The sequence below is a fragment of the Gadus macrocephalus genome, chromosome 4, assembly GCF_031168955.1.
Source record: "Gadus macrocephalus chromosome 4, ASM3116895v1".
Lineage (NCBI taxonomy): Eukaryota > Metazoa > Chordata > Actinopteri > Gadiformes > Gadidae > Gadus > Gadus macrocephalus.
Window position 1 is genome coordinate 22225941 of NC_082385.1, and position 72089 is coordinate 22298029.

General features: G+C 44.8%; 2 protein-coding genes and 2 long non-coding RNA genes across 4 annotated transcripts; 2 read left to right on the plus strand and 2 right to left on the minus strand.

Annotated features, from left to right (window-relative positions):
* Nucleotides 1–3056: 3056 nt before the first annotated feature.
* On the plus strand, nt 3057–39841 carry LOC132456348 (neuronal membrane glycoprotein M6-b-like). The gene is made up of 7 exons (XM_060050679.1): nt 3057–3505; nt 22665–22851; nt 26654–26813; nt 28056–28224; nt 34516–34589; nt 37712–37777; nt 38375–39841. The coding sequence occupies exons 1-7, from the start codon at nt 3436–3438 to the stop codon at nt 38525–38527; spliced, it is 879 nt and encodes a 292-aa protein (XP_059906662.1). The 5' UTR covers nt 3057–3435; the 3' UTR covers nt 38528–39841.
* LOC132456350 (uncharacterized) lies at nt 24150–26656 on the minus strand. Its single transcript, XR_009525443.1, has 3 exons — nt 26151–26656; nt 25782–25828; nt 24150–25421 (listed from the first exon to the last, which is right to left on the minus strand). It is a non-coding gene; the product is annotated as an uncharacterized LOC132456350 (long non-coding RNA).
* On the minus strand, nt 39454–55512 carry LOC132456349 (ras-related protein Rab-9A-like). The gene is made up of 3 exons (XM_060050680.1): nt 55237–55512; nt 41995–43536; nt 39454–41729 (listed from the first exon to the last, which is right to left on the minus strand). The coding sequence occupies exon 2, from the start codon at nt 43305–43307 to the stop codon at nt 42660–42662; it is 648 nt and encodes a 215-aa protein (XP_059906663.1). The 5' UTR covers nt 43308–43536; nt 55237–55512; the 3' UTR covers nt 39454–41729; nt 41995–42659.
* LOC132456351 (uncharacterized) lies at nt 54361–55978 on the plus strand. The gene is made up of 2 exons (XR_009525444.1): nt 54361–54712; nt 55191–55978. It is a non-coding gene; the product is annotated as an uncharacterized LOC132456351 (long non-coding RNA).
* Nucleotides 55979–72089: the final 16111 nt, after the last annotated feature.

Here is a 72089-nt window from a genome sequence, read left to right on the forward strand (position 1 = left end):
CCTTCAACTAACGTGTTCCCCCCCCCCCTACAATCGTGTCGTCGTCCCCCCCTCAACAAACGTGTCTCCCCCCCCCCCTCCCCGGTCAACAACAGTCTACCTCCCCCCCCCCCCTAAACAATCGTGTCCACAATTTGCCGCGAAAGCCGTGAAACCCAAACCCCGAAACCCGCCTCCACAGCGGCACGCGTGGATACTGTAGGTATAACACGCTGTTTTTACGTTGTAATAGTACGTCTCCAGTGTTCATGGAAACGTACACCGTCAACGTTTTTTCTTGGCGACTGGGTTGCAACCAACGACGTTGTCTATGATGACGGGTGCGGGATGTTCAATATCAATAACGTTGAGTTCATAAAGCTAATATTACCTTTTCTGAGTTAACAAAAAATTTGGGCAGGTGTGTTAGACCACAGTATATCATACTAACCTTTGGTAAACTGCAAATGTCGCAGACCATCTTCTCTGTGCCAAATATATTTTTCCATTGACCTCAAGCATCCGCATAGATGTGGAAGAACAGCTCAATTGTAATAGAAAAGTATCATATATATACGCCTCAATCGGTTCAGAATAGAATTCTATGCGGAATAGAATAGGTGGTGTAGTCCGCTATAAACACTTATTCCGATTAGTTTGGGGTTTAACTTGGAACAGCTGCAGTAGTTCGCAATTGGTCCACTCCGTCTGTACTTTAATGCACACCGAACTTTACCGCTGTCAAGGAAATTGGATTTATTGCCTGATTCACGTCTTTGATATTATCACTCCGTAGTAGTTACAGTAGTCCGGTAACTTATCAACCCCAGCGTGTCTGGTTGCTAAGCGACGGGTGACATCGGTGGGTTCATGTGTTAGCATCGTCGCTCCGTGTGTGTGTGTGTGTGTGTACGAGAATGACAGGGAGAACGAGTGCTATGCGGAGATGAATGGACGGAACGATTTTTAGATTTCCAAATCGCGTTATAAAAAAATAAAAAATCATTAAAAAAAAAAAAAAAGACAGAATCAATTCGTGGCGCTCGATGTTGATTCTGTGGCGCTGCGCCACACAATGGTCTATGTATGGGATAACTGTACTATCTATCTATCTATCTATCTATCTATCTATCTATCTATCTATCTATCTATCTATCTATCTATCTATATATATATATATATATATATATATATATATATATATATATATATATATATATATATATATATATATATATATATAAAGGCTATCTCTATCTATGTATTTACTTAAATAATCTGACACTGTCACTCTCTCACTAGCGGCTTCGGCTGTCGTCCAAAAGCAGAGTACCTTTTGTGAAGTCATGCAATGCATTGTGGGAGAAATAAGAATCATCGCTTACCTGTGGCTAATAACCACCAATATATCACCTACTTTTCCTTATATTTATTTTTTGTGATACCCTACAACATCAAATACAATGGATAATTGTTTAAATGTTTATTACCAACTAGAAAATTGCCAGAAAATAAAAAAATAAAAACCTGCACCATGCCCGAAAGATCATACACATTCACTGACTGAAGATTATTCAAGGAAAAAGTACATTTCACGCTAGAAATGTCATTAGAAACACGTTTAATGGTGATTCTGTCCTAAAATATTGCATTTCCCATTCAGGTAATAAAGATTAATAAAGATCATACACATTCACTAACTGGAGATTATGCAATGAAAAGGTATATTTCTCGCTAGAAATGTTATTAGAAACATGTTTAATGGTGTATCTGTCCTAAAATATTGGATTTCCCATTCAGATAATAAAAACAATTTCACCAAATGCTAGGAGAACATCTCGCCCCCTGTTGGTGCTATTCCTCCATTCATTTCGAATGGAGAAGAAAGCGTGTTCAGGGTCACGCTTTGGTCAGGCAAAGCTTGACCCTGAACACGCCTTGCGATGTGGACCAACGTATCTATTTCACGCCTTGGCGTGATACCGGGTTGGTGTGTGCGCGTGTGTCTGCAGCAGATTTGAGACAAAGAGTGGCAAAAGCCGTGATAAAAGAGATACAACGAAAAACAACCACCATAGAGGGGGACAAAGTGTCCCCAATAATCAGCCAACCGACTGATCAATACGGAGGAAACGGCAACACAGAGCTGATCGGAGGAGTACACTAGGCCTACATAAACCTTCAAACCGAGAAAAAACTAAGATAAGTAGACATACACATCTTTCAAAATAAGCTGCAAAAATGCTAAGATTACATTTCATTTCAAGGATTTAACAGCTGACGAGTTTCCAGATATATCTGAGGGAGAGGACAGCTACGACAAAGTTGGTTCGCACTGGAGAGAGGGAAGGAAGGTAGGTAGCAGGTGGAATCGAACTTGGTTCGCCTGTTAACACACTAGCTTCTTAATGCCAGCTCTTCACTCCAGCTCTTCACTCCCTCTCTCCCTCCAGGGAGAGAGGGAGGCAGAGAGGTTGAGAGGGAGGGGGGAGGGAGAGGGAGGGGGGAGGGAGAGAGAGAGAGGGAGGGAGAGAGAGAGGGTCGGAGAGAGAGAGAGTGAGAGAGAGGATTCGAGGGAGGGAGAGAGAGGAAAATAAAGTCAAAGCCTTTGGATTGTCTCTCCTCCCACTCCCCTCCCTCCGATTCTTATCAGCCTCTCTCATTCCTCCTTCTGCCCCAATACGTCTGTCTTAAAATAGCACCTTCATCTGGTCTCTATTTCTCTGTCCCCTCCCTCTCTTTCCATCCCACTCACTCTCTCACTCTCTCCCTCGTATCACCAGATGGAGAGGGGGCAGTGTGTGTGTGTGTGTGTGTGTGTGTGTGTGTGTGTGTGTGTGTGTGTGTGTGTGTGTGTGTGTGTGTGTGTGTGTGTGTGTGTGTGTGTGTGTGTGTGTGTGTGTGTGTCTGTCGTTTTAGTGGTTGGCTGGCTGGACATCAGTTTGCATCCCGGGCTCCGCTAACTAACCCTGCGTCTGGTAACAAGACGAGTAGTACAAATATAACCTAGAACCAGTACACATCCATCTGGGGCGTGGGTAATCTGATAAATCTAAGCCGACGGCACGTGCGCATCTTGAAACTAGATTATAATATAGAAAGAGAGGTAGCGGCGCCGTAGGAAGGTTAATAGTGAGGAGACACAGAGGGAGAGAGAACAAGGGAGGGTGTGTGTGTGTACCAAGAGAGAGGGAGCGAGACAGTGAAAGTGAAGAGCGAGCGAGCGAGAGAGAGAGAGAGGGAGAGAGCGACAGAGAGAGCGAGAAAGAGACAGAGAGCAAAAGCGTGAGAGCGAGAGAGCGAGAGAGAGATACAGAGAGCGGGCGAGAGAGAGAGAGAGAGAGAGAGAGAGAGAGAGAGAGAGAGAGAGAGAGAGAGAGAGAGCGCATCTAGTCCACACTCGGATTCATCCCCCTCATAGGTAGAAGCGCGATAGCAGAACACCGTGTTTTAACCATGGAAGGGACGAAACCAGCGCCTGAGTCCACCGCGGAGGAGAGCCAGGAAGAGGGCCAGGAGAGCAGAGGTAGGCCGCCTCACACCCCGGCAGGAGGACACACATTCGGGCCATTTTTTTTTATTGTTGTACCGCCTGGTTCTCACTCCGTGCCTGCTGAGCGCTTTAACCCCCTGTTAATGGCTTCTCCCTCAGACGCCAGGCGGATCCTCCAGTCGCGCGTCGCTATATTGTGTCGCGCCCTGGGCGCCACACACAATAGCGACGACAGCGCCCTATCACAAATAAATAAAGCGAGTGAACAAAGCACGATTTCCCGATTTGATAGCAATTGTTTCATTTTTACGTGCTGATCACATTCGTTGCCGGTCGACGCGCTCCGCCGCGCGGCTGACGCGCAGCGTGTGGGCGGACGGAGAATTAGAAGAGAGACCATTACGATCAGAGGTGATGGTTGAATCTATTTTATGGAGTATAATAATTCAAAACTTGTGTCCGCGGTTACCTTGATTAGCCTTCATTACTCCACGCCTCGTGCACGAGCCCACAGCGGGGAGCTGTGCGTTTAAGCGACCGACAAACGACGGCTTCCGACGACGACAAATGGTCGCTTCCATAATTTTAACGCTATTTCCTTTAGACCTGTAGCAGCATGTGTGTGTGTGTGTGTGTGTGTGTGTGTGTGTGTGTGTGTGTGTGTGTGTGTGTGTGTGTGTGTGTGTGTGTGTGTGTGTGTGTGTGTGTGTGTGTGTGTGTGTGTGTGTGTGTGTGTGTGTGTGTTAGACGAGGTGTTCAGCGATAAAGCAACCCAACCACACAACGGGTCTTGGAGGGCGTGTCTTTGTTCGTCCACCCGGGGGTCTGTCTGCACTCGGTTCGGTTTTGAGGTAGACCCAGCCGAGGGATCGGGGGACTGATGAAGACGTCTCTGCTCCGAGACCGGAGACAAAATAAAAGAGAACGGGGCGGGGTGTGTTCGGAGGGGGACATTTCTGTTGTGATTGGCTGATTGGTGGGGGACATCTCTGTTGTGATTGGACGATTGGATGACGCAGCCAATCACATCTCCGTTGTGATTGGCTGCGTGCCGTGTTTCAGAACGACCCCGTGTTGCAGCTGTCCAACCCGTCGAGGCTTTTTCTGATTTTATTGTCAGGAAACAGGGGATTTAGCGTTGGTCTGATAGCCGTGTCTCATTAGCACAATAGCTCCTTAGCCCCTCTTAGATATCGGCCTATTCAGATGGATAATATGTTTTAATTCCTAATTTACGTCATTATGTCATTTTTTACATTGATATATGATACGTTTAGAAAATGAGGATTGAACTGTGTGTGTGTGTGTGTGTGTGTGTGTGTGTGTGTGTGTGTGTGTGTGTGTGTGTGTGTGTGTGTGTGTGTGTGTGTGTGTGTGTGTGTGTGTGTGTGTGTGTGTGTGTGTGTGTGTGTGTGTGTGTGTGTGCGTGCGTGTGTGCGTGCGTGATACAGGTGAGCATCTGTGTGGCAGAATACGATGACTTAGGCGCTGATGAAAAAGAAAAAGATAACATCATCCCTCTTGCTTGTGTGCAGCCTCTGCCTCACCATGTAACAGCAATGCTAACAAATGATATGTAGGCCTACTATCGTTGTCTCCAGTGCTGCTGCTAGCTATTTTGGGGCCCTAAGCATAACTCCTCCAAAGATCATGGGGGGGAAGTTAAAGAGATTGGATTTGGGGATGGCCTATTTGTCAATGCAATCAGACGTAAGTATGTTGTGTGTGTGTGTGTGTGAATTGTGTGTGTGTGTGTGTGTGTGTGTGTGTGTGTGTGTGTGTGTGTGTGTGTGTGTGTGTGTGTGTGTGTGTGTGTGTGTGTGTGTGTGTGTGTGTGTGTGTGTGTGTGTTTGTGTGTGTGTGTGGGGGGGTGTAGTTGTTTCAGTTGGACATCTGGAATTTATACATAATCTTATAGCATCTGTTGACTTTCTTGAGATTTACAATTTGGGCGGGAAGGCCAGAGGCGGAGGCCGATAAGGAGCTTGGGCCGCTCACTGTGTCCCCATGTCATGTCTTCCTGCTGCGTTACAACCGCCCCCGACCAGTTCAAATCAGGCTCACACTGGCATTGGATGGCTCTTTGGATACAAACCTTCGATGTTTTGTATGGTCCAAATCTGATGATTGGAACTTAAGGTGCGTTTTGGTATTCGCTGCGAACCGACTCGGACCTTGGATGTGACCTCACACCCACACTTCAAGCGTTTTATTATGTTTCGGTCGTTGGAGAAAAACATGGACGCCACCCGGAAAGCTGAGATACGGACGTAGTAAGGTATTGCAGTAATACGAGTGATTGAAATTGCCATTTAAACCACCAAAGCAGTCCATCACAATATAACATTTCATACTTACAAGTCACACTGGGCGCAGCCATCTTTAATTCTGTCTCGGAATCCTTGCTCGGTCTCCTCTGAGTTCAACCGAGCAAGCAAGTTCGCCGTGCGTCCTCCGACCTCCGAGACGGATGGATAATAAAACGCACCATTTATCCAGCGTGCTGCTAGGTGGACACGCCCACAGGTGATGTCACTAAAACACTGGAAGCAACCGTTTTTTAAAAGGCTTGTTAACGGCTTTTCACACTCACACCTGTTGGCGTAATATCACACCCTTTAAAGTTGTTTAGATGTGGAGAAGATTTTAGGTCTCAGCTTAGCTTAGAGGCAGAGCGGGTTGGCTGGTAACTGGAAGGTTGCTAGTTAGATCCCGGCTCGTCCTAGCTGAGTGTTGAGGTGTCCCCAAGCAAGAACCCTCACCCTGACTGCTTCTGACGAGCTGGCTGTCGCCTTGCATGGTTGACTCTGTCGTCGGTGTGTGAATGTGTGCATGAATGGTTGTCCGTCGCTTTGGATAAAAGCTTCCGCAAAATCCTCTAAATGTTAATGTAATGGGTGCTTTCTCACCTGAGCCGGTTGGTCAGTCTCAATCGAACCCTGTTGCGTTTCCGCCCCCGATACCAGGGTCCGCTTGGCAAGTTCTCAAAGCTCATTTGAGCACTAGTGTGGACCAAACTAAACTAAATCCCAGTCTCGGCCCACTTCCAAGTGAACTCTGGTATGGTCCACTTCAGGTGTGAACGTGATCCATCGGTTCTCTTCTGCAGTATACTGGAAATAATGAACATGCAGCCAGGTAAAAGTTTAGAGGATGACTATACAAAGCAATAGCTTGTGGTCACTCACAAATACATTGTCTTTGTTCAGCGATTCAGCAACAGAATGGTGGAAATAGGGTTATTTTTTTATTTGTAGAAACACCTAAGCAAAATTTAAAAGAAGCTAGGACCGCAAGAGTTGTTGTTGCTCCAGTATTATTGTCTGCAACAAGGAAGCAATACGAGTTTCCCTCTGATGAGCTGTCCAATAGACTAGCGACCTGTTCGACAGCGAGATGTGTCTACATTTTTGGGATTGCTTCATAAAGTCCTGTGTGAACACGAACTGAACCAAATGAAAATGCAACACAGCATTATCGGGAGGGCTACGTTTCCCTGCGTGTTTTGTTTCTGCTGCAGCTATGTATTAAAGACCCCAGCTGAATTCATTCATAAATTATGCATCTGTGTTGCGCTAATTAGCAAAGATGAGCAGTCACTTTAGATTTCTAACACTGTTGCCATGACAATGGCTGTTCAGTGACAGGCAACGACGTAGAAGAAATATTCAACACAAAGCAACTGTCACTCTGCAAGCTAACAGCTAACTGTATATTCTTTTGTTTCATAGACAAAATAAAAGCAACAAAATATAACATGATGGCATGATAAATACAACGTTTACTAATGTCAGATTCATCATATGATCTCACATAATTAAATTGATTAAGCCTTTGACAAAAGAAACGTACGCTGAACAAAAACTTGTAAATGTCAATAACAATTTAGCATAGTCAATACAATAGCATACAAAGCATACAAAACATAGCACAATTTTGCATTATGCTTACTAGGCTAGCATAGCGGGAAATAGCGTTACGTAGCCAAAAGCATAGAATACCGTTTTCTTACCAAGGTAGAAAAGGACAGGGTTGTGTTAACACAAACAATATGTTGTCTCCCTGTTTACGGAGATGCTGTCTCTTTGTGGTGCACTCACAGCCACTCCTGATTACAATCTGGAAAATGAGCAGGCAAGGCAAGACCAACATTGTCTACAATCATACGGTTACCATAATGTCCATCACTCTCTCATTCAATCTATAACCCGGCAGTAGTTCCCAGCATCAACGCATGCCATGGCGATCTATCGTAACTCACAAACACGTCTGTCGGCTCATTAAAATATGATGCAGACATTTTCCCCTGGTGACATTCTGCGGTCTTTGAACCTTGTTTTGGGAAACACTTTCGGAAATCCTTTTTTTTTTTATAAATCCAGACTTGCTCCGAGACATCTGCCAAAAAATATCTTCTTACTAAGTCTGTGTGTGTGTGTGTGCACGTGCTCATGTGTAATAAACCGCTATGACTTTGGCTATTGCTCACGTTTAAAGGTACAGTGTGTAGAATTGAGTGGCGTCTGAAAAATTATTATTTTTAAATTAGTTTATAATCCCATGAAATTATGAATTGTTGTGTTTCCGTTCCTCAGCTATGTTTTGGTAACTACCTCAAAACGTCCCTGTTTTGAGGTAGTTTCCCTGTTCAATAACTAAAGGTAGGCTTTCACTCTTTTAGAGAAAGTTGGTATTCAAAACTAACTCATGGTATCAAAAGCATATCTTTATTCACGTACTGCAGTGCAAGTAAATCTTGGCTTGTAGCACCGACTGTGGTGAATGATCAACGCCTATAACCGATAACGATAATTAGAGTTCTCGAAATATAGTTCACCACTATGGATGCAAGAAGACTGTTTGTGGAAACAATAAATGCTGCTACCGTCACCAAGTCCTACAACTTATTGGGTGTCCATGGTAACTGACAAAGAAACCGGAGCGTGATTGGTTAAACAGATTAATTCACAGGCTATGGCCATAAAAATCGACCATGGTGCGATTACAATTAATGTCCCTTTGTGTTTAGTTCCACTCAGATCCATCAGTTGTAATTATAGTTTTATATTTACAGACAAAATAACTAAACACAAATCATAAATCGACCAAGGACCCTCATCACGTGACATCTGGCTACTTTATGTGGTCATAGACGATGACAACCTTTTGGAAGCACACAACACAGGCCGGGCCAGGCCCCCCTAGTCGCTTGAAAGGAATTTGTGAGGGGGTGGGGGGCAACATCACTGCTTGTGGCCCCCTCCATTTTACACACAGGTCCAGTGTGTAAAGAGGACCACTACATAAAATGTAGTGGTCCCAAGAGGACCACTACATAAAATGTCCATGAAAAGTTTAAAACCAGGCCATTTTACTAGGGATGCACCGAAATGAAAATTCAAAAAAAAAAACCGAAAACAAAAAAAAACCGAAACACCGAAAGAAATTATTATGACAATTATTAGTACCATTTAGGGTTGCCGCGGTATACGGTATTAGGTTAAAAAAGGTTAAAAGTTTGGCAGCTTGCCTTTGCACTGTTTTATTTTTTATGTGTTTTTTCATAAAAAAAAAATATATATACAAACCTAATAGATAGGCTACCTAATAAAGCGTTGGAACACGCAAGACCGGTAACCGGTAAACAAACCCCGCGAAGCCCAATCCCTACGAGAGCTCCCCGCGCTACGGCCATCCGGAGGCGCACAGAGCCCTGATGGCCGTGATATTATATCTAAAATGATATTATACTATTATATATAGAACGTTATACCGATAATTGGTGCGCTGCCAGACGCTGTCACCGAGTGTGAGAGGAGAGTTGACGGAGAAGATGGCGGTTGACCTAGTTTCAAAGTTTATACCGTTTATACTCGATAATACAACCCTCGTACGATTGCATTTATGGCTATGACTGTGTACTAACTTCGTTAAAATCAAGGCATTGCAATTTTTGCAAATCGCTATACGTGGGTCTTTCTCAGAAACATTGAAAAACGTCCGCACCGCAGACATATTGGCGCTTCGAGACAAGCGTGTTCTGGCTGCGCTTTTTGTTTGCGTCATCACAAATTTCTGTTTCGGCCGTGTTGTTTCGGTGATAAAAGTATTTCGGTCGAAAACTGAAAATTCGCTTTTGGGCCATTTTCGGCCGAAAATTTTCGGTGGCCGAAAATTCGGTGCACCCATACATTTTACCCAGGTAACCATCGAGCCAGCCACACGCAGCTGGTCAGCTGCACTTCAGCATTCACAGAAGCATTCACTGACTTGTTTTGATCAACTTACAGTCAGTACACAAACATGTGATTAGGGCACATGTTAGGGGTAAGGGGGCATCTCGAAGATGTCTGTGTACCTTTCGAACCCCATAACCTTAAGGCTGGAAATTGAACCCCCTTACCACTATACCCCCATTTCATAAACACACCAGCGTTTACACAAAGTCCCAGTTTACATTCTTCCCCAGAGGGATGGAGGGCCCGGGGACGGTGTAGGTCCTGTTGTAGAATTAATAATAACAACTTATCTAATTCACTTCAACTAGCTATAAGCAAGAGAAATCGGGGAGTCCAGGTCAAGTATAGATGGAGAGTTTATTGCCACCCGCAAACGAGAGACAAATGGTATCCTCGAATACACACTACTGAACGAATCCCGGACAGCTCCTTATATCCCCGATTCTTACACAATACAAAGTTGGACTTTCCTCAAATATAGAATTTCCCATCAGGGTCATTACTGTGTGGATGTCAGCATTATCTTATGTCTTCTGAGTCCCAATGTGACCTTATATATTATCCTTATACAAACAGAGATGATGCACACGTGTGAATGTAAGCATTGTCTTCAGAGAGTACATCAAAATGGGAGTAGACTGGACTCTGACTGATGTGCCACATGGCCCATCAGGTGAGAATGTCCTGGACCTACTCACTGGTGTACCACGGCACATAACATCTAGGTTAAAGGTGATCAGCTCTTTTCCACCATTAAAGTATATATATGATATGTAGGCCTGATAATAATCATAGTTTAACATAGAATGTAAGGTTAATTTCTACCACAGTCCCAAGCTCACAAAGCCAGTCAAAGTGATGGGCTTGGTTGATGGGTTTTTATAGGAACTCTGAAGAAGAGGCCTTGATTTGTTTCGTTCAACAGGAGGACATATGAGGTCTCTCCCCACCCTTATTTACTCCTCTCCACGGCAATGCTGTCTGTTATTCTAATGAGGCTCTTAGAGCGTCACTTGATAGGAGAAGATGATCCCTTATTGATCTCTGACAGGAGATTCAGGATCAGATCTCCTGTGGGCGACGTCTGTTTCACCCCCCCTCCCGCCTTCCTGTCCAGATGTCAGACCTTGTGACCTTTCACCTTTGCTCTAGGGCCCCATGAATCACCCTGACACAAACGCACACGCACTAATATACATGAGCACACACACACACACACACACACACACACACACACACACACACTCTAAAACCAGCACTTAATTTCTCGCCCGCTCTGTGTCCTGTGTTTTATAGACTGTGTGTCTCTCTCTCTCTCTCTCTCTCTCTCTCTCTCTCTCTCTCTCTCTCTCTCTCTCTCTCTCTCTCTCTCTCTCTCTCTCTCTCTCTCTCTCTCGCTCACTCTCTCTCACACTCACCACACACACCACACAAACCTCTTTGCTCCCTGGCCCCTGGATGTGTGAGTTAGTGGTAGCATCTGAAAGCTGTCAGAGAGAGAAGGAGAGAGAGACATAGAGAGAGAGCTACTCTGTCGCCCTGAGCTGTCGGACTCCATCTGGCTCTAGATTGTGTGTGTGTGTGCATGCATGCGTGAGTGTGTGCATGCGTGCGTGCGTTTGTGTCTCTCTCTCTGGTAGTATAGTTGATGTGTGTGTTAGTGTGTTTATGTGTGTGCGTTGTTGTATAATACACCTTTGAGTATTTGTGTGTGCTAGTAGGCTGCATTTGCATGTGTGTGCGTGTGTGTGTGGGCTGTTTGTTTATGCATCTTCAAATGTGACCAGGGGGTACTGTGTGGGCGTGTGGGTGTGTGAGTGTGTGAGTTCATGTGTGCAGAGAAAGAGAGCTCTATTTTTAATTGCAGCTGTGGGCCGGGCAGGCCTGCCTACTTTACACAACAATATCCTGTGTTTAAACAGCAGGCTATATCTTTCATTTTATAAAAATGTTTATACGCTCAGGTCGCAACCAATGAAATGGACATGCAAGAGTTTCTGTATTACACTTTTTATAGAAGTATAGACTATTTATAATAATAGGAATATCAGGTGCACTGATGCTGCTGACAAGAACATAACTGGTACAAGTACATCAACATTGAGTAGGAAGAAACAAATTATTATGTTCAACGTAAAATAAGCTTTACTTGTAGGCTCTAACCCTTCGTTTTACATTTACAGAGAAAATAACTATACACAAATCATAAATCGATCAAGGACCCTCATCACGTGACACTTGGCCACTTTATGCGGTCTTAGACGATGACAACCTTTTGGAAGTACTTACTGGCCCCCACACAACACAGGCCGGGCCAGGCCTGTTGCTTAAAAGGGGTGTGTGAGGGGGGATGCAGTTGTTTGTAGCTCAGGTATTAGGTCTCTCCCAGTCTCCCTTTCTTTCTAAACATGCCTGTTATTGCAGAGTTCTTCAAGGAAAGTGGTCAAATCCGGATATCTTTTTAAGTTACTTTATTTGTTAAAGTATTTCGGTATGGTAACTATGGAGCAAAAGGAGGTGGAAGCGTGTTGAACACGTGCTGAGCGTCTCCCAGCTGATCAAAAACATTAACCCTTTGTCTGCTAACAGCTAGAAGATTCTGACGAGTTTGAGCTCACAGCTGACTATTATGGTCAGATCCACGTGGCCTGTGTAAAGTGGGCGGAGCCGGTGTGACGTATTACCCTCGGCTTCCTCACTTGTCTGTGGTGCTGCCTTCTGTGGATGGAGCAGCTATTGCAGCCTTCAGTAAGGTCTTGCTCCCCTTGTGGCTATGTATAGTATTTACGGCTTATATGTTTGGTCCTGCTTCCTAGGGGCTATGTGGGGGCAGCTCAGGTTCTTAAAATACGTAACACTGTGAAGATTTAACACAGGTCTCTAAGGTCGCTATGAGCCAGCCTCACAGTAAACAGTTCTCAAAGGACAGAACACCCCCATCAGGGTTATGTCGATGTACAGTGGAGTCAACAAAAAATAACCAAGTGGGGGGCAGATTTTCGTTCCCAGCATGCCTTGTTCCTCCAAAAGATGCCAACTCCGTTCACGCCCACTGGTTCCCAATCGGCTAGCGGCTAGCTACCTCAAACACATCGTTACCCCGCGATGACAGCTACAAGATGGAGGTTTTGCAGGGCGTGGTCGCATGCAGCGTGTGGACCTCATAGTGATCTGGGTAAGTCATGAGACAAGGTTTAATGATGGGCTTTTCCCTGAGTGTTTCACTCTGGGAAAGTAGCATACATTAGGACTCGGTCAGACAGGCTACAGACAGGCTACAGGCTACAATTAGCTTATTATAATTATAACTAGAGTTTTCGCGCGTGCGTTGCGCGCGCTCAACCTCTAGTTGTAATCAAACCCATAGCAATAATGTGGAAACCCCAGTCGATAATGTAACAAATTTCTGAGCGCATAATATAATAACATTTTGCCTATAATTTTACATTCGTTCACCACAAATGACCCTTAAAAGCAGTGAAAACCTTTTTTTCTTTTAACCATTCAGCGAACAAAAGGCAACAGGCTGAAAATCATTTAGGGGGCCACTCAATGACATGCAGAAGCATCATCAACACGCCCACTGAAGTGGTGTGACTTTCTACTCCTCATTCACATATAAGGTCATTTACATTTCCTTCAGAGAAAATACTACCTCTGTGGTAGTATTATCCAGGAGATTTTCAGGGTACAAATTTCAGGATATGTTGTTCACACAGGTTGTTCACGGCCCATCAGGAGAATATCAGGACTTACACGTGTGTCTTGAAGCAGCTAGTGTGTCAGCATTTGATTACATTATAAATTTAGTCAATTTATGGTAACAGGTGTAATTGTTCAATGGAAAGTGTAGTATACTATGCATGCAATTCAATTATTAAATAGCTTTCCCTGTTATTCAGGGCTGAAAAGTGCATTTGTTCTGTGTTATAGGGACACTGTCTCTTTAAGATCACGTGACTTATGTGTTGTGCCGGTCGGTGCGATGTTTGAAAGTAACGGTTTTTATATGACAAAATGAGCGACCCTGGGGCCTGTACCACGAAGCTCGCTTAGAGGGTTAGCGAGGCATGTTGAGCTCAAAGCCTGGGTTAGTTGTACCACGAAAGTCGATCTCTTTTAGCGTCGCTGTATCACCATGGTGACTTATGCTCGCAACCAAACCTGGTCGGGAGCAGTTTTTCGGCTTAGCCTAGCCGGAGATCGGCTACTTAAATCGGCGTGCGCAGCTTCCTAGCCCCTCCTCTGACAATGGCGTCACCATTTGTGGGTGTTCCCGTGGACCTCGGCGCAGTTCTCGTACAGGCGTCTCTCCGGAGACAGAGGGTTTTACGGGACAGAACCGATCCCTTGGCATTGTCTGACGATATTCAGATTTCAGACTTTATTGTCATTGTGCAAACAACGAAATTGGGGTTCTTCATGAGAGATACAGATTCTCATCAGAGGGTGTTCGTTATTTGATCGTCCTTTTGGACCTTATGTAGACAATGCTTACTGTTGCGCATTGTGTCTCCGTGACAGAGTGCTAGAGTGGAGGTAGCCCGTCAGTCTTGAATTTCTGCGCGGGGGGTTCGACTCCCAAGTGACGCGAATGTATGTGAAGCTTATGCATATGGAATACTTATTCACTAAAGCTTATGGAATTATATTTTTGTGCTTATTTCGAACTTGAACCCATATTTTCAAGGCCGTGCTGGCACCACATCTATGGGGGTAAAATCCATGATGATAGACCGGCGAATTTGAACCCCGGTCGCTGGCGTTCGGGTCTTATACTAATCCACTATGCTACAGCCGCTACCTCTCAGCGGTTGATAACATGCGATACATTTCTTACATAGGGTGTATTTTAAGTGAATTCCCTAAATGATAGAATAAGGCAGGATGGACGTTGCTTATGCATTTTTAAATCATCATCATTCTGTTTGGATTAATGGCGAACAATTCTGCATTTGGCATAGTTATTTTATAGACAATATGCAGAATGTTTTCACTTGTACGCATATAGACTGCTTGATCTATCGTAAAGGTGAGAAAAATGACGCAAAAAACGCCCCTTTCAAGTGAACGCGCACTGAACCTAAAGCGGAAAACCTGGTTCAACTAATTGAATCTAAAGTGAGCTTCGTGGTACCATTTAACTCTGATTGCGAGTTGCGGCTCTGTCGAGCCAGGTTTTCCCAAGAAAGCCTGGGTATGTTCAGCGAGGTTCGTGGTATACCAGGCGAGTGTCGCTGCGGTGTGTGCGTGTGTGTTCTTACCTGGGCGCATGTGTCGATGGCGGAGCAATTATGTTTACAAACATAACGTCTTCCCTGGGCCCCGTTTCCCGAAAGCATCTTTAGCCTAACGCCTCGTGCCCACTACCTCCTTCCGTTGACTGATCCCCATTGACTTTGAATGGGGACGGACGCGCAATGCATTGTGGATCCGTCCGTTCCGTTGAGAAGTTGAAAAATGTTAAACTTTTTCGGCAGCGACGGATCCGTCATCCAATCAGATTGCGTATGCAAATTTAAGCACTGTGACGCGACTCGGGCTCTGACGATACTAGAAAGCGGGAAAGCGGGTCATCTTGCCTCGCAACAAGCAGGAAGAAGCGGGAAGAACCCGGCGAAGCGATTTGATTGGCTGACGGATTCCTCTGCAAAGACTACTCCCCCATCCGTCAGCCACGCCTTCCCACGTCCGTTGACTGACGGTGCAGTGGGCATGTAGGGTAACGCCTCGTGCCCACTGCACCGTCAGTCAACGGACGTCAGTCACAGTGCTTAAATTTGCATACGCGATCTGATTGGATGACGGAACCGTCGCTGCCGAAAAAGTTGAACATTTTTCAACTTTCTGACGGTGGCGAACGCTCCAACTGAACGGACGGATCCACAATGCATTGCGTGTCCGTCCCCATTCAAAGTCAATGGGCAACGGTCAACTGACGGAGGTAGTGGGCACGGGGCATAAGTGGATCGCAGAGTGGGTCGTACGAGCATCGTACAGTTTTCACACCGTTTCCCGAAAGCATCTTTGGTAACGAACGTCTTGAAAACGCTCGTGGCTAACGAGTGCACCAGGGTCCTCGTAGGACGCTAAGAGCCTCGTTAGCCTACTATAGGCTCGGTGGCGTAACCCGCGGACATTCCTAGTATTGGATGCGTTTTATTATAACACATTGGTAATGGTGTATCACGTGCGTCTGAGCCTAATGTGGGCCATTATGTTCTTAGTTTGAGAGAGGCAGTCCAGGAAATGTTTGAGCAGGCAGGGCACTTAAAATATGTGAGAGAAAGTGGGGGGGATTTTTGCAGACTGACATAGGCTACTCATAAAACGTAGCCTAAAATAATGTAAAAAAATAAAAATAATAATAATAATAAAAATATTAATTATAAAAATATAAAAAAAAATGCAAAGGAGCAGGCAAAAGGCTGGGATATGGTGGGGATTGGTCACGTTGACGGGAATGTTTAGTGACACGTGGGAGGGTGGAGGGGGTTAAAAAAAAGTCTCAATCACTCTTCGACGTGCATGAAAACCAGCCGCGTAGTTATGAGGGAGGCCGTCCTCACACCGATCTTCCTCGTCGTCATCGTCCTCAATGTCGATTTGTTTCTTCAATGATAATGCATACAATTATAATTGAAATCGTAACAGTTATACATATAAAAGGTACATGATCTCATCTGTCATTGCCCCCTGAGGACATCTCAGAGGAAGTGACATCACTTGTGCGGGCATCATAATCCTTCATAACGCGCAGTTCTAGGTGTTCACCAGGTGTGGTTCAGCTTCCATTTTACGATTCGGAAAATAAAGACATAAGTCACGAGACTAAGCTTGGCTTAGAGTCTCATATTTTTCATTTATCCAGGTAGAACACGTTGAGAATTAAGAAGTATTTTGTGAGGGGGACCAGCTTTCAGATTCCTGATATGACATGGCCACGCCCTGTGTAGCCTCACTGCCATCCGTGTATTCTAAATTTGATGTTATGTTAATCGATCACGACCTGCAACATCAACTCCTGTTGTCATTGAAACATATCTCCAAAACGTTGATGCATCGACTTGATTGGTCCGAGATTTGCGTTCTCCAAAGGTCAAACGTGTCTGTCATTTTGTGACTGGTGTTCCAGAATCGGATTTTGTTCCAGATTTTGTTCCAGAATCGTGTGTGTGTGTGTCTGTGTGTCTCTGTGTGTGTGTGTGTGTGGTTGTCTGTATGTGGTTGTGTATACAAGGTTGTGTGTGTAAGTGGTTGTGTGTAGTTGTGTGTCAACACCTCAGTCTCCGACCAGCTGTTACGTTCATCTCTCGATTTATAAATACCAGATACGTAGATAGAGAGAAAGATAGACAGACAGAGCGATGAAGGTAGATAAATGGACGCGCAGACAGACAGACAGACAGACAGACAGACCCATAAAAAGAAAGAAACAAATCCACAGTAGGGTAAGCAAGGAGAGGAGGGTTGTTGCTAAAAGAGAGTGTGGGTCCCTTGCTGTGAGAGAGGGGAGGCTCCATGAAGTATTCATGAGCACCGATGTTTGTCAAGTCTTGATTAAAGGATCTCTCTATCACTCCCTCAGAGTGTATGAAGTACCTCAGCTATATCATTAGCCTAATAGCCTGTAATGTATGCTTTACTATTTGGAATATTTATCATTATATATATTTATATTTTTGTCTAGCATATTCGATCTTTCTAGTATATCATGCCCTCGTTACCGGCACCAGTGTGGATCTGACAATGGTAGACTTGGTAAAAGTGTCGCTTATCTCTACATCCTCTTTCTATCTCTTGCTTTCTCTCTCTCTCGCTCTAACTCAGTACCTCTCTCATCTTCCAAGCCTCGTTTGTGAACTACCCAAAATGCACCAGGAGAACGCAGGCCCCTGACTAACAGGGGGGTTTCTAAATTGGAACATCACCCGCGGCGAACAGCAGACCGGCCCTCTGAAATATTTAAAAAGGGTTCTCAGCGCTCTGATTGGTGTTCAGACGTATTCGGGGGTCGTTAAGACTAAGCACAGCACTCTAGAGTTGGTCATAAAACCGCAAGCCCTTATTGGTTACAGTCACTCCATGATTGCACGTTGTTTCATCATCCAACAAATGATGTCGTGACTGGAGTTTCTTTTTTATCGGAAACTAGGTAAAAAAAAATACAGAGGATGGAAAGATTTCAGTGCGGTCTAAATCTGCTGTTTGGGTCTGAGACCACAGCTGGTACCTGTTCACGCTTCATATGCTAATTGGTGTGTACACATGTCACTTCTGCGTTCCCAGGGCGGGCGGCCTTCTAATCCTGCACCATGTCTGTTGGTACATAAATAAGTATTGGTGTTTGGCGTTCAATATTTGCTGCTTTGTGGTTAAACAGAGATTAGAATATGCTCCCAGGATGTATATTATTGGGAATGGTTGGAGGCTCAACGCTTCAAACGTGCGATTAAGACGTGTTCACAGGTGCATTTTGAAACACAGGGTCTCATTGTCTACCGCTCTGCTCCTCTCTCACTATCTTTATCACACCATCACCACTCTCTCTCTCTCTCTCTCTCTCTCTCTCTCCCTTTATTTCTCTCTCTCTCTCTCTTTTTCTCTCTCTCTCTGCAGTCTCCTCACCCTCTCCCTCTCTCCCAGGGAGAATATGAATGGAATAAATGGATTATGTTTTTAACACCGGACACTTGAAGCTCATTGGATCAGGTGTGACCAATAGCGCAGAGCCTCCAGAGGATTCCGGAAGTCGGCGGGAAAGGAAATGGATTCCTTGTGTGGATCATCCTTCTGAACTGACATCTCTCAGATAGCAATAGCAGTGTGTGAGTGTGTGTGTGTGTGTGTGTGTGTGTGTGTGTGTGTGTGTGTGTGTGTGTGTGTGTGTGTGTGTGTGTGTGTGTGTGAAACAGCAGCAGTGTACGTCGGGCTACGTGCTGAACTGGGTCGTGTGTAACACGTTGCCATGGCAACTGCTGCGTCGGCCAGGCCCTAGGGCCAAGAACTGCTTTGTTTTTTATTTTTTATTATTTTTCATCTCTCTCTCTCTCTGTCCCTCCCCCTCCACCCACATACCCTCACACAATCTCTGTCCTCCCAGACTTTCCCTCTCTTTCTCTCTCTCTACTGTCCTTTTTTTGTCTTCTTTCTTCCTGTCGCTTCCCTCGCTCGTTTTCCCTCAATCAAATTTCCTTTTGTTATCTCCACCTCCCTCCCTTCTCTCACTCCTCTCTCTCCCTCCCTCCCTTCCTCCTCTCCCTCTCTCCCTCCCTCCTCTCTCTGCCTCCCCCTCCTCACTCCCTCGCTCCCCCCTCCCCATCTCCCCTCCTTCCCTCCCTCCACCTCTCTCCCTCCCCCCTCCCCTCCCTCCCTTCTGTAACTGTAAGGGTTTTAATAAAAGGGCCTTTTTAACCAATCCTAGTTCTCTCTCATTGTCTCTCGCCCACTCATTCCTGTCACAGTGAAGTTTGGTTGTGACAGGGGAGGCGCACGCCAGGGTCTTCACATGCCTGCGTGTGTATGTGTGATGTGTGTGCGTGCATGAGCGTGCTTGTGTGTGTGTGTGTGTGTGTGTGTGTGTGTGCGTTTAAATCAGTCATAATTCATTACAGGTACGGAATATGAAATCAAAAGCATTAAGGCCTATAACGCACTGAGAATTTGGGTGGAAATAACAAGTAAACCACACCTAGAGACGCAGGGTCGCAGGCCCGGAGGTGAGTTACTCAGAGTCACCCCCCTCCCAGGGTAGAACCAACCATCCACCTTGATTGTTGCCTTGATTTATTCAGCCACGGACTCTCTGTGAATAAGCGGCAGCACACAGACGGCACAGGGCATATCTCAGAGACAGAAGAAGAAGGGGAGTCAGAAGGACCGGGAAAGGGGAGCAGTGTGGAGGTGTGAAGGAGGAGATGACATATGGAGGGGGAGAGTTGGGTCAGGAGAGGGATGAGTGGAGACTGAGAGGGAGAGAAAGATGTAGCAGTGGAGAGAGGATGTACAGATGATTTCTGTCTCACTCGTAAGAGACAGATAGAGGCAGATAGCTGGAGAAAGGGAAGAGAGAATAGAGGGAGAGAGAGAGAGAGAGAGAAAGTGTAGACAGAGAGAGAGAGAGTGAGGGTAATAGAGCGAGGTCTATGGGCGGACCAAAGACTGTCACCTAAATCCAGCGCCCTAATGAAATGCCCATTGATTTCCATTAGGGCCGACTTCGGCTCTCTGTCCGGCCGGCTCTGTCTCCCATTAGAAACCTTTTACAGCCCGCAGAGAGATAAACGCTCAGCAGGCATCGCCAGGGGCAGACCCAAGAACAGGGGTCCTTTTTTACAGACCTCACCAGCATGGGGGGGTGGGTGATGGTGGACTGGGTCTCAGAGGGAGGAAATATGTCTTGACCATTTCTGAAGATCTTACACATCTTTGCTTGACGATGTTCAACTGATGTTTGTTATTGAAATTAATTCATACTGTATTAATTCAGTGTGCCTGTGTGTGTGTATGAGTGTTATAAAAAATAAATAATTTGTTAATCGGTCTTTAGGAGTGAGAGAGGCTCCTCGTTGCCTGATGGCCGTTCCCCATTCCTTTGTTCCCTCATCCCCATCATCCTCACTTCCCAAACGGGATGCTCCAAATCCAAGTGATTGGCACTCTGGGCGGGACTTATGATAACCCTGACCTACGTCCCTGACAACAATTTCCGTTAATAATTTGACTAATTCTTCATCCAAACTCCCCATTCCTTCTACTTGTCTCTTTTTGTGGTTCTTTCTATCACATGCATGTCCTTCTGGCCCCGGGGACTGTTCGCTGTCGCACAACACACACAGAGAGCAAGAGACTGGATGTTCGGTTCCGGTTGACCGGGCTTACGCTGTCGTTTCACGATCCTCTCAGCCTATTCCATAGTTAACTCGGAATGCATTGCGCAACACTATTGTGTGTGGGTGTGTGTGTGTGTGTGTGTGTGTGGGGGGGTGTTTCTGTGAGTATGTATTATGTAAGGGATAGTGTATAGGACATTCTATACATTATTCCGCTTATTATACGCCAAAACAAAAAAATTACTTCAAACGGTGTGTCTTTTTACAATTACCATTCGTATTGTTGATCAGCAGAGAAATAGTCTGCCAAAGACGCTGACGTCGCTTAGCAACCGAGTACGCTGGGGTTGATAAGTTACCTGACTACTTGCGCTAAAAAATCCAATTTCCTTGACTGTGGTCATTATATGCTTAGCAACGGTGAATTATCAAAAAATAATTGACCACCGGAAGTTGTGCAGGCCCATGCAACTGAACGGAGCGTTCCACAGCATTGAGAAGAGCTGTGTAATAAACACAATTAGCTCAATGCTTCATCTCCTGTCAGAATATACTGATTGAGGTGGAGACTGGTTGCCTGTCTCCAGAGGTTCTCTCTCCTAAAGACAGAGCAGAGGTGTTAGGTTCTGGAGGGATGTAAAGGACATAAAGAGTAATGACTGCTCTGGCGGCGCACACTAGAGAAATGAACAAATCACAAGCAGGCCAAAGGCATAGTAGTCTAACCCTATTGGCCGGAAAAGTAGTCTTTCGTGGATATGTGGACGTTTGTGTCCAGAGTGCATGCTGTTAGTGCGTACATCCCATGCGGTGTGATTGATGTGATTGATATGGGCGGCATGTGGCTCAGGAGGTAGTGCGGGTTGACTGGTAACCGGCATGTCACTGGTTTGATCCCTGACTCCTCCTAGAGTCATCGAGCAAGGTGTCGCTGAGCAAGGTGCCTCACCTGAAATGAGTCAAACACCCTGCGTATATGTCATGGAAACAACAAAGTAATGCAAGTAATGCACGTAACGGTTCTTTCATTCAGAGAGTAACTTCCTACTTTCTCTGCAGAGCTATTTTTAACAGACGTTATATAATGCGCAGCTCTAGCGCTCAATATAATGTACCCCCGCCCACCCACCCACCCACCCCCTCCTTCCAACCCTTCCTTTCATCCTCTTGACTTTGGTGGGAGCCACCTGCTTTTAAATACCCAGAATGCACTGCAGCTGTGGGATGAGCAGATTGTATCTTGGTTACCTGCCCTCTGAGTGAAGCTTGGCAAAGACCCTGAGGAAATGGCCTTAAAGTAATGGTTACACTTAGAATTTAGGTTTCAACATAAAGTTGACATTTATTTTCTATTTTTAAGGTCAAAGGTTTGGAAAGTTCAGTTGAAATACAGAAAAAAAAGTTTTGGCTTGTGTTTTAACCTTGCATCAAGAGCGTTCTGAGTACAATCTGTGTCAAAGCCCTCGTTACAAGGCATTAAACCTACGCAAGCCTACTCCTTTTACACAAGTGTTATGCTATGATATAGCCACATAAATCTCAACGTTATATATCCATTAGGCAGTTTAATGCCACATCACATTATGTGTGTTTCTCATGCATTTATAGAAGGAGGGAAGAAAGGAAAGTAGGGGGCAGTATGGGGTGGGAGGGAGACGGAGAGGAGGAAGGGGGGAGTGCTTCTTGTCGCCTGGTGTTTTACATGTAATATTTAAGACTCTCTGGCACTTACACAAAGTAGGCATGTTTCTTACTGAGTGTTCTACTAGATAAGATTGGCGTGTATGTTTAGGGGTAATGTGCATGTGTGTGCGCACGCACGCGCGCGTGTGTCTGTGTTTGCATGTCTGTGTGTGCAATACACAGTTCATTTGACAGTAGATGCTATCAAAAAAAGGCCAAATTGTATTTTAGCTCTTAGCGGAATTTGGATTGACTCATCCTTTATGATCAGTGATTTATTTTGCTTTTATATGTTGAAAAGATATGTTTAATATACGCAAATGGGAGAAAAAAAATCTCTCTCTCTCTAAATCAATTTAACTACATCACTTCATCAATCTTTAATACACACCACTAATGGCGTTTGAGTACTAAACATCTCTCTGACGCCCCCTGTAGGATGCTTCGAGTGCTGCATCAAGTGTCTGGGCGGCGTGCCCTACGCCTCGCTGGTGGCCACCATCTTGTGCTTCTCCGGCGTGGCGCTGTTCTGCGGCTGCGGTCACGTGGCTCTGACGGGCACCCTGACCATGTTGGAGAACCACTTCTCCAAGAAAACCACGGACCACGCCACCCTGGCCCTGGTGTAAGTTCACAACCACCGTCACAAGCTTCAGGCGGGAAGCCGAGTTGCGTTATTAATCATTCACACACGGCCATCAAGATGGCCGTGTGTGAATGATCGATGTCACGAAATTATTGATGTCACGAAACCTGAGGAGTCCTTTGATTTTTATAACCTGTTTTGTAATTGGTTAGCAAGGCAATAGTTTTATCATATTTTCTACCTGTTAGTTGTGATGTAATTGTGTAGAAGAAATATTGTCTGGTCATTTAGACTTATTTTCAGTCTACAGGGAGGGGTTTATTGCTGCCACTTTACAGCAGCATAGAGCAATCTCATTGTTTTTTAAAGGTTGGGTATGGAATTCTCTTTTTTGGCAATTTTTGCAAAATTACTGGAAATCCTTAGTATAACCCACTTACAGCCACTGAGTTAGAAGTACTGACGTGAAAATTAAACAAGTCAATCATCTGTGGAACGGGCAGGGCTCGAAAAACTCCAGCCAATGATTTCCAAAACCACCGAGTGGCATTGGACAGTAAGTACGTCAATCAAACGGTCGTACTCTACTCCCCCTCCCCCGCTCCCCGCGCGTGACCCCTTCGTGCGCGTACTCAAAGCTCGTGACCAAGAGCAAGCTTCTGTCTGTTGTTATCCTGCGGTAGCTACTGGAGCTAGCTAACTAGCTAATCCACCTTTGGACCTAGCACTAGAAGACAACCCTAAACTCCAACCTAGCTAGGCCTGGCTCGCTCTCGCGCATCTGTGTTCGAGCTTGTGCATGATTGCTCGTCCCTGTACTTGGAATGGGTGGAGTCAGAATCAGCGTTGAAGGAGAGGGGGTAGGACCAGAGCTATAGAGAGAGAGAGTTGCGACACGCTATGATCTCGCCGACAGGGTGGTCACGTGGTTGTCACGTGGTTCATGTAAGCCTCAATAGTTCCAAACACGCCGCGCAGTCAATGTTATTCTATGGGACGACAGCAGAGATTTTTATATTGAATGGTAAATATGAATGAAAAAAACACATACAAGTATTTGTCTGACTGTTATGGCATTATTGCATATTTGTTAATGTCAGTTTTACATTTAGAGTGGTTGGGGGACAACTGAAAGCTATCTATAAGTATTACTTAGATACGTTTTTAAGTTTGAGGGAAAGCTTCACGTTTGTGTTAGCATACTGGCTTAACCTTAACTTTTACCCTACATCTGTATTGAAATCAAAGTATTCAAGATGTTTTACCATGATCATTTTAAGATATGAGCCACACAAAGTATCAAATATATTAAAGAATGACAACTCATTACGCTTGGATGAATGAAATAGTATTTTTTTTTATTAAACAATTAGTGTGACACGAACAAGTGAGTGCGATTGTGTGAACAGATTCAACAATGGACACAGCAGGGAACACTATATACTTAGGGCAAACCATTAACATATAACGTTGCAAATAAACTATACTTTATGCCAATACAATACTTATAATAGCCCTGAGCAAATTCAAAATTGGTTTAGATCAATGGTCATACCATGGTTGGCTGTGCAGCGTTTGGATGCTCCAATCGGTCCGAGAAGGGTTACCACATGTATGGCTTCCCCAAGGACCAAGAGCGCAGGAAGAAATGGATAGCAATGGTCAGCCGTCAAAACTTACAAGTGACAGGGGTCAGCAACAGTCAAAAACTGTTGCTGACCCCTGTGTTGTGAACATAAGTAATGTTCACAACACTTGATAGCATTTCAAAGGGCATAATAATTCTAAGTGTAGAGAATTATGACTTTTCAATGATATTTGAAGTGCAATGGAAACTGATCTTACAAGCCTACCTACAGGTACACTTTGAACTAATTCACTGCCACAAAAAAAGAAGGGATGTTGAAGCCGAGGCCCGATGCAGTACCAACAGTTTTCATTCATCGCCCTAAGCCGAAGAGGAGGAAACCCCCTTCTGTGAGGGTGCCTCCAGAACCAAGTGCAACGGACCACACATATTTCACCAAATTAAACTTCGGTGTGATCCATGCAGCTAACAATAATCCCCATTTCATGTAATTCAAGGATAGACTACACTCCTAATGAGATTGCATAATTCATATTTGTACATTCAGTTTAAGAAACAACCAGAGGTCAGGGATTCTCTGAGGATTTGCACACAATGTGGATAATCGACACATTTCTACCCAATTAACAATTGCCGGTAGATCCATTTATACATTTTATTGGTTTGTGATTGTGGCAGATGATTTAATTCACATTACAGAAATGTTTCGCTTTAATAAATTTTCTTACATTGGAGATGACAGTAGTTGCAAATGCAAAGGCAAAATACATATAACAGCAACATTACCTTGTAATTATTACAGAGATTGAAGGAGAAATTGAGGTGGATTTCAAGAGAGATGAAAAGGACATGACAGGAGACAGCGAGAGCAATCAAGTGGGCCACTTTGCCAGGGGCAGGTGATTCAGGGGCAGGTGATCCAGGGGCAGGTGATCCAGGGGCAGGTGATCCAGGGGCAGCTGCTCCAGGGACCAGACTGCCAGGGACTGATGGGGCGACTATGGAGGACCTAACAAGGCAACTAGAAAAAAGGAAAAATTTATGAGAAGGAGAGCAGAGAGGGCTCTTGTAAAACAAAAAAGAATAAATTTGGCACCAAGAAAGAGAAATTCAGTCAACAAGAAGTTAAAACGAAAAAGCCATACAGGTTAAATTCACCGCCCATCATAATCAGCATTGTTGAAGCGGCGGCATCTGTAGGGCTTAATGTGCTGAACATGACCCTTTCCAGGATATAATTAAACTAAGTTATTTCTACTAGCTATCGCATCGTAAAACCCGTCCTTAAATCAACCTAAATGATCATAGTAATCCAACATAAATAACTAACTAAATAAAAGTTAGATTCACTACTGAACTTCGTAATTGTTGGTGTAGATACCTTCACATGGCGAAGTCGAGCTCACAAACTAGCAGGCAATCGGTCGTCTACCAAGACAAATGTATATATAATTACGCCGTGCATATTCAAATAAATATCAGTATATGCATCATAAAAGGACCTCTAATACAATAGACAGTTGACAATTCAAAAGAGGTAGCTATTTAATCAATTTACCCCTGGAGATACCTTCACAGATGGCGAAGTTGAGCTAACAAACTAGCAGGCAAACGGTCGTCTACCAAGATAAATATATATATAATTACGCTGTGCATTTACAAATAAATATCAGTATATGCATCATAAAGGGCCTCTGATACAATATAGACAGTTGACAATTTGAAAGAGGTAGCTATTTAATCAATTTACCTCAGAAGTTACTCGACGGCCAGCAATGGAAATGAATGATCTCCTACGCCGTAAAATGGTTGTTTGGAACTATTCGAGGCTCCATACCCCGGAAGTAGGCGCTACAACGGAGTCCAATGGAAGTGTCGCCACTCTGTTATATCTACCACTCTGGGTAGGACCATTCGAGTTGTGTATTTTCAAAATCTGCTGGCGTTTCGCAAATCCCATACCCAACCTTTAAGAAAGCCGTTTTGGAGGCAGTAGAGAAAGGGATGTGTGACAAAGTGACGAGTGTTTATTTAATTATTTAGATTCCAAATCTTACCTTTTAGGGTGTGTAAATTATTTATTTTGCCTGACGCAAATCAGTTAATTCAACAGATATGGGCGGAAAATCGGACAAAACCTTAGCTAATAGAAATTTGCTTCAGGTTTACACAACAGCTTGTACGCCAAAATGACTTCACTTGTGATTAAACGAAGCATCTTCATGTTTTTGTACGTGTTGCCATGTTTCCCAGGATCCAGATCTTTCAGTACATCATCTATGGGATCGCCTCATTCTTCTTTGTGTACGCCATCGTGCTGCTGGCTGAGGGCTTCTACACCACCAGCGCCATCAAGAAGGAGCTGCAGAGCGACTTCAAGACCACTGCCTGCGGACGCTGCATCACCGCCTTTGTAAGAACATACCGCAAACACACATACAAACACATACTCACAAGCACTCACAAACAGAAACTCACAAACACTCACAAACACTTGCAAACACAAACTCACAAATACTCACAAACACTCACAAACACAAACTCAGAAACATTTACTAACACACGCAAACACTCACACAAATACAAACTCACAAACACTTGCAGACACTCGCAAACACCCACAAATGCAATGCAAACACTCGCAAACATGCGTCTCAAAAATTCAGAGTTTGTCTTCATTCATTAACTAACTGTATGTGCAATCATTATGAGGAAAGGGTTAACACACAAACTGTGTGCCAGTCAATGGCGAGCACCAATGTGAACCAAACAAATCCTCCTAACCTTGTTTCAAACAAGCCTTTCATTGAAATATAAATGAGAGGAATGAGCCATACGTGTACAAATGCAAGGCTACCAATGCAAGCCTACACAACACACACACACACACACACACACATAGACACACTCACGTGCATGCACACTCACGTGCACGCGCTTAACCCACATAAGCCCTCAGGGACGTTCTGGCACAGTTTCCCATGTGAGCACGATTACACTAATTGCTTCAGATGTCCATTTATGTTTCTGTGCGCGTGGGTGTGTGTGCACGCCTGTGTGTGTTTGTAAGTGTACTGCAGGCCTAAAAGGTACTTTAAAGGGAATATCAACCTTATTGTGGAAATTCTTTGGGATTTGGAGGATGGAAAGATTCCCAATTTGCTGTTTAGTCCGCATGGTCGTGGATTTAATTTATAATCCTAATTTGTTAATATCTCTGCCCCCTCTGTTCTGCTGATCTTTCCTGTCGTCTTAATCATCCTCTTGCCAATCTTTTTTCTTTTGTTAAAGTATCTCTGCCACCATTCATATTGTCAACACCTTGCCCTAACCCCACTGTCTAGTGACATATTGATAATGTTAATACAAATCAAGAACATGCTGTAAAACGTTGTTACATTTCTTATCACACAGTACTAATTGCTTTATCACACTGGAACAGGTATTATAAAGTGTAACCGCTTTTTGTGAACTTTTTAACAAGTTCTGTTATTCGGTATGTCTTTACCTTAGCGTTTATTTTGGTTTTTATTGTATCCTGTGTTTTCCACTGCTGCTGGGCTGTTCTAACAAAGGGATTTCCCCTCCGGGGATTAATAAAGTTGTTGCCTATCTATCAAATAATGTTGACATAATGATTCCTCCCCTCCCCCAGTTCATGTTCCTGACCTATATCCTGGCGCTGATCTTCCTCGCCATCTTCGGCTTCACGGCGATCCCCGTCTTCCTCTTTTTCAACATGTGGACCACCTGCTCCGCCATGAAGTCCCCCCTGGCCAACATCACCGCCCCCGACTCCATCTGCATGGATGTCCGGCAGTATGGTCAGTAGTGGGCCAACTCACATGAATTTAGGTCTGTTTTATGCTAGCTAATGTTTAGCTTTATGTCTGCAATACCCAAACACCCCCACTCTAATGCCCGACGCAAACACCCCCTTTCTCATGGCTTACGATAGCACATCATCCTAATGCCCCAATGCTTTTACCCCCATTTGTAAGCTCCTATGCTAGTACATGATGCTAACACAATATGCTAACACACAAATTCTGATGACCTATGATAGCGCATTTTCCAACCGGTTCAGCTATGCTAGTAAATTATGCTAATGCTCTATGCTAACGCACCATTAAAATTACCTTTTCTAACACACTGGACAAACGACATGCTTACGCCCCAAGAAAATATGCTATTCTTAACAATATTTACCTTTGTTCTTCTCTTTTGCCCTTTGCTAATGCATCATGCTAATAACCTTTACTTACAATGTTATAACCTTAGTAAATAAATAGAATGGGCTTACAAAATGAACAGGTATCTTTCATTTCAATGTAGTTAGTGTACAGTTGTTGTTTCGTGTGCTAATTTAAATTAACCTCCTCCTTGTTTATTACATACCAGCCTGTAGTTTAACCTTTCACCTTAGGCCAATCGTGAGCTCTAAAATGCAAGACAATTATAAAATTCCTGTTGCTTTCGACCATCTGATTGTATTTCATTCATATAGCCTGGGTTTCAAATAGCCTGGGCGTCAAATCTTACATAGATTAGGCGTTTGAATTCTCCAATGGATTAGAATGGAACAGATGATGTATTTCCTGGTTGCACATCATGGAGTAGAATCCTTTGGCTGTGTACGGTAAGAATTAGGTTTTGTTTAGTTTCACACTCGGGTTGGATTATATACGTCAATATCGGTCTGATGAACATGTATGTGACCCACATTAGTAACCAGCTGGCGATATTTCAGTGATTATCACATACATTTCACCCTGATGCCGTCTGTTAGCCATCATTGACCTCGATATCCCACCACAACTCAATAAAAATTATCCCTCACTTTGTCGTTTTCCCATAAAATGTGTATATTATACTATATTATATATTTTTATCATATAAAAAACACTAAATTCATGGCATTGTCTCGGTATAGGGTAATGCCCATAAAAATTGGCCATGAATAGTACGAGTAGTTCAAGTAAAACGGTGAAACTCAATCATCCGTAGAAATGTGGACCTGATTTCTGGGCTTGACTGTGAAACAACGCTTGTGTCAAGGCACTTATCAACGTTGTTCGTGTAGCTGCACAAAGATAAGGGGATTGTGGGTACACAAGCCACCGTGATCTTAACGACAAACAATCAATGGTTTGAAAAGGATTGTTATCGACTAGCAACACCACAGGTAAAGCAAAGAACAAACAAACTATAGCCAGATGACAGAACATTTACAGAGCCCAAACATTTGAACAACACGGTCGCTAAGATGTCTTCTTGTATGTATACAACCAGACAATGGCACCGCAAACAAGCGTATGTTATATGCAAGCAAGTGGTCATCAGAGGCCCTTTTCAGACAAACCAATCACGTGCAAGTGGATCCTTTGTGTTAGGCTAGGTTTGGATATGCTAGGTCTGTGTGGGTCTATGCTAGGTCTGTGTTAAGGAGAGTAAGGCTATACTATCGTTATGTTTCCTTAGATTAAGCTATACTAAATTTGTGTTAGGCTAGGCAAACGTAGACTCACCAGTCAGTCTGTAAACGCTTCGCTCAACTAGAGACTGAGGTTAACCGACCAGGTTTCATTGCTAAAACTGGTTGGCCCTTCATATTGTTGCTGTGATGGGCAGAAAAACTGATTAACACTGGTACCAGAAACACACCCATTATAACAAAACTTTTCTTGCTGTTTTGGTATTTCATCAGTGAAAACACATTTGATAATTAGGAGCATGTTCAAATAAATAATCAAATAATGTAACGTTGCTAGACTACATCCACTCTCAATGTTTTGAAACACTCTCTCTGTGTAGCAAAGCGATTCACTAGAGCTCCAGTTTGTTGCAATACGGAGGAGAATGGTTGGAGAGCTAAGATCCAGTATGGCACAATTTCCAGTAAAAGCGTCCGTTGCCGTGGCAGCTCAAACACTAACTTGAACTTACAAAGCCCAGCCGTTTGAGGGACGTCAAGGTCCCTTCTGGTATCGCAAGACTAAGATAAGTCTGTGTTAGCCAATGTTACACACCACTGGGTGTTGTGACTAGTTTCCCAATTACAAGTACCCATGCCAGGAATTCCAACATGCATTGGATGTATATTGCAAACATGTTCTGTTTGATTGTCTGATTGTTTGCTCCCTGTTTGAAGGGTGATTCTCGTTAATGAAAGATGTGAAGGTGTTCATTAGGTGTTTCCATTTTTGGTAAAAAATTATTTGTAACACTTAGATTGTTTCAAGCTTCGCCTGGTCTGTGTTATTCAAGATTCAAGATTCTTTATTTGTATCTTGAATAACTAGCTAAGGTTAGGTCTCTTTTATGCTAGGTTATGATTTGCTAGGTCAGTGTAATGCTAGGTCATGATGCCCTAGGTCTGTGTTATGATAGGTAAGGTGATGGTATGCTTGGTCTGTGGTTCTTGGTACATTTTAGAGTTTAGATTCTCTGCCCTAGCCCGACCCGACCCGCCACTATTTCCCACCACTGGCCTCGGGCTGGGGCGGGCCGGGCCTTTGATCGAGCGTTTGTGTTTTATTTATTTATTTTTAATCATTGCTTTATTGGCCTAATCTGAGGAGAAATCTATGCCATAAACAGAAATATTATAGGCCTTTATTACACGGGTCTTCTCAATGCCGTGGAACGCTCCGTTCACTTGCATGGGTAGTAGTCCGGTAACTTGTCAACCCAAGCGTCTTCGGTTGCTAAGCGACGTCAACGTCTTTGGCGGTTACCAGCACTGCGAATGCTGGTAACGAATAAATTGTAAAAAGACACACCATGTGAAGTTATTTTTTCGCTGTGGCAAGAAGCCGTGTAATAAGCGGGATAATGTCTAGAACGTCGCCGGTCATTATCGAAACTAAGCCCCTTCAGGGCGAAGCAAGACACCTCCGCTGCGCGTTAGTGTCCTGTTCGCCCTGTCGGGGCTTATTTTCCCGATAATGACCGGCGTTCTATACATTATCCCTTACATATATACTTAGCAGAGTAGGCCTAAGTAACAAATGTACATACAAAGTTACTGTAGAATAGCACAGACGGAGGCTTTCTTATGGAGTTTTATTTAACATTTTCCAGCTAGTACACAACGTTATCAGTTCCAACATCGCTAGCCAACCAATCAACCGGGGTCTCATGATCACATGACTACGTGGCTCAACGACAAACAAGATATATATTTTTTCTATTTGTGTGTATCTTTGCTCCGTTTCTATGAGGGTACGAGAGGCATAGGCCACAGGACTGCCATCCTGGAGGCGCGCACTGCCAAGGCCGTATTGAGAAGCGTCACATGTGAGAGTGACCGGTTTGTGCACATCGTAGTATGACAGCACAGGTGGTGATATCACACACTGCTTCAGTGTGTCAAATGCCTTTTGATGTTGCTCTGACCAACACCATGCTATGTCCATGTGCAGGAGCTGATGTACGGGTGCTGTAATGTTGCTGTGGTTAGGAATAAACCTTCCAAGATAGTTCATCATTCCAAGGAAACATTGTAGTGCAGCTTTATCCTCAGGTGGCGGGATGTCAGCAATCGCCTGAACCTTTGGTGGGTCAGGCTTGAGCCCCTGATCGGTGAAGACGTGTCCAACGTAGCTGACCTCCTTCAGGAGATATTTGCATTTTTCTGAATTCAGCCTCAGCCGGACCTTATGTGCCCTGTCTAGCACTTTCCGCACATTCTCGTCGTGCTCTTTGAGGTCTCTTCCGCCAACGATGATGTCATCGACAATTATGGCACACAGGAGTATATCTGCTCCATAGATCTCTGAAAAACCTCTGAGGCGGCACTGATGCCATATGGCATTCGTAGAAAGCGAAAGCGCCCAAATGGAGTGGCAAAAGTGGTGAGAAACAAGGAATTTCTATCTAGTTTGATTTGCCAGAATGAACTCTTGGCATCGAGCACTGAAAACACTGTTGTACCCGACATTTGGGCAGCCACTTCCTCGACCGTGCGCATTGGATGATGTGGGTGCATTATTGCTTCATTTAAGTCCCTTGGGTCAGGCACAACCGTATCTTGTCAGTGTCTTTTTTGTGTGTGGCGACCATTGAGGATACCCATTCTGTGGGCTCGGAGATGGGTGTGATGACTCCCGATTTCCCAATGTTCTGCAATTCTGTCTTCACCTTATCAATCATTGCTACTGGAACGCGATGAGGTGGGCGGATGACAGAAGGGACATTTGGATCCAACTTCATGTGGTATGTGACTGGAAGGGAGCCCACTTCGTCACTGAACCGGTTGGCTTAGTCATGAAACCAATTGTGCGGTGAATTTTGTCTTTCTTTCAGGTCTACATGAAAAACTTAATTTCTAGACAAGCCGGCAGCCCTAGTAGTGTCTGGACATTTCTGTTTACCACATGGAATTGTGGGCTGTAGAATCTATGGTTGCTCATCCGACATTTTAGCAGCACAGTCCCTTCAGTTTTTATCACTGTACCTCCATATGCCACCAGCTTCACCCTCCTATTATTGTCAACTTTTTCTCCATTTCTAACCTGCTTGAGAGAGTGTATCCAATGAGATGACGTTGCACTTTGCGCCAGTGTAGACTTTCAGTTTGAGTTTTTCCCATTGACGGTTACACAGCAATTCAATTCTTCTTTGATATTCCTGTTATTTTCATTTAAAGCATTTATTTCACTGCTATCTACAAGGGACAGTCCATCAATGTCAAATGACTCGAAGTCCTCACTGCAGCTACCTGAATTGGTTTGAGCAACCTGGTGCACAGACTGGTGTTGTTTGCTTTTAAATGCAGCTCTGCAGTGGCTTCGGAAATGGTTCAATTTGTTGCAGTGATGGCATTGCTTACCATATGCGAGGCAAAGTCCTTTTTTCCCTGGGTGTAAATGGCCACAGTTCCTGCAGCTTATGATGTTTTCTGATGCACCTTGATCTTTCTGTTGCTTATGGCCAGGCCTGTATCCTCTCTTGCCTCGGTGCACCGCATCCACGCTTATTGTTGAGGTGCGCGGAGTAGCTGATAGTGTTCTGGTATGCTGTTCGGTTAGCTCGTTAATCAGGCATATTTTGATAGCTTTTGCCAAGGTCACACTCTTGTAGCAGTATCTTCCTCACGCTATCAGAGTTGATGCCGCATACTAGCCTGTCTCTAATTAGTTCATCCTGCAGTGCTCCAAAATCACACGTTTTGGCTTTATTTCTAAGTGCACTAAGATATGACTCTACGGCCTCACCAGGTTTTTGGTTCCTTGTGTTGAAATAATGTCCCTCCATCGTGATGTTCGTTTGTGGATTGCAAATGTCCCTGAACTTTTGTGTCAAACACTCTGGATTCTCCCGCGATACATCAGGGCGGACCACGTCACCATCATCGCCCAGCTGAGCAACAGCATAGGTAAAAGTGCGTTCTCTCTTGATAGCCTTGCTTCTCGCTAGATTGAAGAGTATGTAGGCTTTCGTCCGATCTGGCTTATCACCATGAGCTGCAACTATGAAGATGTCATATTCCTGTTCGAATACTCGCCAGTTATCTGCGATTTTGTCATCGAACACCAGCGGATCTGGACGCCGAAATCCATCAGCCATGTCTTCTTCATCTCGCTCACCGAAAAGTCTGATTTACCATCAAATATTTATGGTCCAATTCCAGAAAACATTCCCGTTATACTTCTGACACCATGTAGAATAGCTCAGACGGAGGCTTTCTTATTGAGTTTTATTTAACATTTTCCAGCTAGTACATGTTATCAGTTCCAACATCGCTAGCCATCAACCGGGGTCTCATGCTCACGTGACTACGTGGCTCATTGGGCCAATCAAAGCTCATCAATGCAATGCAGATACAACATTCTACAGTTACACATGTATTAAAAAAAATGTCGGGTTGAAATCGGGCTCGGGCTCATAATTACAGTTAATGTGTCGGGCCGGGCCGGGCTCGGACAGAACGTGCACAGGGTCGGGCTTGATTTTCTGGGCCCGATCTAAGCTCTACATCTAGGTTTGGCTGCTTGGGATGGGCGAGGCTAGGTCTGTGCTTTGCAATGTTAGCCTAGGTCTGTGTTAAGCTAGGCTAGGTCTGTGCCAAGAGAAGTCCCTGTCTGACATTTCATGTTTTCCTTGTCCTCAAGGTATCATTCCTTGGAACGCCACACCGGGAAAAGCCTGCGGAGCGGCTCTGGGAGAGATCTGTGACACCAGCGAAGTAACGGAACACCGCTCGCCTCCTAGAATCTCTCTTTTACTCCCATCTCTTCTCCGCTCCACTCCTCTCTTCTACTCTCCACTCCAGTCCTTTCCTCTCATCTCTTCTCCACTCCACTAATAGGCTATGCCATTTCATGACGTACATGCAGGCAGCAGCCTACATGCAAACTTAAGGGACCTGGGTAGACGGAAAAAATAAACGCACAATTAACGCTCTTTTGGCTTGGTAAACGTTGTAGTTTTTTCACCTGCTGTCTAGCAACAACTAGTCACGTTAGAAAAACTACAACACCATACCGGATCTACACCGGAAACAAAACAACAAGCACGCCACACAAACTTGTTGGGGCAAGCAAGGATACGGAGCGGGTGAAAAACTCCTTAAAAGTGTGTGTGTGTTTGTGTGTCACTCTGTTCGAGCCTGCACAAGAGTTCAATGTTGTCATAAGCTGTTACGTCGTTCTGACCAATCGCAGTTCAAGGCCCACCTGGGTTGTACCACTTCGGGAGGGGCCGCTCAGTTACTCCCCTCTAGACAAAATCGACTTGGTTGCGATGTTGACAGTTTGTGAGTGTTGCTTCTGTCGAGTGAGTGAGAGGTTGCGGGCGCACAGCTCAGGCTGCCGGACGGAGCTGCAAGGAACTTTTATAAACACAATATTGTTATCCTGCAGTAACCAGCCCGACAGCCCCGAAACATTAACGGCCCACTGGGAATTCTCCCGACTCTCCCGATTACCACTCCGCCACCCTGTGTGTGTTTGTGTGTGGGTGTAGGCGTTATTCGATAGCCTGGTAATGTGTATATAGGCCTACGTACGGTAGGAATATTCATACTGGTTTAAATAATAAATATTATAGTATTTCCCATCTTTGCTGAGCAAGAGTTTTCAGTGATTGAAACAAATAAAAGCCTGGGCTATTGAAGTTTTACGGTAGGCCTACCACTGTCATGCACCTACCCGATGTCAAGTGAACCAGGTTGAATTCACTGCGGGTCTCTCTTCTTGCTGTCCTTCTCAACACTCTCTGATCTCACTCAAAGGCTAGCAGCAAGACATAAAGGGATATTTAGAATATCTTAGACATCATCACTGCGTCCAAGACAACCACTTGCTGTCTAGACCCCCTCCCAACGACTCTACTAAAGGCTTGCCTCCCTGTCCTCATCCCCCACCTCACCACCCTCTTCAATCAGTCTCTATCCCTTGGTCATGTTCCCTCTGTCTACAAACTTGCCTCCATCACCCCCATTCTCAAAAAGCCCACCCTTGATCCTGCCGACCTCTCCAACTACCGCCCCATCTCCAACCTGCCGTTCCTCTCCAAAATACTGGAATGCATTGTCACCGCCCAACTCCACACCCACCTCCAGTCAAACAATCTCTATGAACCCCTCAAGTCTGGCTTCCGCCCACTTCACAGTATCGAAACCGCCCTGTTCAAAGTCACCTATGATCTCCTCACCTCTGCAGACTCCGGTGCCCTCAACATCCTGCTATTACTTGACCTCAGCGCAGCCTTTGATACCATCCTCCTTAAAAGGCTGCGCCAAAAGGGTGTTGAGGGCACTGCACTCGACTCACCAAACCCACCCAAAATCCTCCCCTCACCCAACTAGAAACCTGCATCTCTACAATAAAAGCATGGCTGACCCTCAATTCCCTCAAACTCAACAGCGACAAAACAGAGCTCCTCCTCATAGGCAACAAATCCACTCTCAATGAAACTGGACCCATCTTACTCACCATCGACACCTCGACCGTCACTCCCTCCACCCTGGCCCGCAATCTTGGTGTTATCATGGACCCCACCCTCTCCTTTGTTCCCCATGTCAGTTCCATAGTTAAGACCTCCTACTTCCACCTCCGCCGCATCGCCAAAATCAGACACTGCCTGTCCCTCCCTGCTGCTGAATCCCTTATCCACGCCTTCATCTTGTCCCATCTTGATTACTGCAACTCCCTCCTCACTGGCATCACCCCTCATTCCCTCAATAGAGTCCAAAACTCTGCTGCGCGCCTTCTCACACACACCCGGTCTCGTGAACACATCACTCCTGTTCTCTTCACTCTCCACTGGCTCCCCATCAAACAACGCATCAACTTCAAAATCCTCCTCCTGACCTTCAAAGCTCTCCACCACCTTGCCCCGCCCTACCTCTCTGACCTCCTCATCCCCCATTGCCCCTCCCGAACCCTCAGATCCTCCTCCACTCTCACTCTGACTGTCCGACGATCCAAACTCAAAACCTTTGGTGACAGAGCCTTCTCACGAACAGCACCCCGACTCTGGAACTCTCTCCCCAACCTGTCCGCGACTCTCTCTCCCTTCCCATATTCAAATCCCGTTTAAAAACGTACCTCTATTCCCAAGCCTATGACCTCCCCTACCCATAACCACCCTTATCCCTATCCCTATCTATTATCACACTCTTCTGCTTGTCCCCCCTGATTGTCATCACCCTCTTCATGCTTCATTTTGTAAGCGTCTTTGGGTCATTGAAAAGCGCTATAGAAAATGAATGAATTATTATTATTATTATTAGAATATAAAAAAAAATCTGATTAATCGCGAGTTAACTATGGCATTAATGCGATAAATCTCGATTAAATATTTTAATCGCTTGACAGCACTAATATAAAATAATTGGCTGGAAAAAATTATCTTGAGTGAAAAACACTATATCAAATCAACTCACTTGGATTAATCCCATAAAGCAGAACTGTAGTTGGCTTTTGTCAAAAGAAACCATTGTCTTTGAGATCAGAAAACAAGGAAATCCAAAATGCCTTGCATTCCTTTAGCAAGAAACACCACAAATATAAAATTTGCTGAATGGCAGTACTGGAACATTCCAAATAGCTGAAAATCTTGTATTTGACCATTTTCAGTGCCAACATCTCCCCTGACAACTCTGGGGCAGCCTCCCAAATGTTGCACTTCTTCAATCCTTTCCACTCATCTCTTCTCCTCTCCATTCAACTTCTTTCCTCTCATCTCTTCTCCTCTCCACTCGTTTCCTCTCATCTCTTCTCTTTCTCCACTCATTTCCTCTCATCTCGTCTCTCTCTACCAATGCAAATCCCGACTCTTACTCTTGTACTTGGTGTTTCACAGTTCTACCTGTCTTACCATCTCTACATCGTGGCGTTCGCTGGTGCCGGAGCTACGCTCATCGCCTTGGTGAGAATTTTTGATGCATCAGATAAGAACACGTTAAAAAAAAATAATAATTGCCACAGTACGCTTAAGGTGTCCATAGCAACACCAACTCCCTCCATGTGACTATGTTCTCCGGAGGGTTGAAACGCTGCCCCAGACACACGCAGACACTCAACACACACGTCGTATTGACACACCCAGCACGACAACCTAGCACAGACATACTCTCACCCGCATACACATATGATCCCTGGCTGCATCCCTTTCTCTCTCTGAGACTCGACACAGGTTCTCTCTCTCTCTCTCTCTCTCTCTCTGAATCCAACTCTCTCTCACACACACACACACACAATGTTATTCTATTAATCAAATTTATATTTCGGATTTTAAACGTGATGTCGTATACGATCTTGTTGAAGATCACATCTTGTCATAGCACTTTTACTAACAAAAAGTATTTATATCTCAGTGTTCAAATTCTACACACCCTTTCAGATAATTGTTGTCATTTAGTAACAAAAATTAAGAACTCAAAATAAACCCTCATTGAATCAAAGCAGCCCAAAGGCTCCTTTATGACCAGGCAGGTCCTCATGCTGCTGTGTGCGGTGTGTGCAGATCCACTACCTTATGATCCTCGGGGCCAACTGGGCCTACCTGAAGTCGGCCGTCACCACGCACGACTACCAGGACATCAAGACCAAGGACGACCAAGACGTGGAGGCGGAGGCCCGCGCGAAGGACGGCCAAAACTCCTCCTCCTACTCATAAGAGGCTCACCCGCCCACCCCCTACACAGCCCCGACCCCCCCTCCTCTTCTCCCTCCACAAACACACTTCCTTATCCCCCTCCCCGACCCCAACCCCGCTGTAAAGAAAGTGTAACGCAAAGGAAGTGATGCCCCACTTCTCCGCACACACACACACACACACAAACACACATACACATGCACACACACACATCAGTGTTTGCTGATGTGACCCCCGACCCTAATTTGACATCGCCCTACCCCCTCCTCCTCCTTATGGAGGCTGTAGCCCCCCCCCCGTCACACACACACACACACACACACACACACACACACACAAAAACAAACACACTCTCTACACTAAGCCCCCTTTCTGAGGTCGAACTCAGGTGCAATGAGTGAGTGGTGGTGGTGGCGGCTTGGTCGCCATGGTAAATGCGGTAACCATGGCGCTGGGCCCTGAGTGAGCAGCAGCAGCCAGTTTCTCTCTGATCCTCCTCCCGACACCCTGAAGACCCACTGGTTCACTGTATAGTGTTGGGGGCCGTAGACGCAACCCACACAACCGTTACCCTATCCCCTCCTCCCCCTCTCCCCCCTCCTGCTTTCTTTTTGGTGTTTTATATGCATATATAAATATATATGAATATAAATATATTGTGAGAATGTGTATGAATGTTGTCAGGTTTGGTTGCTTTTCTCTTTTAAACACTGGAGTACGCGAGGTACTGCGATGGATTTGATATTATTTTATCTTCTTGTTTGATTTATTTTCCTTTTATATCCTATTTCACTCTTTTCTCTCATGGAGTTTTTTCATTGGTGATGCTTGATACGTTGTTGCACTATTTTAGAAGTATTAATATGAAGGAGAAATGTAAAAAAAGCCCACATAAAACAAGAAACACTTAAAGATAAAAACCTGTGAAGGAATATTTTTTAGAAAAATTAGCACGGTTAGCCGTTATTCAATGACTTATTGAGAACTGAGGTGTAAGCGCATCATTTAGCCTTTCTAGACTTTTGTCTCTTAACTGCAAGTTTGCTTCATTACCGAGAAAAGAAAAGGGTGTGCTTAGTTAATGACACACACTCAAACCAAAACCAAATCTCCAATGTTACGGTGTTGTTAAGATAAGGTCCCAAAAGATAAGGACAAATTTAACTTTGAATTGCTAACCAACCTTAGTAAGCCTAGTGGCCATCTTGGTTATCAGGGTGAACTGGGCGGTTGGAACTAAACCTCTCAGCTCACTGTCAGAGCCATGACGACCCCAGGTGGGCGAGGTCCATAGTAAAAAAAAAAAAAAAGGTTCTTATCTGTTCATAGATTTAACTGGATTTGAGTGGGCACCTCTCCCAGATCACCATGCCCCCCCCCCCACACTCCCACAAATAACTTAAACATAATATTTCATTACATTTTTTGACCTACGTATTTAGCATTGAAAAAGTAGTTCTGCATTTGATATAATTGTAACGTAACAACTTTAACATTTCTTGAAAGGGGTAGGGTGCATCTTCGATGACATGATGACGGCTTCGGGCGCAGACCATACAGATTTAAAAATACATACGACAAAATTTTTTACTAAAATCGAATTGATTTCTCAATGTTTTCTTAGTTTTTTAAAAGGCAGCTGGGTTCTTCTTGGTGTGATTCAGTGCTACCTGTGACGGAACATGTTTGTGCTTATTTTACAATGGCCAGCCCAATGAGGACCAGACGGAAGCCACTCCCTCACGCCTCTCACGAGCCACAGTGACTGTTTTGGATGTTTACACTGTTGTATAAATACAAGTCAGGAATTTTCATAACTATTCATTTTATAATCGGACATTGTTTAATATCCATGAACCGTATTCCAGACAAATCCTCACAGGTTAACCTGGGAGCTACTCTTTGTGTGTGTGTGTGTGGGGGGGGGGGGTTCAGGAGGATATGATAATTACAACAACAAAAAAAGATTCAAGATAAAAAAATAATAATACAAAGCATGTTAGTATCGTCCACGTGTGCAGCTGTCTGTTCCGTTATAAAAAGGACTATATTGCCATGTGTGTTTTGTTTGGTATCCGTGCTTCGGCCGGCGGGGTTGGACGAGCGCGCGCCTCGCACTTTGATGCGCGGCCCCGCGCGAGGCGCAGAGTCGGCACGAGGGACGCTCTGCCCCGCGCGAGGCGCCACGTTGACGAGGGTGGCAGTCGTCTCCTTGTTACTTGCATGAAGGAGACTCAAACTGTGTCTTTGCAGTCTTGTACAGGTGATGTGTAATCAAGTGTACTGACCAGTATGATAGGCAGTGTTCTGACCCCCGAGCCCCCCACTCTTTTCTAAAGGATCTCCATTGTACTTGATGGCATTGTTAGACCCCCTCCCCCCCCCCCTCACTCCCCAGTAGATGTTACATGATTATTTGTTCATTTTTTAAGTTGGGAAATAGTTCTATGACTCATATATAGTGATGATTTTTGTAACCTTCTCTAGTAAAAAACGATATTTTTATTATCGTGACGTCGTTGTCTGTGCGTCATTCTTGAGTCTGGCTTTTCTGAACGTTTGGAAACTGGGCCTGATGGTTTACTCACCATGAGCCTGGCCTGTTTCACTACTTCTTTTACCTTTTAGACACACAGTTAACACGAAGATCGTTTATCCGATCAATGTGGATCAGTGTCAGGCCTGAATATCATCAAGAATCAGTCTAAATAATTTCGTTATTCTTAAAAAACGCCAGTTCCCCATAAAATGGACAGATGTCATCCATGCAAGGTTGATTCTAACTATATGTCAAGTGTGCGTTATGTCGTAAATCTTCTGCGAAACAAGTCGTACACTCCAGCATGATTGTGTCCATACAGTGTGTAAAATAAAACGCTAAACACAGTTAATTGTTAAAACATTATGGCTGGCGTGCAACGTGACAGCAGGCATTACGGTAATATGATGTCGTAATGTCGGCTGGGCGTTGGTCAGGCAGGCCTTCCGCACAATGCTGCCCTCTGGTGGCTAAAGTTATGACACTTCTTTATCTACATATCGTTATTATGCGAGCAAATTAAAATACAAATTAACATCAAAACGTCTTGAGTCATGCTTGTTCAGGGATATGCTTGTAAAAAAAAATCAATGGTTAATCGTGTTTATCAGTTCATAAACACGATTAACCATCTTTCAGGTCCAAACTTGATTCATTCGGAACCATAATGCATAATCATCTCATCTCATCATCTCATTTTCGTCCGCTTATCCGGGGTCGGGTCGCGGGGGGAGCAGCTCAAGCAGGGGGCCCCAGACTTCCCTTTCCCGGGCCACATTGACCAACTCTGACGGGGGGATCCCGAGGCGTTCCCAGGCCAGTGTTGAGATATAATCTCTCCACCTAGTCCTGGGTCTTCCCCGAGGTCTCCTCCCCACTGGACGTGCCTGAAACACCTCCCAAGGAAGGCGCCCAGTGGGCATCCTTACCAGATGCATAATCATCATACTCCTTAATATTAATCGGTTTTTGTGACCATTTATTTCAATAACATTTTTTACAATATATATTTATGACATCATTTCACAGTGTTTTTGCATTACAAATCATGTTCTATTTTCAGTTCAATCTCATCTGTTGGCAGATGTATTAATTATAAAACCTTTGCACTATAATCTAGATTATTATCATCATCATTATGGAATTTAGATTAAAAACAAAAGAGAAACCTCTTAAAATAACGTAAGTCTGTTTAAGGCTTAGTGAACAAGGTCAGTGATATGGTCATGAATTAAAACAGGAAACTTATACTATAAGCACCTGCAATTTGATAGTGTTTTGAGATGCCATTTTGTTAAATTTTTTATCAACATTGTTTCCTACATATTGGATTCAGTGCGGCAGTTAAGTTCAGTTGGGGTTTAACATACGAGTCAGTATCCTACCTAGTGGAGGTTTACCACGCACACATCGGCTGCCTCTCATCCCGTACGCCTTGGCTCGCTGTGATCAACGTGGCCCCTGCTCGACCAATCAGCGATCAGTGGATGTAAACCTCTGCATAGACGGGCGACACACGCTGCTAACCTCAAGCAGGACCGGACGCCTCCGCATTCACCTTGGTCTGCTCCCCATCCCGTGAGCAACCGAGGAGGTGGACGGGGGGTTGTCAGTTCAGCAGCACGCCTCACCGCTATCGGCAATTCTGCTGCCGCCGCCGCTGCCACGTGGTTCCTTTCGCCGCAGGTCCACTGCGTCGCTCGGCAAAAGGTGGTGGGCAGGCTCGTCACTAGTGGCCAGCATGCGGCGCACCGCCTCCTCGAACGCCGACGTCACGTTGGTGGCGTCCTTTGCGCTGGTCTCAAAGTAGGCGTGGCCGCCGTTGTCGCGGCACCAGTGCTGCACGTCCTCGCCGGCCACCTGCCGCTCGGGTGCGTCCACCTTGTTGCCGAGCACCACGAAGGGGAAGCGGTCGGGGTCGCGCACATCGGCGTAGTAAGCAAACTCCTTCTTCCAGTTGGCCAGGTTGACGAAGCTCTGGCCGTCGTCCAGGCTGAAGGTCAGCAGGCAGCAGTCCGAGCCGCGGTAGAAGGGCGTCCGCAGGCTGCGGAAGCGCTCCTGGCCTGCCGTGTCCCAGATCTGCAGCGTGACGGCGCGGCCGTCCACCACCAGTTCCTTGTTTAGGAACTCCACACCGATGGTGTGGAAGAGGTGCGTGTCGAACTTGTTGGACACGTAGCGGTTCATCAGCGACGACTTGCCCACGCCGCCGTCGCCCAGCAGGATCACCTTCAGCAGGGACGACTTGGTGGCCTCGGCCATGGCAAAGGCACGCTGTTAAGACCCCACACCCCGCCCCACCAACCGGAGCTGAAGGAACCGAGGCGGAGGCTGGCCGGAACCAAATAGGGCTGGGTGTAAACGGATTAGACTGGATGGAACCGGATTGGGCTGGAGCGGAACCGGAGGGGAACCGGTTTGGGCTGGCTGGAACTGGATTGGGGTGTGATTTTGGTTGTCCCAAATCACGCCTGAGGGACAATGCTTCCACCTTAGAAAGAAAACAGAAATGTAAGCCTTTAGAAATGAATAAGTAATAACTAGGAATAACTAGGGCAAACGTGAACTGAACTTACTGTATTAATGCCTGATGAACGTTACTGTGAACTCGTTCATTCTGGTGTCTGTAAACGGCACGCTCACTCTGTTAAACTTCGTTTAATAGGGGGATTATTTGTTTATCAACACGGCGGATGCGCGCGCAGAATATTCGCAAAAAGAAAATTTGTTTGACCGGTTGCCATGGTTAACTCTGTTTGGTTAATTTGCAGTTGTGGTGTTGTCAGCTTACTGTTACATTAGACTGTAATCAGAAAACACGGTTATATGCTATAGGCCGTACAGTATCTGTGGTATAAAGGCTGGGACGAATTCCAAATTATAAATATTTACACAATTTATTCCTTTGCTTTTTTCTTCCAAGTACTGCCCAAAACATTTGCTTGTATTTAACCTTTATTTGTAACTTGGCAATTTCACTGGATTTCCTGAAGCTACTAAGTTAACCCTAACCCTGTTGTCATAATGTTATCTAACCACAGATTGTACATACACATTCATAAATGAAGTAGGGCTGCCCCCTAATAGTTAACTTGTTGGTTTTACTAGTAATGTTACTAGTAAAACCATGTTCTCTATAAAAATAAATGTGCTCTTTCATCTTACACTTTGTTTGTCACAGGCGTCACTACATGGTGTGTAGAGTATCCGCCTACTACAGAGCAGAGTTCTACACCATGTACAGTATTGGGACCTGCATGCAGTGGTGTAGTCTAGACTCTACGTGATACGCAGGTATATACGCCTATACCCACTAGGAACGCACCAGGATTTGCGTATACCCACTTAAAAATGTGCACGGATACGTATCAATCGTCTTGTGACAGATCTTTCACTTCTGTGTTTATTTTGCGCAAATACCGGTTGGGTATAACTGCAATAAAATACTTTAAGCAGGGGAAGTTATCTCCTACATTCACCATTCATAAAATTCCCCCTGCCCTGTCTCTGTTACGAAGCGCGAAGCTGCCCCTGCATCTCCGCACGTTAGTTGGCGGCCCGAGCCCCTCCTTCTCGCGTGTGTGTGCGTGTGTGTTTGTGCGTCTGTGCGTGCGCGTGTGTGCGTGTGTGTGCATGTGTGTGTCCAGTCCTCCCATATTAATGTGTAAACCACATAACAAGTAGTCAACAGAAGACAATGTTTTAATTCCACTTTATATCTCCTTGTTACTTTTAGATGAGAACCCCTGGCCAGCCTTTTAGACTGGGTGTCAGGCTAGGGAATTTAAAAACAGGCATCCTTGGTTAGAGTGGAGGGAAGAAAAGTTAGGTAAATGTCAGCCAACATACAGTTGGTAAACACAATTGAAATTCGCAACGTTTTATGGGAGGCAACGGCATCGGGTTGCCGTAATATAACTCAAGTATCACTTAGCCACTCTCTACTTGCTTGACAAAACACCCATTCCTCCTTATAAACAGACGGACTACTGGAACAGGAGGTGATAACATAAATTCCAGAATGCCATAAGTTGTTCTCGAGGTAGCCCTCCACTCAACTGTTGCTGCTCCAAGTCCCTAATCTTATGCGTCAGTACATGAAGTGTTGAGGTCATACCTGTATAGACCGCATGCAAAGTGTGTGGTTAGATTTCATTTTTTATTTCTGTTTTAGGATATATTGGTACAGGGAAAAGAGGCAAACTGGAAGGAATATATTCCGACAGCTACGACGGGGGGTACTGTGATGACATCTGCCGTCCAAGATCATAGGTACATTTAAGTTGTAAATATGGATACAAATCCCTGACGAGACTAATTGTATGAAGTTGAAGGTCTCAAGATAAATACATCTGCACACCTCTGCTTCTTTCAGATGGCATTCTCCCCCCCCCCCCCCCCTAAAAAAATCTATTTTCAAGGAATAGGATGAAAAACTAATTTGAAGGCGGGTGTCTGTTGAAGTTTAAAATGATTGGATCTGCCCAGTGCCACTCTGGATCTGCCATAACCAATCGCTAACGTTTGGTTGTGACGCATGTCATGCGCCGGGAATCACGCGCAGGTTGTACACAAACCAAACACCTTGCGCGTCTGCACGAAAATGTCCGTCAACGACAGCTGCAGGTTTTGTTCGTCGAATTTAATTTATCAGGGAAAAATTGCACATTGTAAATCAACTACCGACCTACAACAACAACTCAAACTGGCGTACGACTTTATCGTCATTGTTCTCAGACACGCCCTCTGTTCGCTGATTGGCGGCCGCTGTGGCGGCACCAGAAAACCAAATTACATACAGCAGGTCCAGACCTAGTACTGAAGGGAAATTCAAATTGAGCGGAAGTACTTAGGCGGGCGGAGCCAGGCTAAGAGAACGGGCTCCGTTCAATGAATTTAAAGCCAAAACTGATTGAGCACCGTTTATAAACACTTCCGGGTTTTGCCGTTGGCTTGCGTCGATACGTCACGTGTCGATACGTCATCAGTAAGGGCAGGACCCCGAACCGATCTGGCCATAGACATCTTATAGGTAGACGGAGCATCGAATGCTACCGCCTACTGGCGCTGACGAGACGTGGGGCCGCTCCACTCAGTGTAATCCGTTTGGCTGGAGCAATGAACTGTCAGCGCATTTAATTAATCATACCTCACTGAATACCACTGATTTTCATGCGGTTTTTTGTCATACGTGTAGCTATGATAAAGGCCACATGGTTTGGCATGTTTTATTATTCAATACTAATTATACCAATACTACGGTAATGTTAAATCTTGCTTGTGAAAAGTAATCCCCCGATTCCTATTATGGATTGTCCGCCGATTTGAGCAGGAATACGCTGAACAACAGCCCGGCATCCTGTTTCTGCTGCTGTTGCTGCTCCCGGTTGACCACTCCAAGATGGCGGCCGTATTTCTCGCGTCCCAGCAGCCAATGCTCCGTCTATCTATAAGATGTCTATGGATCTGGCAGCCGATCACATTTGGTACTCACACCGGCGTTGCTATGGTGACCTAAATTATTATAAGCAACTGAAAACGATGCCGGTTTGAAACTAAAACTGTGATTCTGAAAAAAGTATAAATGCTAACAAAATTCCGTTTAGATAGTATTGAAGATACAAGTGTGTAGATTTGTTTAATGGTTTGAACGATGGTAAACGGTTGAAAAATGAATGAGTTACGATGTCTAGAAGTAGGTGTATCAGAATGGGCTGACGTCTTCGATGAAAACAGCTGAAAACGAAGCGGTATGAAACTAAAACTGTGATTCTGAAGAAATTTTAAATGATATCGAAATTCTGTTTAGATATTATTGAAGATACAAGTGTGCAGATTTGTTAAATGTTTGTACGAAGATAAACGGTTGAAAATTGATTTAGTTATGTTCAGGGACGGCTGGTATAAATGGGCTAACAGGGCTAAGCCCTCCCTACCTTTTACAGTAAAAATGAAAAAATATTATTATAAACCGTAGAACATATTGTTTTAAATGTTGGTAGAACCTAAAGCAGCAACTGCACCAAAAAGTGACAGAAAAACCCAGGATATATGATATATCTTGTTTTTTTTCCTGTGAATGGGCTAAATGTATTCAGCCCAAGCGGAGTAGCGTAAGCTTCCATTCAATTTTGATTGACAGGTATCGTGACACGCCCCCTTCATATGCTTTTCCATTTGGGCTAAAGTCATTCAGCCCAAGCACAGTAGCGTAAGCGGCCATTTTATTGTGATTGACCGGTGTCGTGACACGCCCCAATTTGGGCTAATTTCATTTAGCCCAAGCACAGTAGCATAAGCTTCCATTGACGTTTGATTGACAGGTGCCCTGACACTTCCCCTTCATATGCTTCCCATTTGGGCTAAATTTGTTTAGCCCAAAGGCCGACCTTGGACCAGCTAGCACAGTAGCTACAGCACAGTGACCTTCGACCAATCACAGCACAGTAGCGCAAGTGCAGTATGGTGGGCGTTAGTATGAAAATGAACGAAGTGGATTATTTAATTTCTAATCGGTTTTCTTTAATGTCTTTGGAGGAAAAATTGGGGACACATCATCCAAACGATGTACATCACACTAATTATTTAAATGCTGACTCATTTATATAAAATTTTTATTATTACGCAGTGCATTACGGAACGCACTGCTTTTACTGAGTGCGCTCAGAATATGGCCGGTAATAGTGCATTTGTAAGCGGGCCAAGAACGTTTCGTATCGAAACATTAAAAAAGCATATGTCTAAATAACCCAACATGACGTGACAAGTGTGTAGGGAAAGTGGCCCCTCTGCCAGCTGCATTTCAGCGACAGGCAGCAACAATAAGGTTCTCTAAGGAATCGGAAATTATCAATTTAATGTTGCATACAACATTGCCAAAGAGTTGCCATTCACCAAATTTAAATCCGAAATTATTCTCATGAAGGAAAATGGATTAAACGTCAACCCGACGTATAGCAATGAGATGGCATGTGCACAATTCATTGCGATAATAGGCGACACCTTAAAGCAAAAGACAGCTGCTGACATCGGAAACGCCACATAGATGTCCTGCATGATTGACGGCGACATAGACGTCTCTACCAAAGAGTGTGTGATCGTACACAGCCGCATTTTGCGCAAAGGGAGACCGGTCAACATCTTAATTGTTTAATACTTTAAGCACAAAAAAAAGTTTTATTTTGCTTAATGGTTGAGTTCAAAATGTTCAATTTCAGTTCAGTGAAGCACTTTAAACACCTTATTTTTCTTTTTATTTATAATTGTGCTTCAAATAAAGACACGCATTTCTCTACACCTTATTCTTGTTTAAAAATCATTCACATTATATGAAAGTTATGAAATATATAAAGATATAAGTGTGTAATATATAAGATATAAAGGTGACCTCATGGCGTCTGGAGCCCTGTTAAGTAGGCCTATTGATAAATGTAATGCATTCGTTAGCCCGCCCACCCAAAATCACCACCAGCCGTCACTGGTTATGATACTTCTACAGTTGAAGTACGATTTATGATTTGAATCATCGACTTTCAGGTTTTTTTTCGGGTTTATTTTTTTCTCACGTCGCGCCCCACAGTTTGAAAACCACTGTGCTAGACCCTAGAACCTAGAGCATCTGTGGTATAAAGGCTGGGACGAATTTCGAATTATAAATATGTAAACTTTATGTTGAAAGTATGGGCCGTCGCGATTCCCATTGAAACAGGGCGCGGTAATTTATTTATTTATTTTTTACGGTTTTCGTGTACTGATTTTTCCTAAACGGTTATGATTTACTAACTCGTTACACGTATATCCATGCGCATCCCTACCTCGGGTCCATATCTCCGACGCTCCATTGTTCCGTCCTCTCGGCCATATGCAGACTCCTCCGGCTGGACTCCTCCCGTTGCTCCGCCGTTGGAGGAGTCCGCATACGACCGAGTGGTCGGAACAATGAAGCGTCAGAGAAATGACATGGCACCGAAGTGAACTGACAGCTGTCTACTGAAATCATCTTTCTCGAATGCTGCGGCGGCCTGAGTTTGTTGTTGCTAGTGAAGTGACGTGAAGAGGTCAACCGTTGGCTCTATTACCACTAATTGAAATGGGCACAGCGCCACCTATCGTACCGGGGAAAGAAATACTTGAATCGATTTTCTCACTGCCATGTATACTCAGACAATTGCAGTTGTCCAATTGAGGAGCATAATCGAACTATGGCCTTAATCAGATTAAGCTGTGCATGTAAACGTACTGACTGGGGGTCAGAGAAAGGGCAATTTACCCGCTTCGGCAATGTAAATGTTTGATTCTCATGCCATGAGGCAAAACCATATCTAAATGTCTAGTAACTAATACATACTCAACAGGTTAAAACACAATTGACCCTTAGGGCTTGGTATGACTGAGAACATAATTATAAAGGGTTTAATGTATATGGTGCATCAATGTATTTTAATTGCTCAAAGCCATTCTGGGACATTAACCTTTTCGTCCGCAGACCCTTACAGAGATTGCCTTCATAAAAAACAATGTCGTAGCAGCAGTCATGTTTTCTGTCATCCCCTCTCTCCTCCTCACCCAACACACAGCCGGTCATGTGCCTCGTCCCGCAAGAGCAAAACCATGGCTTCTCTTCCCCTGTAGTAACCTAGCCTGGCACCGCCCACCTACCTACTTCCGCTCAATTTCAATTTCACTTCAGTACTATGGCTGTTTCCCGCGTCCTTGCTAGTCGCGTCCTATGAAGATGAGACTAGAGTGCTAGCTCGAGTGCTTCCTAGCGTTCGGACTTTGGAATGACTTGCTAGTGTGGAAGCGCTTCCGCTTCCGATTTTTAATACTGCGTTTGCGCTTGTAAACACATGTGCGCTTATGAATAAAACATGGCAGCAATCAAGCTGATCGATATTTATTTGACTTTTGCCTGTTATGAATGTGGTCATGTCTCCTTCGCATGGAATTCCCTCTTTGAGGAAGTCACAAAAGCTTTGTTGCGGTTGATCAAATCGTCAAAATTAGAAATTCCATTCAATTTTTATAAAACCAAGTGAAATTGTCTGAGAACTTAATTCATGCATCACATTTACAGTATGGTTGATTACTATTATGCAGGGGAAAAAGATGAAGAAAGTGATGATAAACATGTATTTATTTGGATATATTATTTAACTGATCTGATTCATTCATTCATATATACCTACAATCTACCAGTGCTTAGAACACATAAGTATATTATATATAATACAATTATATACGTTCAATACAAATTACAAACATTGCAAATGATCGGTGGTGCATTTATTTGACAACATGTTTGTGCGCCACCCTAAGGTGCACAAAAGCCTCCGTTTGCTGGGCTGACCCTAAGAAAAAAGATAGAAAAAATAAGGTATACATAAAAATGTAATCTTGTGAGCGAGTAAATTGACATTGGTGACACAGTGGTGTTTAACACCAGCTACGTCCATGCAAAATATAGCAACGTATCATTAAGTAAAAATGTTTGAAAAGGGGGACAGGTCTTTAAGCTTGATTACTTGCATTAACATGATGAATCTATAAAAACCAATACGGCACAAAATATTTCTGAAAACTTTAATATAACTTACATTTGAACGTGCACTGCTTTCCCTCTGCCATTTTCATTAATATCCCGTGCAGCGTGTGAACGCAGAGGATTGTGGGTAGTTAGGGCTCGTCTAGGATGCAGCGATGCATCCTTAAAAAATCTCGGAATTCTCAAAAGCAAAGAACGCAAAAATGGCGCGGCTTTCGAGTGTCCTCAACAGGGACTCTCTAAATCGACGCCACTTCGCCCGGGGCGGGACTTTGCGTCCTATGTCACTCGCTATGGGTGCGCGTAGCCGTTTGTCTCCGGGATCTGTGCACGAACTCCCTTGCACTACAGGATTACGAGCGTCATGTCGTTCGCGATGGAGGGTGGGGGACATTCCTACAGTCTGTGATGATAGGCTATATTTCTACAAATGACTTACTATTACTAGCGATTAACATGACAAAACAACACGAGCTAAGCTAACATTAGACTATAGCCATACCAGATAACGCCATACCAAGCAGGTATGAAGTGGCGAAGTGGGGAAGGATGCCATGGAGCTCGGCAGTGGGGTGCACAGTGTGTACTGTTCTCTGTTCTTCGAAAAAAAATCCCTAGCTAACCCTAACTATTTCTATTCAACTCTGAACCATTTTGCAACACGCAACTGTGTGTTGGTGTGTCTTATTGCTTCCCACGTCTGTCTGCATCTTTCCCACTCCTGGCTAATAGTTTCAGCTTTTGTACTGTATATGAGAAATGATGACCCTGTACCACACTGCTGACTTGTTGATGTTTTGTGAGCACTCACGCATTTCTCTAGGTATCTTAAGTTTCCTACTGGAGTCATCAAAACTTTGGACTTTGTGTTATTGTAAGAAATATTGTGTTGCAAAAACACTTTGTGTCTTACCCTTACCCTAACCTAACCTTAACCCCAATAACATTTCTTCATCATAAACTACAAGTTACGCAAAATGGCATGCAAACATCCAGTCCAATATGAAAGAAAAAAGCTAGCTTCATTAAGGAATCAAACCCCTTATCCCCGCGTTAATGAGTTGTTCTCTGACCACTAACCCATCAGGTCTTAGTACATGTGATTCAAGAGTTAACCACTTGACAATCTTTAAACTTCGGTTGCCTAGAAATTGTAAAGACAGTGATGTGTGAACATTGTGCGCGTATCCGTCACTCGCGATGTGTGTGCAGTCCAAAATGAGAGAAAAAACCTTGCATCACTAGGGAAACTGTCGTTGGAAACTGTAAACAAAGAGATCGACTTTTGTTTAACTGCTAACTAACAAACGGGTTTATGCGTTCACTGAACAAAGATTATGGAAATAAAATACCACTTTTCCATCAGAACCGTTATTACCAACCCATAGCCACTAAAAGCCAAAACCTTTCTCACATGCACACGGTGACACCCATCGCGAGTGACGGCTACGCGCACACATGCACACCCATAGCGAGTGACGTAGGACGTAAAGTCCCGCCCCGGGCGAAGTAGCGTCGATTTAGAGAGTCCCGTCCTCAACATTTGAACGGTGCTCGTCGGCGTTCTATGACGTAGCGTCCTTAAAAGGGCCGTTGAGCATGCTTCCTTGACATTGGGAAACACCCCAGGTCTGGGTCTGCTTAAAGGGGACCTATTATGCTTATTCGACTTTTATGACTTATAAACGTTGTTATAATGATTGATAGTCATGTTTAACCATACTAAAGTGTCAAATAATGACGTACATGCATTTCGACGTATTCCCTGCTGACAGTCTGGGGTGGCTGTGCAGAGCGCCAAACACTCGGGACAACGATTGCGATTCACTTGTTCACATTTCCGGGAGACATCTACGTAGACGTACTCCTGCCAAGCCCCCATATGCCTGGTCAAATCTGCCCGCGCGCTCCAAGGAAGGTAACCAATCACAACAGAGTTGGGTTGGCAGGAGGGGGGCGAGGGGGCGGAGAAGGACGAAACGGAGCGTTGAGAGAGAAGGCTGAAAGCGCCCAGCTGAGAGGAAGAGTTTCCCGAAAATCTACATCGTTTTTTGTGTATGGTTAAACATGACTATCAATCATTATAACAACGTTTACAGGTCATAAAAGTCGAAAAGCATAATACGTCCTCTTTAATATGAATGCGTTCCATGGAAACCAGACTTTTGAGAAGGATACGAGAGAAGCTATTCGGTCTGTTGTGGGATCGCTGCCGAAAATCGATCAATTAAAGGCCGCGGTGAATTTAGTTTTAGGTTGGATATTCAACGGATATTCAGTCCAGTTCCAGCCGCGACTTCAGAGATTTGCCCGACAATAGCAGCAGGAGAACGGTTAGCGCACCTCGCAGAGCCTCGCGGTGAATCGCTGGAAACTGATTTAGGGACCGTCAATAAATTACTTCACGTAAATATATCAATACAAAATACTTGCAGTTTTTTTCAATAGTTTTCATTTCATGTGACCCAGTGACTCCAAACCAGTATCTTATTGTATTATTAAACCTGAAGAATAAGAAACACCACTTGTTATGGTATTTTATTGCTTCCTCTATTTTATATGAATATTAATATGCAGGAATTATCATATTTCTTTCAATAGCTTCCATGTGACCCAGTGACTCCAAACCAGTATCCAATTGTAGAACTAAACCCTAAGAATAGGACACACCAATTTGTTTTGTATTTTAGGGCTTTCTCTATTTTATATGAATATTAATATGCAGGAACTATCATATTTCTTTCAATAGCTTCCATGCCATGTGACCCAGTGACTCCAAACCAGTATCCAATTGTAGAACTAAACCCTAAGAATAGGACACACCACTTTTCATGGTATTTTACAATTGGATACTGGTTTGGAGTCACTGGGTCACATGGCATGGAAGCTATTGAAAGAAATATGATAATTATTACTTATTAATGTTCATATAAAATAAAGGAAGCACTAAAATACCATGAAAAGTGGTGTGTCCTATTCTTAGGGTTTAGTTCTACAATTGGATACTGGTTTGGAGTCACTGGGTCACATGGCATGGAAGCTATTGAAAAAAATATGATAATTCCTGCATATTAATATTCATATGAAACAGAGGAAGCACTAAAATACCATAAAAAGTGGTGTGTCCTATTCTCAGGTTTGAGTTCTACATTGGATACTGGTTTGGAGTCGCTGGGTCACATGGCATGGAAGCTATTGAAAGAAATATGATAATTCCTGCATATTAATATTCATATAAAACAGAGGAAGCACTAAAATAACATAAAAAGTTGTGTGTCCTTTTCTTAGGGTTTAGTTCTACAATTGGATACTGGTTTGGAGTCGCTGGGTCACATGGCATGGAAGCTATTGAAAGAAATATGATAATTCCTGCATATTAATATTCATATAAAATAGAGGAAGCACTAAAATACCATAAAAAGTGGTGTGTCCTATTCTCAGGGTTGAGTTCTACGATTGAATACTGGTTTGGAGTCACTGGGTCACATGGCATGGAAGCTATTGAAAGAAATATGATAATTCCAGCATATTAATATTCATATAAAATAGAGGAAGCACTAAAATACCATAACAAGTGGTGTGTCTTATTCTTAGGGTTTAATAATACAATTAGACACTGGTTTGGAGTCACTGGGTCAAATGGCATGGAAGCTATTGAAAAAACTGCAAGTATTTTGTATTGATATATTTACGTGAAGTAATTTATTGACGGTCCCTAAATCAGTTTCCAGCGAATCACCGCGAGGCTCTGCGAGGTGTGGTAACCGTTCTCCTGCAGGTATTGCCGGGCAAATCTCTGTGAAGTCGCGGCTGGAACTGGACTGAATATCCGTCGAATATCCAACCTAAAACTAACTTCACCGCGGTCAATTAACTCCGGAGCAAGAACAAGCTTTGCAGAGTTTTGTTGGTGGCCATGAGGTTGTGGCGCTTCCCCTATGCTTCCCCCCACCGGGTTCGGGAAAAGTTTGATTTCCCAGCTGGCTCCGTTAGTGGTGAAGGAGCCGGTCCCGTCGCAAGACAATACGTCACGACCAAACGCTATGCGATTGGTTATGGCAGATCCAGAGTGGCACTGGGCAGATCCAATCATTTTAAAACTTCTTCAGCCACCCGCCTCCAAGTGAGTGAACGTTTATCAATTGAGCAGTTCCAGACCTTCTGTACAAGTGAAATTAAGTACGATGGTCTCGTAGGACCAGGCTATAGTAGTAACCATCATGCGCCATTTAATTCTTCCAGAGAGACGTAAATGCATGGGTCTGACCCCCCACACACGCATGCATGCACACATAGGCCGCTACACATTGAATACGGGACACTTGAGGAAATGGTTTCACGCTGTTTCATGCACTTTCCATCGACCACAATCAAACCGGCTGTGTGACTGAACACTTATTCTGGCAAGAAACACTACAAACTAGGTGTGATTGACAAGGGGGCAGCCGTCGAACCAGAGTCGGCTCACTCGGCTGCATGGTGGATTATGAACGGTGAGGCGAAAAATGACAACCTAAATAACCACAGACATGAAATATATACAAATATACGGCCAGATTGGCTCACTGTTCATGTCCCCTAACAAACCGCGTCTTTGCAAGTTCGCCAAATCGTTACCTCAAGAATGGTCCCGAAATGTAATCCTACCTCTGGAGTCGGCGGTCACGAGTGGACCTCCATCTCTCCGAGGAAGCGGCCCGGTGGGTAGGCGGTGCAGCGGCGCTCTCCTCGGAGGGACTGACTCCACTCCACCGTGCCGTGGGACTGGCTCCACTCCACCGTGCCGTGGGACTGGCTCCACTCCACCGTGCCGTGGGACTGGCTCTCCGCGGTCCCCCTGATGACGCTCATATGACCCGTGGCGCCTCCTCCCCCGGCGTCATGCGCTCTGAGCCTCCGCGGTGCCACAGTATCAGTGGAGACGTATCCTGGTGTGGAGGGTTGGGATGTGTACAAATGTAACTGTGTGTGGTTGTATGAGAGAGAGAGCCATTACCTTTCACAAAAAGAGCTGGCAGGTTGGAGAACTTGACATTTGACAGACACATGTCTGATGTCAGTTAAGATGCCACTTAATCAATATATCTCAATAGTTGTGTTTTCAGACAACGTAAGCCTTATTTTATTTTCGCTTGATATAAAGCTTTAAATCAAAATGCTAAGTTTGGCCCCAAAAGGATTTTTTTTTTTAATAATTATTACATTTTACACTTCATGTGAGAGTAATTATACAACAATAACAATAGTGTTATTAAATATCACAACATGCACAGATTGTTGGCCTCGTTCAAAACAAGATTATATATAAAACTAAAGCCAAATTCCAGTCAGCTCCACCTTGGAGCCACATAGTGGATACAACAATTGATGCATGGGTCTGCTTCAAAAACAGATCTCAAAAGTTATAAAATAACATTGACATCTCAACATGATAATGTTCAAAAATGTGTGTGTGTGTGTGTGTGTGGGGGGGGGGGGGGGACACAAAACATGTAAAGTAATTAAAAATGTAACATAAAACATAAAAGTAACACAAAACGTGTTACGACTAAAAGGAATTGTATTCGGGAGACTGCAGAGCACGAGGAGCATTAGGGTCAGATGAGCGACTCACATGCTCCACCAATTCTCCCCATCACATGTCTCCCTGCTCCACATGAATGGGTTAGTGTGTATGTGTGTGTCTCATACTTTGCTTGTGCATGCTGTATTCAAACCATATAGCATGTGTTGTCTTACCAACCAGGGTCCATCGTATACCTTGAGCCCCATGGCTGCCTGACCTATTGAAGACCACCTAGAGTCCTTTTTCCATCAGATTTTCAAGCGAATTAGGATAAAGTTTCTGCAGGTCGGGGGACTCAAAAGTGGATCAAAGATGGTGACCAAGTCGGCGGAGGGACGCCCAATATATTTTTTTTGCAAGAAAATAATAATTATTTGATCATTAATCGGCTGAAGACTGAAAAAGAGAGTACTTTAAGATTAACAGTGCACTTTAGAAATGTTCTAATGAGCACAGTATAATGACAATATACTTCTTTATTTTACTGCGCTAAATATCAAAAAGTATGGCGAGTCCATTTACAACAGCCAGGTCTCTTTGGGCTCAGAGACACACCCACCCACTGTGGTACCACTGCCCCCCGCACACACTGCAGGTCACAAAGGTCACGCAGTCGTGGTCCGGGCCCCCAGGTTTCACCCAGCCAGGCAGGAAGAGTGTCCCGCGGGACAGCTGGCTCACCCAGCAGTCCGATGGCCGGATGTACAGGGGTCGTCTGGTGTGGGCGTTGGGTGGGTCTTCTCTGGAGGGGGTTGGTGAGGTGGCTCCGTCATCAGAGCGAGTGGTTTTTCATCGACAATGTATGTAGCCTGTAGGAGGGCCACCGGGACTGATGGCCCGTCAAGTTCTCGGAGGAGGGCCGTCATGGCCCCATAAGACCCCTCAGTGTTCAGCTTTCGGATCTGAAAAGCACAGTGCCTTATCTGCTCTTTTGTATCCATTTGTGTGTCGAGGAGAATGAATAGATACATTGATGGCTTTTTATGGCAGTCGAACAAAATTATAAACTTTGTTGCACACTGAAAAGTAGAAAATATTATGTCGAATGCAATGTACAAACAATCTTAAAGTTCAGTCCATTGTTACAGAATGCGTCAAGCATAATGCGGGATAACAAACAATAAAACATATAGTATAGTGGTACTTTAAAACCTGTGGGTCACATGGTACATGTGGTATATTATTACCTTATTTCGCAGGGTATTTGTTTGCCGGTAAGAAACGGACTCTCTTGTAAGTGGCCATGTTTTCATATTGTAACCCAGGTTACTTTCTGTAGTTCTAAAGTTACAGGAATTCCCTAAAAGCATCATTTTCAGAAAATAATCACTAGATAATGTAGTTTACGATGCGCCCTAAACGCATCACAGGCGCATGAGCGGGAGACAGCCGATGACGCAGAACAGAGAACTGCGGGACACACATGCAACTACTAGTAATTAGCTGATAAAGATAACGATATTGATAAGATACCTAATGTGAAAAACTACATTCGAGACACTGTTGAGATAAAGAAAACTACTAGCGGTTGGTTTGGGAGAAAGCTCCGGACGGGTGCTTTCCGAGTGAATTGACGATTTATCCTGGTGAGTTAACAGTTCTAGGCTAGCTAATAAGCACTGGGTTAGCCGCTTAGCATTACCTTGTTTTTGCTTAAAACGAATAATTGTGTGTTTAATTGCCTGAGATATGTGTGTGAAACTTAAAAACCAGTCAGGATATAATGTGTATGTGACGTGAATTGGATACGGCCGAGGGTGTTAACTGTTCAGCCATTTAGCATCGAAAATGAATGTGTATTGCTGCTTTTAAGGTAGGCTATTTTCCACGTGCTGCTCCGTTTTGTGCCTTGTTAATGGCCATGGCAGTGTGTTAGCTACATGCAATATGTGCAGTGTATTAAAACATGGTTAAGCTAATTTACATGTGTGGAGAAATAAGTTAAAGGGTTAATATTTGCAATCAATGAGGTTCATGTTTAAAAATATAGGTTAAAGGATACATTTAATTAATATGCTGTTGCAGCTATTGCAAAGTTTATTCTGTGTACTTTAAAAAAAGATTATTATTTAAGTGTAATGCAATGGACAATGAGAAGAAAAGCATTCAGACTGTTTCAATAACTGCGCTGCACACTTTTGTGCTGGCTGGTTTCAGGCTCACTGTAGTATCTTTGTTAGCAAGACACACGGGTTTAAGTCAGACTCCAGCTGTGTTCGAAATCGTTCCCTATCCACTCACTCACTATTCCCTATATAGTGTCCATGATATAGTGCACTATTTAGGGAACGAACAAACGAGAATTCGGACACTACGCTTAAGATTTCTAAACGTCATTTGTGTCAGTAAATGCGCCGGGTATTTGTGTGACGCAGACAGATGCGCCAACATCATGTAAACAAACCGGTCACTCACGACGAAAGCTGGAGGTTGTATTGATGTTGAATGTAACATTTCCTTGTTTAATTCATTTTGAATGTTAAATATTCTATGTTAAATCCCAAATAAATTGTTGACATTTCTAAACGGTTATTCAGCTTCTTCTTCTCCTCCGGGAAAACACGACCGCATTGCATTGTGGTATACGGGAGTAACATGTAGGGTACATCGTATGTACCCTATTTTAAGTCCACTATGTGCCCTATATAGTGGACCACTGAGAATTCGAACACCATACAAAATGGCGTGCACCCTATTTAGTGCACTACATCCATGATAGGGAACGATTTCGAACACAGCTTCTGTCTGAGGCTGGGCCAACTACGGTGCACATGCGCATTTCGACACTTATGGAAAATACGGGGTTTCCTAACGGAATTTTCAGGGGTTTCACCTACATTCCTGCACGTCGTGGGTCTTCGCTACGTATCACAACACAGTTCCATGTTCGAACTGTGTTGTGAGCCGCACAGGTGCTTTTACAGGTTATGCGTGTTTTTATTTGACACGGCCTCTTCAGATATGTCAGCAATGTTGTTGCTGTTGTTACAATTTTTATGCACTGCACAATGACATGTTTACAAGATTGTAAATATTGTGGTGACTCCTACCCCCCGGGGAGTCTGGGTATTCGTGATGTCGGTTGGGAAAAAGGGGTTTATTGCCTTTTTTTCAATTTGTTTCTGTTAGGTTAAGTGGGGTTAATGGGTTTGGGGTCTTTATTGTTTGTGTGTTGTTTATTGTGTGTAGTGTTACCGAGACTTGCATGACCGTTGGTTGGGTGTGCGGTGCGCTGTGTGTTGTGGGTGTGTGTTAAATAAAGGCAGCTCTCGGGTTTGTGCGGTGTATGAGGCACGAGAGTTGCGTCACCGTTTAACCTGGGCTCCCGTCTCGTGCAGAACAAGTTTGACCATAATGTCAAACTTGTTCTGCACTTTGGTTTGCTGCATTTATACAGCGATTCTCTGCTGCTGAACTAGCTACATGTTGCTTGTTCTATTGCTGTCTGGCATTCAGAAATGTAAAATGGAAGTTTCCAATTATTACTTTTAATAAAGTGAACTTTAAACTTGTTTTGCATTCTTTGAAATGTTTTATTTTTTTATGTTATTAACGTTAATTTGAAATATTAAGTTAACAACCCTGACTTACTTTTTTGAGTTTGTCAAATATAAAAATCTTAGTTGGTGTAACTCTAACTTTCAACTTTGTCTAAAGAAGAAAATGTAATTATACAAACAAAATTATATTAGTTGATGGAACTTTTTTAAAACTCCAGATCTTTTGTTGGGCTCAAAACTCAAAAATTGATTGCAGTAAGTTGCCTTGCAATTTTGAGTTTTCTCAACTTTTCATTTTTTACAGTGTACAATCAATCCCCTTACCAATCGAATGTGAACTTAGAATCTTTAGTAACCTGATTGTTGTGTTTTCTATGGAGGTCTGCCGTTTGTGTAGTTTTGTTGTTTCTTATTTACTTAGTTGAGTTGTTGATGAACGTCTGAGGCTCGGCAGCCCAATGGTGTAGTGCCTCTTTAAGAGAACAGTGTGCTGTGGGTCCATGTGACCGGTGCGCCCAATAAGAAGGTGGCGCAAGAGTTGTATTGTTGGCACATAACTTTGACCCGGTGTGCAGCCACTTGGTAAGCTCCTTTGAATTCTTGTCTTCTTGTCCGCTTTCTTGATGTCAAATGATGTTGCCTGCTATGTCGTCTAATGATTTCGCAATAGCGCTATGCTCCGGTAGATCCCAGTACGTTGCTAATAGCCAAAGTTAAAACTATATAAACATTTCAAATACATAAATCCATTTGGAATTGTAACGTCGCTGTCCCATCCGTGTCCATCCATGTTTGTATTTGTTTTGTTTTGTGAACGTCGATTCAATGAATCGCAGGGACCGGCATTTGTGCTGTACTTCCTGGGTTGCCGCGGGGCATTCTGGGAGTTGTAGTTTCCTATTGCGGAGATTTGAATAGGATTTGAATATGGCGCATGGGTGACGTTTGAAACGTGTACATTAATGATTGTGAATTATTATTATTGTTGTATATTGGTATTTTGATGAATGCAGGTGATGTTTGTGTAATGCACATGAGAAGTATAACATTGCATTCCTTACCTTTCAGATTTATTACCTGCTTTCCCTTTGTTGAAAAATAAACAAACAAGAGTGGAATACCAAGTAATATTCTTTGTACACCGGGTTACCCCTTCCGTGGGGAGAAAACGGAACAGTAATAAATCAACGGCCTGAGCACATCAAGCCAAGAGCCAAGTCTGTCACCGCCCTATCAGCATTGACCAGTGAAGGAGCACCAAAGGAAGAGGAATAGGCCGAATAGACCCCTCTGTGGAACAGCGCCTTGGTCAGTGCGAGAAAAGGAAGATGGATTTGGCAGAATTAGCGGCCCTGAAAGGAAGGCGCTCAACAGCACAGGCCCTCTTCAGCAAAAGAGCGAAGAAGCTGTCCCTCACTGTAGATCTCCTAGTAAAAAGAGCACTCATTGACGAGATCAGAATACTTGGTGTGGACTTTGAAAAGGTGCACGATACTGGTCTCGAATATATTGATGCTCTGGGAGGAGTGGAAAAGGCAGAAGAAGAAGCAGCTCATGCAGAGGAGAAAACGGTGAAGTGCCTAGACACATACACAGACACGCTGCGGCTCGCTAAGGAGACATTATGGTTCAAATTCGCCTATGTTGAAATAAAACTGTACGCCGACGGTGCAGAGGAGAAATGTGCCGAGGCTGAGTACACTGACGTGAAGGAGTTGCCGGAGGAAGACTGTCAAGTCCTGAGAGAGAGCCTGGAGGAGAGGATCAGCATGCTCGAGCGGAAGGTGCTTGAATGGGAAACCATTGTCTCTGAAGCCAAGACAACAGTGTACAAGCAGCAGCTATACAACCTGGGAAACAGACTGCATGACTGGGTGCAGAGCTGGAAAAAGTTGAAGCGGACTGAAGAGCTTGACGGGGGAGAAGAGGCGGCGCCTGCGGTTCCGAACTTCCCACACGCACCACCACAAAGCATCCCTGGCATGAATCCCGGGGTGTACGGCTTCAGACCACAGATCAGTCTTGAAAGAACACGCCTGCCCACGTTCTCAGGAGACATGACCGACTACTACCGGTGGAAGGCTGAGTGGGAAGAGCTGGAACAGCTGGGAAACCCACAGAGGACGGCTGGGGTTACAAGGTTCCATCTCCTAGCAAGTCTCAGCGACAGAGTGAAAAAAGACCTGGTTCTGTCCAGCTGTGCGTCGGCAGATGAAATGTTCAGGCGCCTCGACAACCGCTTCGGGAACAAGGTGAAAATCGTCCTGAGGATATCCGAGGAGGTTCAGGCCCTACTCCCCGTAAAAGGAAACAACCCCAGGAAAGCAATTGAGCTGATCCAAACCGTGGAGCGGGCCCTTAGCAACCTTATGATCCTGGGAGAAGAGGATGTTATAAAGAACCGTTGGGTAGCACAGTCCCTTGAAAGCAAGCTCCCAAGCTCTCTGAAGGAGAAATGGATTGAACACAAGTTTGAGGCTGCGAATGGTTTTGCTCCACCTAACCACTTCGACTGCTTGCTGCGCTTCCTGAAGAAACAGGAGGCAATCCTGGAGGAGCTGGATCTGCTGGAGGCAAGCCCTGGAGAGTGGAGCCCCTCAGTGAGAGGCCCGGCAGACAAGCAAGAAAGAGGAGCCAAGAAAGCGTTCTCCAAAGCCACCTCAGGCCAAAGAGGGTCTCAGTCAACGGGCTCATGCTTGGGCTCATGCACTGCCTGTGCCGATGAGACACACGCTGGCAGGCTGTTTGCCTGCAAAGCCTTCAGGGAGATGGATCTCCAGAGGAGAAAGGCCCATCTAAAGACCCATGGGGGATGCAATCGGTGCCTGTGCTTCCACCTAAAGGATGGCCGTTGCAACCCAAAGTTTCTCTGCAGTAAAATGGACTGCCGCAGAGAAGAGTCTCACCATTATCTGCTCTGCCCCAAGTTCATCGCTCAAGGAAAAGACACTGGTAGCGAGGAGCAAGGTACCAAGAGGGTGGAACGAAAAGGCCTCGGGATGACCAGCCAGCAGGTAGAGCTCCTGGCGAAAGTCACTCCGGAACTGAGAGCAGAATTCAGGAAGGCATTTTCCAACAAAGTCTCAACAACGATCTGCACTGCTGGAGGTGGACTGAAAGAATACCCGGTGGTAATGATGTTGCTGGACGTAACCACTAACTCAGGCCAGCTAATCGGTGCTCTTATTGACCTGGCCTCTGACACCAACTATATAACAAACAACGCTGCCCAACGCCTTGGACTGATTGGTGAGAGCATTAAGTTAATCGTCCATGGAGTAGGAGGGATGAGGAAGACGGTCACAACCAAGAGATACTCCCTGCGTCTAAGAGTGAAGACCACCAAGGGGACGGTAACGGAACACAAACTGCTCTGCTATGGCCTGGAGAGTATCGCGGAGATAAGTCAGCCCGTCACTCCGCAGCAACTGCAAAAGATCTTTCCCGACGTCGCTGCAGAAGAACTGGTCCGTCCTGAGAACATAGATCTTTTGATCAGCCACAGGGAAGGTCGCCTAGTTCCACAGCCGTTCAAGATGGAGGGAGATCTAGTCCTCTGGGACGGCCCACTGGGCAAAACTGTTGGCGGTACTCACCCTGATCTCTTTGAGATGGTCGACCTAACGCTGCACCAGTCCGAAACCCACTTTGCAAGGTCCTTGAGAACATCCTCAAGGGTGTACAAGGAGGTCCTTGTGGACACCATAGACCTGAGTGACGAGGACCCAACGAGGATGGAAAAAGTGACACTCAGCAGCACCACTGCCACGAATAAAGAGGTGTTTGAGTGGTTCAAGTGGGACAGTATTGGAGCAGCATGTGACCCGAAATGCGGGAGCTGCAAGGGCAGCAAGTGTCCCCCGGGAGGCAAAGAGATGACCCTTGGAGAAGAAAGGGAGTTAGAGAAAATAAAGGACTGCCTCTCTTATGTGCTAGTAGACAAGCACAGTGACGCCCCACACTGGGATGCGGCCTACCCATGGAAGGCCGACCCAGCGATTCTGCCAGATAACCGCCGAGCAGTGGAAGCAACCTTCCGGAACACAGAGGCTCGACTGGCAAGAGAACCTGTATGGAAAGCGGCATATGGAGAGCAGATCCGCGAGATGGTATCAAGAGGAGCAGCCATCAAGCTCACAAAGAAAGAGATTGAGGGCTGGAACGGGCCGATCTGGTACATCAGCCATCTGGTCGCCCCGAATCCTCATTCTAGCTCAACGCCAGTGAGGATAGTCTGGAACAGTAGCCAGGAGTTTAAAGGGATGAGCCTGAACAACCTTCTGCACAAAGGCCCTGATGTCCTCAACCAAATCCGAGGCGTCCTCCTGAGATTCAGGAGCAGATTGTACGCTGCTCTTGGTGATGTTAAAAAAAATTATAATTCAGTGTGGCTGAAGGACGAGGAGGTACATCTCCATCGATTCCTCTGGAGGGATAACCCCCGATGATGAAATCGCTGTGTTTGCCGTCGTCAGGGTCAACATCGGCGACAAGCCTGCCGGATGCATCGCTCAGGTTGCCATGAGAGAGACGGCAAACCTGCCCCAGTTTGCATCCATGGTTGCAGAACGACGGATCCTGACAGAGGACTGCTACGTGGACGACATATTGACGTCACATAATGACCTCCAAACCCTGATTAAAATGACCAAAGGAGTGGAGGAGATCCTAAAAGCAGGGGGTTTCTCCCTCAAGCCCTGGGTCCTGACAGGCCAAAGTGGGAGGAGTGAAAAACTGACACCCAACTCCCTAATACTGGGTCGAGCATCGCTTGGAGGAGACACCAGCGGGCTTGACCTAGAGACCCATCCCTGGCGTCGACTAAGGGCAAGAGTGGAATACCGAGTAATATTCTTTGTACACCGGGTTACCCCTTCCGTGGGGAGAAAACGGAACACTGATATTATCTTAGACATAGACATTTAGAATAGATACCCCACCTCTAGGGGTCACCAGAAGGTTACACAAAGTGGCGAGCTAGCCAGGAGATTGGTTTTAAGTAGCAACCTGACCATCCATCCCACGCTACACACGTTGTACGTTAATAATTTGTTGCACTGAGTTAGTTATGGATATTTGTAACCAGTTTGACGTTCACGGTCAGAGCTCCCTCTTGGTAACGGGCATTGAGGGAGATTATTCAGATGAAGAGATAGCTCATGTTTTTGAAGTTAATGGGAAAGTCTCAACAATTTTCTGTATCCCTGATGAGCTAGAACATCCAAAGGGTAGAGCCCTGATAAGAGTACATGTCTGACAGGTCCATCTCTAGAATAGACCCCATTACCTTAGGCACCTTACCAAGCCCCAAAGATCCTTCCATAAAATGGTCTGTTAGAACCATTAGTGATGTCTGTCAAGAAGAGATGGGCAGGGAAATAGCCCTCAGATGCCTGAGTGAACTAAAGCTAGTCGCAGGGAGTAGCAAAACAGGCTTCTTAAGTATACTTACAAGCGAGCTACAAGAGATCCAAGATAGAACTCAAAATAATAACACACCTGACAATGATAAGGCCTAAAAAAAAAAAAAGTTTGGTTCCTGTTGGTTGTCAGTTGAGGTCATGGGTAGGTAGGGAATTTATTTTATTTTTTTATTTTATTTTTTCCAGCGGCAGCGACTGATAGGTAGGTTGTTTTCATTTAAAAACGAGAAAATTCGCTCATCCTTGTACAGAATGAAGAGGTGCTGTACCAAAACGTAATTATAGTTTGCATCAAAAAAAAATATATATATTTTTTTTTTTAGGCCTAACCGAAGTGAACCTGCAGAACCCATATATGTTCCTAAGGTATCTGCTAGTGTGCCAGTGAGCCCGGTTCACATTGATGAGAGTGTCATTAACCCCCCTCAGATCCAAAAAGTGATCGTGGAGCATATCATCCGAAATGACTCGGACTTCATCATACATGCCTGTCCGTTTGCGCATCTTCTCTGGTCGCATGCCAAAGCCTAATGGTGAGGTTGACTATGACACCTGGCGCACCCAGGTTGACCTTCTTGATGATCCTTCCTTTAGTGATACACACAAGGTAAGGAAAATTCTTGAAAGCCTGCTGAATCCAGCTACTGATGTAGTGAAACCCCTTGGAATCTCCTCACCTCCCAGTGCTTATGTCACTCAGCTTGAATCTGCCTTCGGTGTTGTAGAGGACGGAGAGGAGCTCTTTGCAGCCTTTCTCAGCTCAAACCAGAACAATGGGGAGAAACCCCCCGCATTTCTGAACCGGCTCCACACCCTACTCACAAAAACGATTTCTAGAGGGGGGGCCTCAGTTGAAAATTCAAACAAACACTTACTCAGACAGTTCTACCAGGGCTGTTGGGATCAGAGCATCATCATAGGTCTACAGCTAGAGCCCAAAAAGAGAAACCCCCCATCATTCTGTGAATTTCTCCTCATGTTGAGAGCTGAGGAAGATCGCCGTTCAGCAAAGCTAGACAGAATGAAAAAACATCTAGGTGCTTCAAAAGCTATCGCACATGCCCATCACATCTTTGACATTCCCTCCTATGATAGTGGTCCTGCCCCAGCACCCACCCCAAAAGAAACCGAAGCATCAAAGCTTGAAAAGAAAGTGAATGAGCTAACTGAACAGGTGGAGAAGTTGAGCAAAGGCTCACACAACCTCATTCATGATAACAGGCCCCTCTCAGTTCCAAAACCAATGCAAGATGAAACCTTTAAGTTTGAATGTAAAATAGCTGAGCTAATAAAACAAGTTGAGAATTTATCCCAGAGTCAAAAAGAGGGTGAGAGCACCAAGAGAAAGGAGTGTCTCGCAATTAGCGAAAATAACAGGAGACCAGTTAAACTTCCTGGAATGCCAAGAGCGTGGTTCTGTTTTAAGTGTGGACAAGACAACCACATTGCTGCTCATTGTTCAAATGAACCAAACCAGACATTAGTCTGCAGCAAAAATGCAGAACTAAGAGAGGCACGTGACAAGTTTTTCGCTCGTCAGAATGCTTCGCCCTTTGATTTAAACTAAAAGCAGCTCCTGCCTGCTCCTGCCCTTCACTGAAAACCTCAAACTCAACCTTGATGACTCGCCGCTATCCGAACAATGGAAAGAGCGCATCACCACTAAGCTTAACTCTATTTCAGAAGTCTTCGCAGTAGATGACTTGTCATACGGTAACACCACTGCTGTAAAACACCGCATCAGGCTGTCTGATGAAACTCCTTTTAAGGAGAGGCCGGGACCTAATCATCCCAGTGACAGAGAGGCAGTTAAGCAACACCTCAAAGAACTGCTTGATGCAGGAATCATTCAAGAGTCAGAGAGCCCCTTTGCATCACCAATAGTCTTGGTGCGTAAAAAGAATGGTTCGATCAGGCTATGCATAGACTACAGAAAGTTAAATGCATGAACCATCAGGGATGCATATGCCCTTCCGAACATTGAAGAAACATTTGCAGCCCTCAGTGGTGCCAAATGGTTTTCCGTCATGGATCTCAAATCCGGTTATTATCAGGTTGGCATGGCTGAGGAAGATGAGCCTAAAACCGCTTTTGTTTGTCCCCTGGGCTTCTTTGAATTCAATCGCATGCCACAGGGTGTCACAAATGCTCCAAGCACCTTCCAACGCCTTATGGAGAAGTGTGTCGGTGATCTCCACCTTAATGAGGTGCTCGTGTTCCTAGACGATTTGATAGTGTTCTCAGACACAACATGAAGCACGGCTCATGAAGGTACTGAATCGCCTCAAAGACTACGGCTTAAAGCTGTCTCCAGAAAAGTGTCACTTCTTCAAGACTTCTGTGAAGTACCTGGGTCATGTAGTCGATGCTCAGGGAGTCCATACTGACCCTGCCAAGGTATCCGCCTTAAGAGATTGGCCCCGCCCTTCAACAAGGAAGGAGTTGAAATGTTTTCTAGGCTTCGCTGGATACTATCGACGTTTTGTCGAGGGTTACTCCAAAAAAGCCAAACCCCTCAACAGCCTGACAGCAGGCTACTGTGCACCAAAGAAAAGAGGCAAAGTGTACAAGAGAGACTACTCCAAACCTCATGTGAGTCCAAACGCACCACTAGGAGAGGAGTGGACTCCCGAGTGTGAAAATGCAACTCTTATCAACAAATTGACCTCTGCACCTATCCTTGCCTTTGCAGACCCACAACTACTGTATGTCTTACATACCGATGCTTGTCGAGAAGGTCTAGGGGCAGCCCTCTATCAAGAGCAGGAGGGGAAGCTCAGAGCTGTGGCTTATGCTAGTCGAGGTCTTTCCAAGAGCGAACAAAACTACCCCACTTACAAACTTGAGTTCTTAGCTCTTAAGTGGGCTGTTTGTGAAAAGTTTAATGATTACCTTTATGGGACAAATTTTACTGTACTTACCGACAATAATCCCCTCACGTACGTGTTAACCTCTGCCAAGCTAGATGCAGCCGGACATCGCTGGTTAGCCGCTCTGTCTACATCCCAGTTCTCCATCAAGTATAGAACAGGTCATGCCAACGGCGATGCAGATGGGTTATCCCGTCGGCCTCAAAGCCCACCTCGTGAGGATGAGGATTTTGTCAAGGAAAGAGAAAGGATTGAGGATATGAAAAGACGCCTCATGGATCCAAGAGGAAACATGGGTCAGGAAGTGTTCTCTGCCTTATGTCAACGTCACCTGGTGACATTTAAACACCAGCCAGAACAATCTGTTGTTGCTGAGTCTCTAGCCATCAACCCCTCATTGATATCTGACATCTTCGGTGAAGACACCTTGCCTTCTATGACAAAAATCGACTGGCGCAACCTTCAAAAAGCAGATCCATGTGTCTCACGTGTCATCAACTTTGTGGAGAGAGCGTTAAAGCCCAGCTTCGGAGAGAAAAAAACCTTGAGCATTCAGATGTCAAACTCCTCCTAAGGGAATGGAAAAGGCTTGAACTCAGAGATGGTGTACTACACAGGAAGTGGATGGACAGAGAAAACCCTGTCTATCAATTGGTCTTACCTGAACAGTTAAGAGAAAGAGCACTTCATGGTGTACACAATGATGTTGGTCACCTTGGTTCAGAGCGTGCACTACACCTTGCCCGTGCCAGATTCTACTGGCCAGGAATGGCCAGAGCCCTCTTCCTCATCGTCATCCGCTTATCCGGGGTCGGGTCGCGGGGGGAGCAGCTCAAGCAGGGGGCCCCAGACTTCCCTTTCCCGGGCCACAGTGACCAGCTCTGACGGGGGGATCCCGAGGCGTTCCCAGGCCAGTGTTGAGATATAATCTCTCCACCTAGTCCTGGGTCTTCCCCGAGGTCTCCTCCCCACTGGACGTGCCTGAAACACCTCCCAAGGGAGGCGCCCAGTGGGCATCCTTGCCAGATGCCCGAACCACCTCAGCTGACTCCTTTTCTAAGTAAAGGAGCAGCGGCTCTATTCCGAGTTCCTCACGGATGGCTGAGCTTCTCACCCTATCCCTAAGGGAGACGCCAGCCAGCCTTCTGAGAAAACTCATCTCGGCCGCTTGTACCCGCGATCTCGTCCTTTCGGTCATCACCCAACCCTCATGACCATAGGTGAGGATAGGAACGAAGATCGACCGGTAGATCGAGAGCTTTGCCTTGCGGCTCAGCTCTCTTTTCGTAACAACGGTGCGGTAAAGCGAACGCAATACCGCCCCCGCTGCTCCGATTCTCCGGCCAATCTCACGCTCCATAGTACCCTCACTCGCGAACAAGACCCCGAGGTACTTGAACTCCTTCACTTGGGCTAAGGACTCATTTCCTACCCGGAGTAAGCAATCCACCGGTTTCCTGCTAAGAGTCATGGCCTCAGATTTTGCGGTGCTGATCCTCATCCCAGCCGCTTCACACTCGGCCGCCAGCCGATCCAGTGAGTGCTGAAGGTCACAGGCCGATGATCCAATGAGGACCACATCATCTGCAAAAAGCAGTGACGAGATCCTCAGACCACCGAACTGCAACCCCTCCCCACCACGACTACGCCTCGATATCCTGTCCATGTATATCACAAACAATGGCCAGAGCCATTGAGGAAAAATGCAAAAAGTGTGAACGATGTTTCAGGAGAAAAGCTATGCCCCAAAAAGCTGCACCTTTGCAAAACATCTCAGTTACTTACCCCCTTGAACTCATCTCTATAGACTATCTATCTCTTGAGCCAGACAACAGAGATACGAGAAACATACTAGTTATTACAGATCATTTCACACAGTTTGCTGTTGCAGTGCCAACAAAAGATCAAAAAGCAAGAACCATTGCGAAAGCCCTCTGGGAAAATGTCATCGTCCATTATGGATTTCCCAGTCGCCTGCTCAGTGACCAGGGCAGATATTTCGAATCAAAAACCATCAAAGAACTCTGCACACTTATTGGAACTGACAAAGTTCGCACTACCCCATATCACCCTCGTGGGAACCCAGTGGAGCGATTTAACAGGACGGATTTAAAAGATGAGTACCATTGGAGGGACTTTGTGAAGCCCTTAGTCCACGCGTATAACTGCATGCGAAACAACACAACAGGCTTCTCGCCTTAAGAGTTAATGTTTGGGAGGCAACCCAGACTGCCAATTGATCTAGTCCTTGGAATCCACCCTGATATGGGAAACCACAAGACCCACTCAGAGTATGTTAAAGGCCTTCGTCAACGCCTGCAAGAAAGCTACTCGCTAGCTACAAAAAACTCCCAGAAAATGGGTGAGAAGAACAAAGCTCGGTTTGACACGAAAGTAAGAGCAGCAGAGCTCTTTGAAGGAGATAGTCTTGGTGAAGAATTTGATCATACGAGGGAAACACAAACTCGCAGACAGGTGGGAACAGAAAATCCATGTCGTTGTCAAAAAGATTGGAGAGAGCCCTGTATATGTGGTTAAACCTGAAACAGGAGAAGGACCACAGCGCACATTGCACCGAGATCTCCTCTTACCATGTGGGTTCCTTCCTGTAAAAGAAAAAGAGGATAATCATTCACACAATGATCAACCAAGAAAAATGAAACTGAGAAAACAAGCAACAAAAGACACAGACGGAGATGATTGTAAAGAGGATGAGTTGTACAGTGATGAGGATGAACTCTATCTTAGCACACAAGTGCCAGAGGTTATCACAAGAGGCCCTTTCTTGCAAACAGGAGGTGATCTCAATGAGCCTCAACCAGCCTCAGTAGTGTTAAACCCAAACATTCATCCCTTTGAGCCACAAAACTACTCACACTCTGATAACCTAAGACATGAGTTTCAATCAGAATGTCCTCTGAATAGCTCAGAGAGTGGCAGTGTAGTTACACATTCTACCTCACACTCTAGAGCCCCAGACTATGTTGTTATTGATATCCTAGAACCAGACATAGCATGTATGTCACCTGTTTACGACAACACAGATAATGTCGCAGCCGAACCTGTAGTTGTAGAAATAGGAAATAAGGCATCTGATAATCAAGAGACCCCTGAGTTGAGACGTTCTGGTAGAGAGAGGCGCCAACCTCGTAAGCTCACTTATGATGAGTTGGGAAAACCTTTGATTTTGGCCATAAGTTCATTTTTTCCGACCTTGGGAACTGTATTTTCCCAAACAGCATCTTTGCACGAACTTGATGATTCTAATGTTCATGCAGAGACGCATGTATTTTAGAGGGGGAGTGTGTAACCCAGGTTATTTTCTGTAGTTCTAAAGTTACAGGAATTCCCTAAAAGCATCATTTTCAGAAAATAATCACTAGATAATGTAGTTTACGATGCCCCCTAAACGCATCACAGGCGCATGAGCGGGAGACAGCCGATGACGCAGAACAGAGAACTGCAGGACACACATGCAACTACTAGCAGAGTTGTGGACTCGAGTCACATGACTTGGACTCGAGTCATGAATTTGATGACTTTAGACTCGACTTGACTAAATCTAAAAAGACTTGCAACTCGACTTGGACTTTAACATCAGTGACTTGTGACTTCACTTGGACTTGACCCTTTTGACTTGAAAAGACTTGCTACTTTCCTCGAACCTAAAGATTAAAATGTATGTTTACACGACACTGACCGCTCTATCTCCCTTTGCACGTGACCTGTGTGCGGCACGACATCCAATCAAATTAGATCCACGTTGTTTCTATATGATACATGCATGACACACACACCCGCGCGCCAGTAGGCAAAAAGTGGAAAAGTGGATTCATTGCCTGATTCACGTCTTTGTTATCACTCCGTAAAAGTAGTCCGGTAAGCGTGTCCGGTTGCTTAGCGACGGGACATGGGTGTTTATTAATGACGTGTCCGCGCGTGTCCGAAATAACTGTATATGAGTAGGCTACTACTAGTACTTTTGCAGGCTGAACGTTAAAATACTTCTTAACTTAGAGAGATGGCATCTGCAGTAGTGCGCAATTGGACCTTCGAGGATTCCTGGTCACTAAATTCCCGTAAGACCACTCTCTCCCTCCAGTCTTGGCTGCGGACTCGCATCCAAATTCCTCTTGTTGAC

Bases quoted from the DNA above. Each gene is read 5' to 3' on its own strand.
- LOC132456348 (XM_060050679.1), top strand. From the start codon at position 3,436: ATGGAAGGGACGAAACCAGCGCCTGAGTCCACCGCGGAGGAGAGCCAG. The intron at 26,814-28,055 runs GTAAGAACATAC...CCCCTCCCCCAG, and splicing joins GACGCTGCATCACCGCCTTT to TTCATGTTCCTGACCTATAT. The intron at 37,778-38,374 runs GTGAGAATTTTT...CGGTGTGTGCAG, and splicing joins GAGCTACGCTCATCGCCTTG to ATCCACTACCTTATGATCCT.
- LOC132456349 (XM_060050680.1), bottom strand. From the start codon at position 43,307: ATGGCCGAGGCCACCAAGTCGTCCCTGCTGAAGGTGATCCTGCTGGGC.